General features: G+C 33.1%; 3 protein-coding genes and 1 non-coding gene across 5 annotated transcripts; all 4 read right to left on the reverse strand.

Moving 5' to 3' along the window:
* Positions 1-13,202: 13,202 nt before the first annotated feature.
* On the reverse strand, positions 13,203-13,295 carry LOC148762035 (small nucleolar RNA snoR8a). Its single transcript, XR_016027259.1, has one exon. It is a non-coding gene; the product is annotated as a small nucleolar RNA snoR8a (small nucleolar RNA).
* A 923-nt stretch (positions 13,296-14,218) lies between these two features.
* On the reverse strand, positions 14,219-16,322 carry LOC148762036 (uncharacterized). Its single transcript, XM_088807631.1, has 5 exons — positions 16,156-16,322; positions 15,120-15,249; positions 14,826-15,005; positions 14,461-14,708; positions 14,219-14,375 (listed from the first exon to the last, which is right to left on the reverse strand). Exons 1-5 carry the CDS (start codon positions 16,320-16,322, stop codon positions 14,219-14,221), a joined length of 882 nt encoding a protein of 293 aa, XP_088663757.1.
* A 12,813-nt stretch (positions 16,323-29,135) lies between these two features.
* On the reverse strand, positions 29,136-35,144 carry LOC18595585 (DUF1666 family protein (DUF1666)). 2 transcript variants are annotated; one of them, XM_088807011.1, is made up of 5 exons: positions 34,904-35,144; positions 33,084-33,830; positions 31,127-31,531; positions 30,682-30,887; positions 29,136-29,896 (listed from the first exon to the last, which is right to left on the reverse strand). In XM_088807011.1, exons 2-5 carry the CDS (start codon positions 33,538-33,540, stop codon positions 29,651-29,653), a joined length of 1,314 nt encoding a protein of 437 aa, XP_088663137.1. In that variant the 5' UTR covers positions 33,541-33,830; positions 34,904-35,144; the 3' UTR covers positions 29,136-29,650. The 2 variants fall into 2 exon arrangements, with proteins under 2 accessions (XP_088663137.1, XP_088663138.1); XM_088807012.1 differs by lacking the exon at positions 34,904-35,144 and having other exon boundaries at positions 33,084-33,584; positions 33,702-34,871.
* Positions 35,145-38,330: 3,186 nt separating this feature from the next.
* On the reverse strand, positions 38,331-42,761 carry LOC18595586 (conserved oligomeric Golgi complex subunit 4). Its single transcript, XM_018123711.2, has 2 exons — positions 40,981-42,761; positions 38,331-39,186 (listed from the first exon to the last, which is right to left on the reverse strand). The coding sequence occupies exons 1-2, from the start codon at positions 42,601-42,603 to the stop codon at positions 38,557-38,559; spliced, it is 2,253 nt and encodes a 750-aa protein (XP_017979200.2). The 5' UTR covers positions 42,604-42,761; the 3' UTR covers positions 38,331-38,556.
* Positions 42,762-71,094: the final 28,333 nt, after the last annotated feature.

Below are 71,094 nucleotides of genomic sequence, written 5' to 3' on the forward strand. Positions count from 1 at the left end.
TCCAAAACCTTCTTTTTCTTTTTTTCCTTCTACCAAGTATGTTGTAAAATAAAACATATAATACTTAGTTCATAGTTGTATATTTTAGCACCAAAAAAAAAAGGTGTAAATTAACACCAATAGTTCTAATTTATTTTTTTATTTCATGAAGTTATCTTAATAATTTACAAAGCCTGCTTAAATTTTATATAAATATAATATTTTATAAAATGAGTGCTGCTAATTTTTCCAAAATTATATTTATTGCACGATGTTATATCCATGTATAGACATAATGACATAACTTATAAATAAATTAAACATAAAGGACAATTGTTTTTTGTGTCTATTAAGGCACAACATCATCCCATGCAGGCGTAAACCCATGTTGATACAAGTGGTGTTAGATGACCCCACTGAAGTGCCAAAAATTCTTACTAATTATACTACTTATGCTAGAATTTTACATAATTAATGATGTTAATAAACTCACTAATTATTTTAATTATTATTATTATTTTATTTAAAACACCATTTACAAAAATTCTTGAATCCGCCCCTACTTTAATGGATTATCAATGTCACTATTTTCTGTAAAGGGAAAAAAAAATTTTAGCCCTTAAAAATAAAGTGTTTTTGAAAATAATTCTCCAGATAATTTTAACTATTTTTAGCCAAGAGAAAAGATTTTGGGACAAAAATACTTTTAATGAGATATCTTCATTGACATGCACTCTCATACACGCATAAACTGGGGAAAATAAATTTGCAAAGAATTTGTTCACTCTAATTTTGTGCAAAACATCCATTTTTTTTCGAAAAGCTTGTGCAAAACAAAATCATGTTGCATGAGATGGTTTTTCAGATATTTCGGACATGGCATTCAAATAATACGACAAGGGTGATATTAAACCGAACGAGGAGCCAGTCGTGAAAGCTTCAAGAATGATGTGAACCCAAAAATCCCTGATACGGTGGTGAATCGAAAAGAGAAAGATGTGAATCCAAAGCATGAAATGGTTGTGCTACAGCAAGCCATATGTGACACGGTTGTGTCACGGTAAGGTTTAGAGTTTATGAAACGGCATAGTGGGAATGTGTGACACAGCATGGTGGGAATGTGTGACACGGCTATGACCCGGTAGGGTTTAGAGTTTGTGACACGCCATGGAAGGAATATGTGACACGACAATGTGAGAATATATGACACGACTCAGAGGGAATATGTGAGATGACATGGTGAGAATATATGACACGTCAATGTGAGAATGTGGCACGCCATGGTGTGCATATGAGACACGCCATGGTGAGAATATGTGAGACAACATGGTGAGCATATGTGACATGGCTGTGACACGATAGGGTTCAGAATTTGTGATATACCATGGAGAGAATCTGTGACACGGTAGGGTTGAGAGTTTGTAACACGCCATGGAGAGAATCTGTGACACAGCAGGCTTCAGATTTTGTGACACGCCATGGAGAGAATCTGTGACATGACAGGGTGATAATGTGTGAGACGGGATAGTGAGAATATGTGACACAGTAGGGTTTAGAGTTGGTGACATGCCATAGTGAGAATATGTGAGACGGCATGGTGAACATATGTGACACAGTTGTCACAAGGTAGGGTTCAAAGTTTGTGACACGCCATGGAGGGAATTTGTGACACGGCAGGGTGATAATGTGTGAGATGACACAATGAGAATATGTGAAACGGTTGTGACATGCCATGATGAGAATGTGTGACATGCCACGGCTTGAACATGTGACACGCCATGGGTTGAATATGTGAAACGCCATGGTTTGAAATAGAAAAAAAAAAAGCACATAAATAACGAGGAAACCATTTAGACTTCCACTGACTGAATGAATATTATAAGGCTATTTCATTTTAATTATATATTTTTCAGAACTCGCAAACGTCTGTGTGAAGGAACTAAGAGAGTTTAATTTATTCCTCATTCCCAAAGGTACTAGAGTGTTCGACTTCATTCTTTGCAATCTTAACGACATCACAGCAACAATGTCAGTTTTTAGTGAAGAGGTCAGTCAGTCTCAAATTAAAACTTTTTTCTGTTCATTCATTTTTTTTATGTTGGTTTGATATGTTCATTTTTTTTGCAATTGTTATGTTTAAACTATTTTCTTTCTGGTTTTATGGTCATACCAAAGTTTTGAAGGGGGTCCACATCTGTATATTGTGTAACACGAATTACAACATTTGATATGGCGTTAGTGGGTTAACTGGTTTTTGGGGTTTTTAGTGTGTCACGACATTGGGTATTTTAGGGCAGTTCGTGTAACGAGTCAGTAATTACAGTGATTGGCGTGTCATGACATGCCATGGTTCGCGTGTCACCACATTGGGTATTTTAGGGTAGTTCGTGTAAGGAGACAGTAATTATAGTGATTAGAGTGTCATGACATGCCATGGTTGGCGTGTCACCACACTGCTCAGCGTTGGCGTATAACAACATTTTACTTGATATGCATGGCGTGTAACAACATTTTATTTTACTTGATATGCATGGCGTGTAACAATAGTTTACTTGATATGCATGGCGTATAACAATAGTTATTTCTTTCTTTAGTATACCTTGTTGCACATTATGGGTTAACTCACTTATGCATGTGTGCAATGTTTTGCAAATGCAGTCCAAACAGTATGAGGATCTTGATAGTTTGCTTCTTGTGCCAAGGGAGAAGTGGGTGTTCAAGTTCTTTATTAACACCCACTGTAAATAGTCGTAACTGCATTACATCAACAAGACTCTCCAAGAGAAAAGGAATTACGATGCAGTCAAGCGTATGTGCTTCGGAATGCTGCTGGACGTATATCCACAAGGCTACTTTTGCACTGGTCTCCTACATAACATCATGATTCATCGAATCACTGAGACATAGTTAATGGACCATGAGCTATGGTTTTCCATTGGCAAGAGCAAGGCGCGTATATCAAATCAGGAGTTCTGCCTTATCATCAGACTAAAGTTTGGTCGAATATCTGATGTGTTCACACGACTGTACAAGGTTGTTCCCGATGAAATTCATGCGAGATACTAGAACGAGCAGCAGAGCGTTAAGCTGCAAGTGTTGCTTAATACGTTCTGCGGAGGTAACTTTCAGTGACTAAGAGACGCGACCAAGATGGCACTTGTCTTGATCGCGAATAACATTTTATTTGGTCAAGACTACTGTAGACGGGTGACGCCTTGGCTCTTATCATTGGTGGAGGACATCGACGCTTGGAATGTCTTCCTCTAGGGTCACTATGTTTGGAGGCTGACCGAGGACTGCCTATTGAAGGGGTTCGAAGTGCCTGCCTCAAACTTGTAAAAGGATAATCGTTTATGCTACAACATTTACAGATTTGAGTGGGTTATACAGGTACTGTCACGTACCATTTTTCAGTTTCCTTTTGACATAATAATTTATGGTTGCACTCGTTTATCATTTACGGTCTGATAATGGTTACATTTGATTTGTAGTTCTAGGTAATGGAGGTAATTTCGGCCATCCAAAAAATAGTTACACCTTCTGCTCCGAAGGACAACGTCTACCCAAGTATATGCAAATGGCAATGAAATCATAAGCCGAAAGACTTCTACAAGGCAGTTGAGAAGTTGGAGTCATCTCAGCATGTGAGTGAACAACTACTAATTTGTGTTGTGAATTTGTATAATAATTTTTCTAAAATTTAATCACAATACCTATTTTGCAGTTGTGGGCACTCGAGACCTTGGATCCCACCCCAAATGAGGCCAAACAGGAGTATTTTGTGGATATCAATGTCCCCTTATCTAAGAGCCACCACTATGTGCCAATGGGGCACATGGAGGATCGAGCGGACTAGGGTTTAGGTGCAAGAGAAAATAGGAGAAACTTGAAGGATAATAGAGTTACTGGTGCCATGAAGCGGAGGCATTCCGCTGCTGCTGGAGACGATGAGCTGTCGAGCCCTAAGTTGATAGAGGAAGGGGATGACCATGGCAATGGTAGTGAACAGCCAGTAAGGACGGTTATAACGGTTTGTGTTCAACAATTCCATATGTGATTATCAAATAACATATCTGTGTTTGTAGTTGAACCATGCGACAACAGCTCCTCAACCACTAAGAGGTCCTTCTCAAACACACAGTACTAACGAGCCATCGGTAAAATCAGTTCTAACGATTTGTGTTCAACATTTCCACATATGTTTATCAAGTAACACGGTAATTTCTATTATTTCAGTTGACAGAGGTGATGACAGCTCCTTAACCACCAATCGGTCCTGCTCAACCACACAGTGATAATGAGCCGTCGGTAAGGATATTATAGTTCTAACGGTTTATGTTCAACAATTCTATATATAATTATTGAATAACATAATAATATATGTTATTATAGTTGACCTATTCAATAAGAGTCAATGACGGAGTAGTCACGAAACGTCAGCTACGACAAATCATGCGCAGGCATAAAAAAGACATGTTGGAGCTGAAGGCTTCAATTTAGTCATTGACTCTCGCAATGCAGACGTTTGAGGACCGTATCGTTGGTCAAATTCTAGATGGCATGAAATCACAAGTACATCATTCTATCTTTGCTCATATATTGGCGGTTTATGTTTAGTAGGTGTAGTCCTATTTTTTATTCTCGGTTTATGGTTTGTGGTATTTTATGAGCTAACAAATTTTCTCATTTGTCTCATTTTGTAGGGCGGTGCTTCATCCCACGCTGATGGTGAGGACCATGATGATGCTGATGATGGGCAGCATGATGAGCCTACTATTCACATTCACCAGGACGTTGTTGGTGCTGATTGAGAGAATGTAACTCATTTCGATGATGTTCTCGATGATGCTATGGCAGGGGATGTGACCCTTCAATTAGATGATACTGAAGGAGACCATGTTCTTGAGGTCGATTCGGTTATCAATGCATCTACGAGAGGGGAGGGGGACCTTCACTCAATCGAGGCTAAAAGAGACCATCTTTCTCAAGCTGATGCATTAGTCGAGGCAATAGCAGGAGGGGATGGGAACCTTGGATCAGTTCAGGCTAAAGGGGACCATCTTCCTTAAGCCGATGCAGTAGTTAAGGTAGCAGCAAGAGGGGATGGGAACCTTGCATTAGTTCAGGCAAAAAATGACCATTTTCCTCAAAGCAAGGCTGAAGGCAACGGATCACGAGTGTCATCACTAGAGTTATTTGATGTTCATCATTGTGAAGCACTAAATTTAGACCTAATTGAATGGGCATGGGTCAAAATGGCCAGCAAATACATGGCAAGCCCGTACGTCGACCCGTCATTGAGCCACCAAGTTCTGAAGAATTCAATAGTGGAAGCGTACGAAGCTTTCAAGAAAGACGAATGTGCAAGGTAAGCTCATAAATAACATTGCAAATATTATTTTTGAATGAAACATTAATCCATCAAGCCTTTTGAAATTCATTCTACTACATATGCAAGCGCAACGTCAGGATCTTAGGGGATTAAAGGGCTGACTTTTTCACAATATTAGAGGATCCCAAAATGACAAAATAGACGAATGCCTGAGTGTACTGTGAGACCTGGACCTTCATAAGTGTGTAGCCGAGGTGGACACGATGACATGAATTAAGGGTAGTTCTGTCATTTTCTTCGTGGGCTCATAGAAGTGGGTTTTTCTAATATTATTAAGGTCTAAGTAAGCCCAAGGAATAAATGAATGATGTATATAATAATGAAATAAAAGAAGAAAATAGAAATAATGATAATTTCTGAAGTAAGGGTAAAATGGTCATTTTGGGTCTCGGGTCTAAATTTCTAAGTTTTCATGAACTTGAGTACCTCTAATCTATTGTCGACCTTTTCTTAATGTCAAAAGAGTAAAAAGTTTGAGCCAAAGGGAAAAATAAGGCAAAGTCAACTATACAATGCCATTTTTATAAATAAGTGAAACTTTAGTCAACCCTAAGAATAAATATCTAATTTTCTAGCAACTTTCTCCTCACTTCTAGCAGGTTCTTCTTCTTCTTCCCATCCCTTCTCTTCATTCTAAACTTTTCATCTTCCATGGAGGCCACCCTTGAAACCTCCATAACTTTCTCAAATTAACTCCAATTCTCATGCTTTTGTACACTTTTTCATACGATTCTTTGTGCTCTTTCACATTTTCACCTCAAAGATCCTCAAAAATTCTTTCCTCTGCACTTTCTCTCACTAGATGAACATTTTAGAGAGAGAGAGTCTTTAAATTAGGTTGAGAAAACCCTTAAAAGAATTTCCCTCTTTAATCTTTACTAAAGGATTCAACTACAAGCTCACCAAGGTGAGTAATGAGTTAGGTTTGATTTTTAAGTTGTTGATGAATGGCAAATAATTAGAATTGTGGGTTGTTTTATTGTTGAAGGTTATTTATTTAATTCTAGTGTGACTAAAGTAGTACAAACTAATGACTAGTCAAATGGTAATTGGAAACTAGTTAGGAATAACTAGTAAAGTTTGATTTAGGAAACAACTTTTGGAATAATATTCATGTAAATTGAGTTGGTTGTGATGCTATTGTGTGTGATAGGTTCCAACGACACCCCACATCTCCACTTGGAGCATTAGTGGAAATTGGAGTCAATTAAAAAATTAACAAGGACATGTGAGTGAATTTGCATTTAAAATGTTTTGGGAAATGCATATGTGTTTGAATGAATCATTTGAAAATTTTATTTGTTTTTGCTTTAAAATATACATGGGGAACAAGCCCTTGATGAAATGTTATTACGTTGTGAAATGTGTAATGTGATTAGCTCATGTGTTCCAACATTATGTTAATGTGTACATTATGCATTGAATGGTACTATTATGTGACAATTGTAACCATGCGTGTGCGGTGTGGGAGTGCACATGCCGATGGTGATGTGGTGCGAGAGTACACAAGATGATATTGTAATGTGCGGTGTGGGAGTGCACATGATGACTTAGTTACATGCGGTGTGGGAGTGCATATGAGCTGGGGGGCCGGTAGTTGTATACATGTTTATATATGTTATAGGAAGGTTAAGGAAAAAAGATGTGATTGTATTGAATGTTGAATGTTGAAATTGTCAAATGTTTTCAAATTGATTTTCGATGCAGCAAAAATGGATTTTTGTCACAGCAAAAATCCTCTTAACTCCACCTGCCTTGAATTTTCGCTGTAGCGAGAAACTCTCGGGTGGATGGTCTTAACTCCTGCCCTAAATTTTGCTGCAGCGAAATTGCATTCTCGCTACAGCGAGAAACTCTTAGGTGGATGGTTTTAACTCCTACCCTAAATTTTGCTGCAGCGAAATTGTACTCTTGCTGCAGCAAGAAACTCTCGGGTGGATGGTGTAAATTTAGCCACTGTTCTCGCTGCAGCCAAATTGCATTCTCGCTGCAGTAAAAAACTCTCTGCCATGTTTGGATACTTACTTCAATTCTCACTGTTCGCTTCCTTGTTGATGATGGATCCTTCAACACTGAGAGATAAAATAATCGAAGTTTGAATTGAGGGTTTTTTTAACAAGAAATTAAGCTAAATTGCATTATTTTTTTTTTAACATGAGTGCATCATGTTTTCTAAAACTTTCCATATTCTTTGCTTGTTCCCTTCCTATGTTCACTCACTGGGTTTATACTCACTTTTTTCAACTTCATGTTTTCATATTCGAAGGCAGTTGGGATTTAGATTAAGGTGTCCATGTATATTCGTTTTTTTAGTAGGTACCATGGCATTCAATAGCTGTACCTTTACCCAAGGTCACTCTGTTGGTAGACAAAAGTCTTTTGCTTGTGTATACGCACACGTAATGTAAATCACTAAGATTCATGTTATGAACAACACATGTATATTTTGATTGATGATGCCACTATGAGTTGGCAATGGGTGACATTGTTTTAGGTTAATATAAATGCAAGTATTTGATTGTCATAGCACATTATTAAAGTACTTGTAGTTGAGAATTATGAAATGTGACTTTAAGAATGATGGATGAAAATATGGACAGAACTACATAAAAAGGCTTGCTTGGACTTAATTAGCTGTGCCCATTGGGCCCATGCGCCTGACATGGCTCGAAAATTAGGCTGTGACACGTACTGTGTAAGCGAATGATAAGGCTAAAGTCGAAGTTGTACAACACTCGAGCATGCATGGTTGATACAATATTCTTCGTAAGTTCATTTGTAAATTTTTCAATTATGAAAATACTAAAGTTTTGGATTGCATTAAGTGTAAGCTAATGTATACATGTTTCGCAGGACACCATCCATATGCTATACATCGCATTTCCAACTGAAGATGGCCTATCCACTATGGAAATTCCAGATGAGTTACGAGGGTACGTGGAGGTGAAAGGCCGACATACGGTAAAAAATGGGAAGATGTCGATTTCATCATCGCGCCTTGCAATGTGGGTGGGCATTGGGTGGTTGCAAAGATGTACTTGGTCAAGTGGACGATCAAGGTGGTGGACTCCACAAGAACTTTGGCTGCTAAGGATAACGGAGTGTGTGCGGCTCAAATGACACCCCTTACGACAATGATGCCAATCATCTGCCACCAAGCCGGTTGTTTCAACAAAACGGGCCAAAAGACACGAGATTTGACGTCGATGTCATTGGAAATTCATTTGCCAAAAGCTAAAGTGCATCATCAAAATGATAGTGTTAGCTGCAGTATGTTCACCATAGGGTACATTGACGATATTTTGCAATCGGAACTGATCAGAGTTAAAACATAATATGATTGCTAATATGCGTCACTAATACGCTCTGGAAATTTTTAACAACAGTTTAGAGAGCGAAACCTAAACCCTGTGCCATTAACATATCCGAAGTTGTATGTAGATTTTTTGTGGATACAATTAATTATTAATTTTAATAACATTCGTACATTTATACATGAATTTTTCAATTCAGACACAGTACCTATAATAATCAGAAGCTGATGTAAATTAAATTAATACTACAACCACGTGGCGTGTCACCCCATTAGGGCATGGCGTGTCATCCCTCAATACTATAACAAGTCACCGCGTCATGCCATAAATCTGCCTCCACTCAATGGGTCACCACAAGATGTCATTGACATTTAACAGTTGGGGCGTGGCGTGTCATCCCACAATACTCCAACAAATTAGAGTGTCACGCCATAAATTTGCTACCACTCAGCATGTCACCACAAGCTGTCATCGACATCTAACAATTAGGGCATGGCGTGTCACTCCACAATACTGCAACAAGTTAGCATGTCACGCCATAAATCTGCTACCACTCAGTGTGTCACCACAAGCTGTCATCAACATCTAACAATTGAGTTTGTCATGTCACTGCATAATACTGCAACAAGTCAACGTGTCACCCTATAAATTTGCTTTCACTCAGCGTGTCACACCATAAATCTGCTACCACTCAGCGTGTCACCCTATAAATCTGCTACCACTCAGCATGTCACCACATAAATCAACTACCATTCAGCGTGTCACACCATAAATCTACTACCACTCAACCTGTCACGCCATAAATCTGCTACCACTCAGCGTGTCACCCCATAAATCTGCTTCCACTCAACGTGTCAAGTCATAAAACTCCTACCATTCAGTGTATCACCCCATAAATCTGCTACCACCCAATGTGTCATGCCATAAATCTGCTACCACTCAGCATGTCACTCCATTAATCTACTACTACTCATCATGTCAACCCATGCAAGAGGGAACATTTAGTTGTTCCCATTTCAGCCCACAGCAACCAAAAGATTTCCTTTCACTAACCCCTTCAAGAAACAACCATCCAATCCAAACATATGTCTGCAACCTTTTAAAAAATTATTCTTCAATGCCTTAAAGCAGATATACATTTGATGAAAAACTACTGCCTCATCTGGTTTAGACCTATCCACCTCTATTTTAATTGTTGACCCCTCATTTTTCTCTAAAAGCTCATTAGCATACTGTCTTAATTGGCTGAACTCGTCTACATAATTATCTCACACTTTCTTCATCACTGATAACTTGACTCTTCTAGCCTTTGTAAGACCAATTGCCACACCTAGTTGTTTTCTCACCAACACTATGATTTGTCTTGCCCTTAGGAATGGCATCCTGATAATATCATATTTCAACTTACTAGCCAAAACCCTTGCTATCACTCTCTTGTTCTTAATTATAGGTAGATAATTGTGTGTTTCGAGATAGGTTTTCACTCTGAAAGAGTTATCATTCTCGTGCTTTGAAGCTAGTATCTCCCACTCACATCGAATTCTAGCACATTTAGCTCTAACTCTGACCTTGTCATTTTTAAAAAAAATGAAAGAAAACCGCTTAGCCATACTATACTCAAACAAAACAGTTTTGAAATGTCTTGGATCCTTGAAAGATTGACCCACAAGAAGTTCGATATCGACTAATCTGAAGTACAAAACAGTTCACTCAACCTAACCCTTTGTGCCACATTAGCTTCAAACCCAGAGCATGTAGAAATGTAACTCCCTAGGTCACTAGAATCAATATAATCACTATGATGTTTTGTCGTTGATGGTCTAACAGCCAGGCCTCCATCATTTCCAGTAGCTTCAGATGAGCCTCTAGCAGCTTCAGAAAGGCCACTAGCAGCTTTAAATTGGCCTTTAGCAAGTTCAGATGGGCCATCAGTAGCTTTAAATTAGCCTTCAACAACTTCAGATGAGCCGCCAACAACTTTAAATGGGCCTTCAGCAGTTTCAAATGAGCCACTAGTAGCTTTAAATTGGAGTTTAGTACCTTTTGATAGACTTGCAGCTGTTGATTCAGATGGCCCTTTCTCATCTAATTCCTCTGATGCAACAACCAACAACCCATCTTTACTTGCATTAAATTCTCTAATTTTCTCCCTAGCCATTACCAACTCATCATCCCCTTCATCACTTAACCATGTTGTATCAAAATAATCTTTATTTAAACCTTCTTCATCTTCATTTAAATGTTCTTCATCTCCAACTTAATTATTTAATGATAGAAACTCCACATCCTTATTGAGTGCTTCAGGCATTGGAGTACCATGTTGAGTATTCTCCCCATGCTCAACATAAACAGCAAGAAGACCCTTCTCTTTAAGTAATCCGCACAAACTATTAACACTTTGATCATCTAAAATTGCTCTTAAGCCATTCCCATCTTTATAATATAAGCCTTTAACTAATCGCCTTTAACCAATCCTCTATCATATTTTAAAGCCTTTACCATCTGTAATAGAGTCCAATAATATATGGTATCGATATCCGATATATCAACCATCTTCCTCTTCCAGCTCTTATATGCAAACTTGGGTTCATGAACTAAAATCCCCTCATGATGAAAGCATAATTGAAAGCAATTGTTATCTATGTGATAAATTTGAAAGACCCAATCAACATACATTAAAACAAATACAAATCTAGTATTTGACCATGAATCGAACATTAATATTGTATGTGCCAAGTAAAGGTGTGGAGAATAGAATGTTGAGTAACAATGCAGAAAAAAATTAATCAAAATAATAGACACAGGAATATACTACAGCTCAACAATATATATACTACAGCTCAACAATATATAGACTTAGGCATGGCCAATTAAAAGTTACAAGTAAACAAATCCAAACAAACACTAAATCCAATCAATTTTGTTCCAATCACATCCTCACATGTCAATTTCATTTACCAGTATGTTCGAAGGCTCATATTGTAATGTTTCTACACACACTTTGAGATATTGTCATCCACCATGTGGCGAAAATGGATAATTTATTACCAACAACCTCATACTCCTCTTTATGTGCCTTAACCACCATAAAGTACCCACATAAAGTCATATAACCTGCCAAACTTGGAAACTGAAAGAATTTTGGTGCATTACTTTTTGCCTATATTTTGTTTGTCTTATTTAACACATCAACAACAATAACAAATTAAAAAAACAAAGCCAAATCAGCATACATTAAACACCTAAACCCTAATACTATAAACAAATACATTAGCAACAATAAAAAATGAAACAACAAAACCGTATCTCAGTAAACATTAAAAGCAGACCTAATACTATTCATCATCAACATAATGAATCCGTATCACGCCTTCGAGACCAGCGGCCTTTTCCTTTTCCTTTCCTCTTCTTTTTCTCAATTTTCTTCCTTCTCCCAAGCTCTCACCCATCAACTTTCTCGATTTCAGCTTTTAAGTGTCCCTGAATTCAAGGTTTGTCTATTTTAGGCTTGGTTTCAAGCTTTTAGGTGGGTTTTCAATTTCAAAGTTTCTCAATTTTTCACTCTCAATTTAGTTTTTAGCCTAGGTTTCAATCTCGATTTACTTTACTATGTACGCTAGGTTTAATTCGTAGTTTTTTGCTCTCTCTCGATTTAGCTTGTCGAAATTTCAAAGGTTAATGGCTTCAACGCGGATAACAGCTAGTTTAGGGGTTTAGCCACTATTTAGGGATAATTATCGTGGTTAAGGAGAAATGGAAACTAAAAGCCAAATCTCACCCCCCCACACCATCTGATCAAAACTGCCACGTGGCATTTCTTTTATTAGCATAATACAATTTTTTCGTCCACTTTCATCTTCATACATTGAAATTTTATTCACATTAGTCCCTGTACCGTTGTCATACCTAATCTGATAATATGACATGTCAGTGCCACGTCATCTAGTCAGGTGATGTGGCACTGCCACATCATCATATGCCACGACATGGCACTACCACATCATTCGCCCAGTTACACATATGTTGCCACGTTAGCCAAGTTGCCACGTCAACAGCACGTCCGCTATTTGAATGAGGGACTAAATTAGAGAAATTTTCAAAATTATGAAACTAAATTGCTTCGCTTTTGAGTCGGAAGACTAAATTGAATGAAATGGGCGAGTACAGAGACTTCTCAGGTCTTTTAACCATTTAGTTACAACTTTCACAATTTACAAATACACATTCGTTTGATATTATTCAACTCTTACCGAATTTACTTTTTATTTAAATTTACTCAAAATTTATTATAAAACGATTTGATTTAAATTCAAATACCATAATCAAATTCTGCTAAATTTAAATTTAAATTATTAATTTTGAAACCCTAAAAAATTATTAATAAAATAAGATGGAACAAATATTTACAGTTATATTTAACTTTATCAACCATAAATGCAATCTTTAATCTAGCAAATTTCAACTTAAAATATTAAACAAAATAAAAACATAAAAAATAAATAAATAATTAGAAGGGTGGAACTCAGATTCTATAGTTGTAATAAGAGGTTTGTCATGTCCAAATTAATCAAGTCAGAACGAGGAATTAATTTTATAATCATCAGTAACTCCATATCTTTGTTTTCCAATTTTTTTAAAAGAAAAAACTAAATCAACATGTTTTTGCTTATTTGACTTTAGCTCAAGTAAAAAACTAAGTTAAATAACCAATTCCAAATTTGTTTATTATTATAAATAAAAGAAGAAAGAATTTTTTTAGTCATTTTGTATTATTTTATTTTAAAGTAATACAAGTTATTCATCTAAATTTGACTTTAGATATGAAATTTTTACAATTTTTTTTTTATAGAAGAAGAATTCAAACTTAATTTTTGTCAAAATGATAAATTAATTTACATATTCTAGAATCAAATAATCAAGTAAAAAAATATTTATATATATATATATATATATTTTCAACACCCTAATCTTTTACACTTAAATATTTGACTTATTAATAAGCATATCAATAATAATCAACTCGAACAGTATAGGGACTTCGTAAGTCTATTCACTGCTCAAAACTACGAACAAAATGAAATGAATAATCAAATAATATATCTACAAAATCAATAAAAATAAATAAAGACTCATCTACAAGAGGAAACTAACAAACACAAAATAAGAATGAATGTATGAAACTGCAAAAGGAAATTGTGAGAAAGGTATTGCACATGGCTCACATATTTAGTTAGGCCGACAAGCTATCTTCATCCACTAGACACCCTACGTTTTCAGACATTGTCCTTCGTATTGGACAATTGTTGTGTTTGTGATCGGTTTGTCTGTAACTTGAACATGCTTTCGGTCATCGCATTTGTGGAGGTGCCGATTGACTTAGAGATGGTGCCGAATTTGTGGATGGAACTGCAAATAGGGATGGGCAATTTTGTCTATTATGCCCGTACCTCTTGTATTGCGAACATCTTCGTGCTCGACTGCTTTCACCAGCCGATGGAATCCTTCTCCTTTTAGGTCTTCCGGCTTGGCCTCATCAAGGTGGTGGCAAGACGACAATTTGTTTCACATGAAGGGGGATGTCCCATTCACTAGGATGCCCTACCGGGTGAATGGACCTCGCATAACACTCCACCAAAATGGTTATCTTGTAGTAGTCAATGTAGAATTCAACAGCTTCACGTTTGCATTTACTGAAAAATACAATGAACTCAATGTTCAAGCACAATGTAAATGCTATGTCAATTAGGTTCAAATAAGAAATAAAGCTATTTTGACCTTATCGCTGCAATGGCATGGCTACATGGCAGTAAATCTGTTTGGAGCTCACAACATGAACACGTCTTCTTGGATAGGTTTACAAGTCTATCCATCTTCTCATCTTTAACTTCGAACTCCACTCGATTGATAGGTTTAACTACAAAGCAATATGCATCATTGAACCGTTTGCTCAACTGCCTAGCAACCCAAAGGTTAAGGGGCGTGGTCACCTTGATGGCCTCCTCGTACCAGTCATGGAACCAACGCTAGAGCATATCTATGATGAACTCGATCAAAATAGTGATTGGCATTTGTCTTGCATGCTTGAACCATGAGTTAACACATTTTTCAATTTTAGATGTCATGAGTTGGTATCGCCTTGCCAGTGAACGTGCACGTGGCCATCTCTCAGGGCCTATTCTCATAAGGTCAGCGTGGACTCCCACGTGAATCTGCTTAAGCTGGTTCATATATCTGTTGAACTCGAAAACCTTATAGCAATCTCTAGCAATAGTGAAAATCATCGAAACGTCATTGCGCTTGAACTTGTTTTTAAAGTTTTTCTTCAAGTGGCAACCGCATAAGCCGTGGTGCACTTTTGGGTATGCATTTTGGATTGTTTTCTTAATGCCGAGATGCTAATTAGAAATGAACATAGTGTTTTCAGGACAACCAACCGCATCACGTAGCTTGCTAAAAAACCACACCCATGAGTCTTCGTCCTCAACATGGCCAATGCCAAACACAACTGAATATACGTACTCATTCGCATCTTTGCATACAGCGAGAAACAGAACACCTTTGAGCCTGCCTTTCAGATGTGTAGCATCAATTGCAACCGTAGGACGTATTACATCCCTAAACCCTCGAATACAAGCCCTGTATAACCAGAAACAATATTTGAATCTTTATGCCTCATTAGTAGCTACCGTAATGACTGTGCCAGGATTTTCTTGTTCTAACATATAAAAATACGAGGGTAGTAGTTGAAATGACTTCTTCAGGGGACCGAAAACAAGCCTCTCCACATACTCCTTCACTTGCCAGGCCTTACCATACAAGCATTCCAATCTCCACTGAACCCTCATCTCACCAATTATGTCTTTAGGTCTCAATGCTACTCCATTAGCCTAAAGCTTGTGTGACATAAGTTCACCAATTATCTTCACACTTACAGTTAGAAATCGCCCTTGCAAACCATCGACAATACACATGTGTACTTTGTGGAATGTCTGAACTTGCCAATATTCTCCTTCAAGTAACTTCGTTGCACGCACACTGAACTTGCAACCAATCTCATAACGACCTTTACATGACCTTTTTACTCTCATCCCAAATTGCTCTTTTAGAGCCAACATGTTCAAAACTCGTTTCACCTCGACTTTCAAGGAAAAAATTCTTCCTTTGTATAAGCGATCATCAGCACATGTCTACTCCTCAGTGGTAATTGTTTGGAAGGAGAACCCTTTTGCACCTAGAATTAGCCACGTACGAGATATCCCTGCATTTTCCCTTTCTTGATAACTGTCATCGAGTAATGTATCAAGGGAATGAATCCTGTTCTCACCAACAATGGGGTTATTGTATATAGGGTCATCACACTGAACATCTCCTACATCAACACCTCCAACAGGTTCCATTTCACCTTCAACATTATTGCAAATTAGAATGTCACTATCATAAAGTCAATCATCGTTTGAACTATCATCATGCCATTCATCAAGCCCATCATTTGAATTGTCATCAAATCTATCTTCATCGATAGGGAACAAATACTCATTTCCCTCATCAGATATAGTATTATCCTCGAACATCGCAGTGTCACCCTCCAAAGTCGTAGTGTTATCCTCAAATGTCGTATTCTCATTTGAAAATGGCATTACACCCTCTACAATTTCACTCGATCATTGCATTTGTTGGACAAAAGCAAGTAATTGGTTCGATGCACATCCTGATCAGAATTGTGTAGCCACCTATTTTGTGAATGTCGTGTGTCTACTGGGCTGCACAAATTTTTGTGCATACGTCAATCGCCATTGTTGTGGTTTACAGATCGAATGTTGTGGTATATGTGAAGCATTGTAAATCTCATTTTGATGGAACTGATTAACATGTTGTTCAGCTTCTTCATGTGACATAACATTTGTTTAGCATCCCTTAATGCTGACATACATAGCCGGAACATTCCTCTGTTCTAGCAGAATTAATGCAACATCCTCATCGTCCTCGATAATTGGGCATGATAGCTCTCCAAATGTACTGATTAATGCATGTATCTCAATCTCGTTAGTTTTTGAGTTTACCCCAACAACATCTTCAACTAGACTCATCAAGCTTGTAAACGACAAATCACTCCTAACCCCCCGCATACATGACTCATTATCCTTATATATGCCATCCACCTACTAACCATCGTGTTTTATCACAAGTCACACAATTGGAACCCCATTGAAATTTTGAAAACAAAAAATTTGTCAATCATTTTACACATTACATGCCATGTTCTAAAATTTTTTAATCATGTTGTTACATGCCATTTTCAAAAAATATTACACACCATGTTTCAAAATTGTTACACGTTATATTTAAAAAGTGTTACACGCCATGTTCAAAAATGTTACACGTAAGTTCAAAAAATGTTACACGCCGTGTTTAAAAATATTACACACAAGTTCAAAACTTGTTACACGCCATGTTCCTAACATGTTACACGTCATGTGCTAACGCATGTTATTTCAGTATGTTTTTTACATGCCATGTGCATTATAGATGCATGGCGTGTAACAATTCTGGGCAATGTTTTTAATCCATGTTCTAATTTATACAAAAAGTTTTAGAAATTTATGTGTTGCAGCAATAAACCCAATAACATACCTTGATGTCATCTCTGCTATAGGGTCTATTTATCGACGACAATATGACCAGATGCCGAGAGATAGACCACAGTTCGATGACGATGGTACTTAACAGAGAGTTGACTGAGCTCATACAATTCAGAGAGCTGAAAGCACTGATGACGATGGTGTTTAACAAGAGTTGACAAAGTTGATACATTTCAAAAAGTTGAGAAAGAGTGAGCTCAAATAACTGAGCATTTATTTCTATTTTCTCTATGGAGGGAGAGAGATATCGGGAGCTTAATTTGCCAGGATGTTTTTAAAGGCATTTTCGTTTACTCATACTTATTTTTTACTAGAAACAGAGAACTTTATATGGGTGGGTTATTTTCAAATCACCTTATGAGAATGGCTATTTCTCACAATTTCTTCTCTGTAAATGTACTTGGTACCCATACTTCATTTAGTGTAAGTGTCATGACCCGGAACTCCCCATCGAGTCCGTGACAACCGTCGCAAAGCCTCGATAGACATTCTTCACCTCGAATGCCGATCGAAACCTCGCAAGGCTCTCGTATCAGCTTTCACATCTCCTCTGTGAGCGACAATTATTAAATCTTGCATTTCAAGAAATCATAAGTCGTTTCCAAATTAAAATACTAAAATATTATTCTCTGGCTCACAAGGGTATTTTCGTCATTTTTTTTTGAAAATACCAAAACCCGCCAAAAACATGGTGTAAAAGCTAAATATGTTCATACATACTTTAAATCAGATAACTGAAGTGTAAAATTACTTTTACAGTGACACGTGAGCCCCTAACTAACCAATAAGGTGCGAGTCTGTGAACCTACAATTTTGTCGATGCAAGGCTAACTGAAGTCCTTGATGCAATCGGCTATCTACCGGCTATCCCGAGCCTGAAATATGGGGAATTGAGGGTGGTGAGATTATAAAATCTCAGTGAGTAAACAGACGCCATCTAAACTATCTAAAGGCGAGTAAATGGAGGCGAATTAAAATAATTCTTTTTCAATATATGTTTCATAACATGAATATTCAGTTTACTCAATTAATCAACATGGCTTATATATCTCACAAAACTTGGCTCCTGTCAAAATCATTCCTGGGGATGCCTTGGCCTAGGCATCTGACCGAGACCACCAAGGTGGTTAAATGTCTTTACATCCGAAATTCTAGCCATGCCTTGACGTTGGCTGAGTCTCACTCTCACGCGGTGGTCCAGGTGAAGTGCACTCAAATCTTTACCTCTAGAGACACCCTTCACACGGCTCTCCGATCGAGGTAAGGTATATCTGATTCTGTGCCCCTTCTCTTAGGTTGGTCCACAGAACCTCCACTGCAAGGATTATGGATTATTTTATCTACCACCTTATTTATAAAATCTTTATCTGCATGACATGAAAATTTATCGCAATCTAGCCTCTCAAGGCTGAATACATAGTATATATATAATTTTGATACAAATACCAACTTTGCCATTCATGCTCACATATTGCTATAAGCCATATAATTTAAAACACAATTTATAACACAAGCAGACAGTCTCCAATTACTCTATTTTCAAAATCAGTATTCAATTTTCCATAAAATTTATAAAATTATTTTATAAAATCACAATTTCTCCTAAAGCATAGCAATTTACCATTTAAACCCATTTTCTATAAAATCACACAATTGAATAAAACTACTCTAGATAATTAAGACGATAATAAGTTTACTCACAGTTCTAGGAGTCGATGTACTCCTAATCCCAGTCTTCAAGCACAATCTCTGTACTTTAACCAGTGTAATTTACTTACCACCTATCCACAATGTACAATACATAATTCACCACATCAATGCTTGACCATTATAAAATCAATTCAGGCTCGGTGTATATGCATGATATGATATGCAACTTATCCGACTACCGTTTAAATGCGGTGCTGACTTAATTCGGCCTATTACCCGATTAAATGACAATTATGTCCGATTTGGCTCTAAATTGCTCCATTTCATTCCTAATATTTCAATTCACTAAATACAATTCCGATAATCTAAAATTCAGCCTAACAGCCCTCACAATTTTTCTTGAAAATTTCTGCCATTGTGGTGCACTATCACTAAAAATTTTCCCATTCCATTTTCTTACCATAAATCATCATTTCATCAATTTTTTTCAACCAATTCACTTGATCACAAAATCAATTCATTACTTCTACACTTCACATAGGGTTCGGCCATTGAAGGTTCATGGGGAAAATGGATTCTTTTCTTGTTGTTTTGTTTCTAAATATGCTTAACTAACTCTAAACACCAACATGACTCAAAATCAAACAATTCCAACATCATTTCTCTCACCAAACCCATTCGGCCAGCCATGATTTCCCCATGAAAACATACAATCCAATCATGGAAATTAAGGAGAAATGCATGGGTAAGGTAAATCACTAGCAAAATCAAAGAAATTTTCCTTTGCTTGATCAAATCCTTGAATTCCAACACTTTCTCTTTGATTTTTTCCACCTAGGATTTATTCTTCCTTGATTTCTCTTCTCTTCCGGTTTGGCCGACCACTATGGGAGAAATGGGCTGGTTTTTATGCCTTTTTATAAAGAAATAATAAAATAATAAAAATATGACACATGGCATTTTTTTATTGGTTCAAATTTTAAATATTTGACTTTTAATTCTTTAATTCTCCACCACACATTTTTCATGATTATCCATTTCCATGATGAATAAAATCCCTTGGTCTTGACAAGTGTATGGGGTGAAAATTTACCGATCTGCCCCCGAGGTGGCAAAATTACCATTTCATCCTGATACTCTAAATTATACTGAAATTAAAATTTTTCACTTCTAAACCTCAAATCATACTCCAATACTCAAATCATACTCCAATAAGTCAAATGGGGCTAAAAAAATCTTTTCTAAAATTCTCATTTTGTCCCTAGGTGGGAAATGATCATTTTGCCCCTAGATAGTGAAAATTTCGGTTTGACTCCAAATTGATCCTCGAACTCCGAATTATCATTTTGAGTCATCTCTGGACTATGAAACTCTTAATTTCACCTTAAAATCCTTATTTTAATTAGTTTGAGGTATAAATCGACTTACTTGTACTTCTAAGCACAATACCGACTTTTAAATATTCTTCCGGGGCTGTTGAAATATACAATCAGTCTCATGTGTAACATGGTAGATAATTTAGGGCTGGGCTTGATAGTAAGAATGTGATCATTTACTTTTATCCCGATATTAATGAGCATTCTAGAGAATTGACAAAATTATTATAAAAATACCTCACTTCCACACACTAGTATAGATAACGCTATCAAAATGCTCCTGTAACTCTAAATCCCACTCAATGAGCTATTTATCTCAATAAGAGTATAGAAAATTCAACCTTTATTATTGTTACAAGATACATGCATTGAATCACAAGGAAGGATTTTTTTTCAAATATACATGTCCCTCAAACCACTTTATGATTAGATTTTCCCTTTGAACCTTGGTATTGGGGTCTTTAATCACTAGGTAGGGTATTTTCATATGCAATTTCTATTCTTCTTTAGGCTTAAGTCCCATCCCTAGTTGGATGCCATCTAGACCTTTCTATGTTTAGATCTTTGTCAGAGTCTTTGCAGGATGTCACCACTTTGAATATAGTAACATTAATGGTACCATTAGTTATTTCAGATCTCACATAGCTACTTTTCTTTATAAATATAGATTTTCCATTGTCATATTTCTTATCGCTCTCCAACAATTGTTGTATTATCGCAATGTATTAAGAAAGATGGTATTGGTTTTTCCCACATAGAAATTTCAAAAAAAAAAAAAGATAATGCAATTAACCTTTCATCACTAATTGAGGCCAATGATATTCAACCTCCATGGTGGAGTTAATTTGCTAGGATTTATTTCTTTTTAGACTACACGTTTAATTATTTATAATTTTTTGAAACTATTGTATTTAATTTATGGTTATTTATTTATTTGTCCATACACTTTTGATACCCTTTATTTGATCTCTCTCTCTCTCTCTCTCTCTCTCTCTCTCTCTCTATATATATATATATATATATATATATATATATATATATATATATATATATATATATATATATATATATATATATATATACATATATATTTGTGGGGGAAGAGCATCAAAGATTTTAGTCCCCTAATATTTCCTTGTCTTAGGTAGGGATTAGTTTATCTTCGGTAAAACGTTTTTAAAAAACCACTAAACTATTTAAGAAAATTCAAATAAGTTTTTACTTTTCTACTACATTCAATCAAATTTTTATATTTTTATATTGGATCAAGTAGGCCTTTTAACTAACGATTAACTAACTACCATTAATTAAAACGTCATTTGTTTTTTTTTATGCTACATGGCATTGACGTCATGTTGACATGGAAGGTGAAAAATATCATGTGATTATATCATCATGTGTCATAACCCAATGCCAAGTTCATGACCGACGCAAGGGTATCGAAGGGAATTACTCTCTTTTCCCATGTAAGCCCAAAGAGTGATTAAATCAAGTACTCATAATTATGCCAACATAGCATGATTAATTATATCTATAAGAAAATATATTAATCATCATGTACGCTCACATGCTCAACACTGCGAAAGCAAATAAACATAAATTCGGTCATTGGCCATCCTGTGGCAGTGTCACATCCTATTTCCTAAAGGGATCGTGACCGAAGCATGGACCTAGAAGAGCATGGCTTGTTAGGCCCAAGTAAGCCTTTTATTATAAATATCATTAAACATTCATCATTTCATGTGGAAGTGTCTTATAACATCCATTAACATATGATATCATCGTGTATGCATTCGTAAACCTCATTACACAATTAAAGAACTTCTCAACTTAATTGTGTAAGCTTAAGAATTTTATATATGTTAAAAAGTGCCACTGTCACAGTGCACAATAACATTAAATGTCAACAACACCCTTGGGTGTCCATGTAGGCTTTCAAGCCATCATCATAATCTCATAAATAACATTAATGTAAAATACCCAAACATTGGCAACATTAACAAAAACATATTCATAGTCTGTAGACATAAACATAAAGTAATGACCGACTCATCAACAGAACATGACTTGACCTTTAGTTGCAAATGGCTATTAAATCACCTACCAAAAAGAAGAACGAATCACATCTCTGTGACACTAGTTGCTATCAAGAGTGATATCACTGATCTGTAATAAAATATATGAAAAAAATAATGTGTGAGTCATAAAAACTCCATGAGTGGATACGAGAAGGGCACAAGCTAAGAGATAAGAATATTTCGTAAACATACACTTGAAATCTCATACCGTTCATAAATCATTTAATCATAAAGTTCATGAAACATAGTACTTAAACACATTTTAAATAGACTTTGCGTGGAAAACAAGTTTCCATAACCTTAAGAAACCTTTTTACCTTTACAAGACCTTTAAACAAGCCATTACATACAATTCTAGAACTCATCTATCAATAGATAATGAACATCTATCCATAGATTTGAAGCAAAATGCTTCCTATTGCATTTTGTCTACTATCTATCTATAAATGTTATACATGTATCGATAAATAACCTCTGAAACTCTATTTTCTAGGCAAAATTCTACATTTTTACTCTTCCTTAACACCCTTTACCTCTTAGGTCTATTCTTATGGCTCAGTCCACCTCACCAAGCACATTCTCATACCATCATAGAGTATTAAATCATAGACAAGACTCAAATGAACTTAACATGCAACATTTCATAAACATAACAATCATCATCATTCCCATAATATTAACATTCACATCCGTTGATGGTTTGACCCCCATCAACCTTGGGTTAGCAATGTACAATCCTCATTACACCTTGGGCATTCATGATGCATCATAAGAGTGAAGTTGTAACTACACCTTGAGTGAGTGGAATCAATTGCACTCATTCAGTTCTCATACTCATAGCATTAGGTATGTGGAATGTCCATACCAACTCATCTCATACAGTATATGAAATTTTACATCATATACACAACTCATGGCATTCCTTATGCCTATTCAATATCTCATGTAATATACGGAATATACATCGTATACATAATTTCATGGCATTTACCATGCTTTCTCAATCATCTCATGTAGTATATGAAATATACATCATATACATAAACATAGAAATCTTATACGGAAATGACATTGTCCAATCTATCATGCATCACATGCTTCAACATAGCAAACATTTACATCATAGCATACATGCCTTAAACATAAATTATATCTCGTACCCACACCAATCTAAAAACCGAAGTAATTAAGTGTTTCATACAATAAGGTGCTTGTCCCTCTTGTTGAAAGTAATACATAATAGAATATTTACATATATAGTAAATTTTCCAAGCTCAAAAACTAAGTTTAAGTGTTCAAAACATGATTCATGCATGCTCATCTAAGGATTTCTTATCTTAACAATTTCACATTAGGATGGGGTTTCACAGGCAGATACCACCCATAAGTCGTTTCGTGGTAAAATAGTCAAGTATATTCATTATAGAATATTAATTATTACATGACATAAACAAGTCAAGTTTATAACAGTCCGAAATATAAAGATAGACTCAACCAGCGGAATACAACACCATAAAAGGGCTAATGCCTATTGAATGCCTTAACGATCACCTACTAGATCAACCACGAAAGACAACTCCCCCCAAATGGATAGCAAGCCAAGTAATCTAATGATCTGAAAAAAATAGTGGGTAATAACGTGTGAGTCACAAAGACTCTGTGAATAGATATGAGGAAGGGGAACAAGCAAATGGGGAAGAGTATTTAGAAAATACATTTTTAGAAACATGCAAACAGATAATAAATCAATATTTGTAAAACCCACCTTTTCAAGCACTAATACAAACCAAGTCTCGCTTACCAAGCATCTCCACTAGACATCTCTACTTACCGAGCATGTTAACAATCACTGGTCATTAACTTAACTAATTCCATAACCCTTGAATTCATTATCTTTCAAATGTCCTCAAGAAATGTATACTTTTTACTCACTTTAAGATCGATATCTTTCAACTGGTTCAAGGATGGATAGTTCCTTTTATAAAACATATTTGTAAAACAATTCATAAACCTTTTTTAAAAAAATGTTTGCAAAATTTGGAAGTCAATCAAAAGTTTGATTAAAACATTATTTCAAGATATTTGTAAAACATATTTGTAAAACATTCATATCATAATACTTAGTCCAAATCACCATATTAAACATTCAATCAAGCAAAATAGAGCTCTAACCAAGGACAATCAAACCACTTAGTGTCATCACACTAGAACCGAATAGTTCGTTACTCTTTGGCTAACAACAAATCATAAAGAGGGTAGTTCTTCGTTAGCTACCAATCCAACGAGTCCTCGAGAAATTCTCATCGGCTCAAGCTGCCTCTCATTGTGCACAATGGCTAGTGTTCCCTACCACTAGGTACAGGTCCTTATACCTATAAGCTCTAACAACTACAATACACAATTCAACATACAATGAATAATAATCCAAAGGATAAAATAATTCATCAATAGACATAATTATAATCCTTTGTCAAACAACCATGACTACATTCACAATAATTAACCTATAAGCACCATGGCATCAATAAAAAGAAAACATTTATCATGCATCTTTAAAAATCCATTCATCACCTAGCTATCGTTCACAAATGATATGTTGAGGCATAAACACATTGAAAGGTTTGTTCCTCATTTTCAAATACCATATAGTATATACTATATATAGTTAGTTTATAGTTTTCGCAAACATCCTTGAAAACATTTGTTCACCACACAAACATAGCCAAAACTCTTCTATATGCAATGTTAAAGGATTGGCATGCTTAATTATATCAAAATAATTAAAAACGCCACATCTATCCACCTCAATGAAGCATGCCTTGCTCTCTTGCACCTTTCGTCAAACACTTGCTTTTCGAACAACTTTAAATCTCCTTCACAAAACCTAACACAATGTTTCCAACATTAATACTTGGTTATCCTAAGCTAATAATTAGAAAATCATTCCTCAAAATTTTCCAGCAATGCTTAATCCAAAACCTAACATTGCTTAAAACTAGCATCTAATCTAACCTTTAGCCTAAGGATTTAAGTCAACTATAAGCTAGAGTTAAAGCAACTTTACCTCGGTGAGCTAGAGGATCTCAAAACCAACTCAAAAATGTAGATTTCAAGATTAAAACAAATTTTATCAACTTTATAAAATTTCTAGAAATATAAACTCAAGATTAAACGGTTAAAAATCAATTATTTACCTTTAAAATCACTTAGGATGTAAACCAAACTTGGAAATCACTTTAATCTTCAAAATCCTTTGATTTGATGAAAAATGGAGTTGAGAGCATAAGGTGGCTGTGTTTTTTAGTGAAACCTAGTTTTTGCCGTTATGGGAAAAGTTTGAGGGTTTAAAGGATTTAATTGGGGGGTGAAAAGACCAAAACACCCCTTTTTTCAGTATGAACATCATCCATATATAAATTAGGCCTATCTATCGATAGATTTGATCATCTATCATCTATCGATAGATGTTTATCAAATTTTAAATTTCTGGGTTGATCTATCGATACATGATGGACATGTATCAATAGATACACTCCAGAATGCAGTTTTAAGTCCAAAAATAATCCTTTTGACCTTAAAAAGGCTTCAACTCCAAGATAAACTTAAATATTCAATAAATATGGATTTCCAAAGTTAAAATGCATTTATAAACACATCTAGAAACATTAAATCACTAGCTCACCAAGTTGGGTTACGATTCTAACCTTTATCTAAGAACAGGGTTTTACATCACGCCACATCAACATGCCACGTTATCATCTACTAGGACATGTTAACATGACGCATCATCCTAATATAACATAAAATCACAAGTGACGTTTTGGCTAATAGTAGTAATCAACTGTTGTCATAAAGATTTATTTGATTCAAAATACAAGTATAAAAACGTGATAGAAGATAATAAAAAAATGAAACTTTATTTGAATTTTTTTAAATAGCTAAACAGCCCTTTTAGGTATTATGCCTTTATCTTTCTTTTTTTTTCTTCCCTATGATTGTGATTTTAGGTTAATTTCTTTTTACTATTTTTTTTGGGAAATTTATTTTTTATATTTATTTTTTATTCTAATGAAATGTTATAAGTAAACTTGTTTTAATTTAGAGAAATTTTTGAATTTGAAAAGCTATTTATATATATTATTTGTGCTATAATATATGTATGTTTTTTACATAAATTATCTTTGGTAAGATAAAAGTTAATCGTGCCAAGCACGAACCCATAAAAAGGTGATGATTTTTAAAACTAAATGTAAATTTAAGGATAAAAATATATTATTTCATACTATAAATGATCATTGACCCAAACTTTAAAGCATGACCCATGACATGTGCATTCTACTCATTGTTTATGCTTGGAAAATATCAACATTAAATAATTAATTTATGGCATAGTGTTCAAAAAAACCTCTAAATTATTGAAAAAAATTTAAATAAATTTTATTTTTTATTACATTTAATCTAGTTCCTATACTTTTATTATTGACTAATTGTCATTAGTTAAAAAATAACTTGTCATTTTATATCTACATGATATTGACATAATATTGACGTGGAGGGTAAAAAATATCACATGGACATGTTATCATATTAAATTAACTTATCATATAAACATCAATTATAATATGTCAACATATCATTTCATCACCAATTATATGATGTTAATATGTCACGTCAGTGTCATCCTATATAGAATATCAAATGGTATTTTGATTAAATCAATTATTAATTATAAAAACTTATTTGACTCAAAATAAAAATATAAAAATTTATTTAAATTTTCTTAAATAGTTTAAGAACTTATTTGAGTATTATGCCTTAATTTGTTTGTAATTTATAAAGATTAAAAATTATATTTTTTATAAATATTTTAATTTTTAATTTTTTGAAAATATTTGTTTGCTTTTATATTTATTTTTTATTTTTCCTATTAAAGTAAAAAGTAAATAATACAAATAATAACCAAACATAATCATAATTAATTTTGGCCAATAAACATAATCCTAATTAACATCTAATATTATAGCATCCTAGCTTTTGACTTTAGAGGAAGAATCCCTTTCAGTGTTGTATCTTTGAAAAGCACAAAAGTTGGGGACATGCACGGGAGACGGGGAGCATATGGTGGCTTTGGGCCAAAATTTTACACTGTAAATTATTATTGTCATAATTCTTGTTTATTTTGATTACTTTATGGTAAATCAATTAGGGTTTATATAATAAGAAAAAAAACAAACCCTCTCCATATTTGATAGAAAATACACTTAATTACTAAGTTAATTTTAAATGACAAACAAATATATCATTTTTTTAATTATTTCTTTTTCTATTTCTTTCTTTCCTTTTTTCTAAGAGTTTTTTAATTACAAACTTATGAAATTTAGTTATTTGTGAAATTTAATTTGCTTTAAATTTCGATTAATTTATATTTCTCATTCAATTCCATTTGAAATATTTTACACTTATCTTTAACTCAATTATATATTAAGTTTGAGACATTGTGTTCAATTATGTGTAGTTACAAAAATTTTATGACCATTGATTTGAAAAAAAAAAAGGTTTACTGGTAAAGAAATTGATTAAAAAAATGAAATGAAAAAAAGGACATATTTTCAAATTAATAGAGGTAAGTTTATTTCCAATTATTGAGCGAAAAAAAGTTTATTATCAATAAAATCTCATATATCTTAATTGAATTATATATAATTTGATGTATTTAATACATAATTAATTAAAATTTAATTTGATAAATGATATTAAAATTAATTAAATCTTGGAAACCAAATTTATAACTAAATAAATTTTACACTTTTGTCCATTGCATCTAATTGAGGGCAAGAAAGTTACTTGAAACAACAACTTTACAGTTCTATTGTCCTTTTTTGTATGGGTGATGATGTTGACCCATCAACAAACTTTGACCAAATGAAACATGGCTGGAAACTTAGAAAACATTCAGGATGGACACAAATTAACAACAATGATAACATTTTGTCTTAATCATTATGAACAGACACAATTAGTTTGTATACGACACCACAACTCGACACGGATTTAGACGGAATTGAATTTTGAATAATTATGTTTCATGTATTAATTGTGTCGATACTATTAAGATACAAATAAATTGTATTTTAATCATGTCAAAACCGTTCAATTTGTTTAAGATACAATTAATTAATTGTGTTATTATATATTTATATAACTCGTGATTTATTTATTATTTATTTATTTAACCACGTTCACGTGTCAAATAGATATATTTATTATGATCAAAACTCACTTATTGATCTATATAAAAATCAATATTTTTATAATAATTGAAATTTATTAATAATGAATTTTATTTTATGATATTTATTATTTTTTATTATAAATTTAAAAATAAAATTATATTTTAATCATAAATACTTTAATTTAATCATTTTAATTATGTTAATTATATAAATAAATTATATCATTCGACATATTTAATAAACATGTTAATCATATCCTGCCCGTTTACTAAATTTATCATTAACACAATTAAATTAATATTATTGTGTTCATATTTACTCATATAACTTTTAATATCTTATGTTTGCTCGACAAAATCAAAACACAAAATACAAAGTCTAATTAGCCATATAACTCTTAATATCGAGATTAAGATACATAAACACAAATTCGAATTGCAAGATATAATTAAGTTTTCCGTCGCAAGGCCACTAATCAAAACGAACCTTGGGTTGATTGAAAGAAATAAACAGTAGGTTAACAAGAGAAGGCCCCCAGAAAATAAAATATTTAGACATTTACTTCTCAGACGATATCCACTACATACAACATATCCTAAATACAACAAGCTAACCACAATTCTGGTTCAATGGACTGCTGCTTCTAGGGAAAATGCTGCAGAAAGGCCTCTACTTTCCATACTCCTTTCCTAGTTTTGAATAAGAAAACCTCGTTAGGATGATAAACACACTGATTGACTTTGAATGTCATTGAGCAGATCAATCAACTTCAAGTAATTTAATCAACAAACTGGAAAATGGCAATCAAGGCCATCAACCTAATCCAAACCATCTGCTATCATATCAGTCAATCAAAAATTATAGAAAGCATGTTTTTATCATCCCAGATGAAAAGTAGTAGCAACACTGAAGTTTTAATGAAAAATAGAGGGGCCTTTCTGCAGCTAACTGTCCATTTAACCAGCCTTGTTAATCATTCCTTACAGCTATCAACAAGGGAAAAGGATGGGCAATGGATCTCTTTGCAATTTCCCATCACATAAATCTAGTTTTTTCATCTTTTCTTCACACCAGAACAACTGCTCTTTACTGATCCTTGCCATTCTGAGAACCCTGGATACAATTTTGATGTCAATGAGGCCAAACAACAAAGGAACATCCTCACATGTTTGTGGCCACGATTTCTTCTTCCACCCTCTTCTTTTTTTACACAATTCCTTTATCTTCATCCCTTTCTGCAGATAGAAATGAAAACATTGTGGAATATCAAGCAATCATCAGAAGTCACAATGAGCATATCCATTTGGGCAGTTTTTTGAACAGTACACAACAGGCCATCCTATCTAGTAAATAGTGAGAGATAAGAGATCACTATCTTTAAGTCAATACTTAACAAAAAAGAGATCACTATCTTTAAGTCAATACATAACAAAAAAACATGAACATCTTCAAAGAGTAGCAAGTGTGATCTAAGAGTAGCCACCAAGAGTTCAACAGTAATATAGCAGGTGACAATAAGTAGAGTGATGTTTGTATCGAACAAGACATGCTTATTGTGCTAAACTTGGACTCCAAATATTGTTGGTTTAAAATAAAGCTTAAATGTAATTGAAACTTTAGTCCTTTCTTATTGGAAACAGAAGGTAGAAAATTAAGACATTCTAGTAGTCTAGCATAATTGGTTAACTTTTGTTTTTTATAGGTTTTCATCACCTCAAGTAATGTAGCTAATAGGCAATAACCAGCCAAATTAAACAACATACTAAAATGTTTTCGAATAGCTTTATGATTTCAAATAAATAGCATTTTATGTATACTCATTAGATTATCAAAGCAAGTCAAGCAAATAAGCTATTAATAATAAAGGGGCAGGAATCCATTTGCAACTCTTATAGAGCAAAACAATCAACAAAACTAGTGAAAAGTGCTGTAATGTGGGCAATCATGCGTATCAAAGAGAATGCCATATAATCAAGTTGTAACCTATAAAGTTTAAAAGGATAGTATAGCCTAAGGTTACCTTCATTAACAAAGATTGAACTTGTTGAAGAGGAGTAGCCATTGGATTCTGGTTTCCAAACAAGTTAAGAACGCTACTATGTTTTTTCTTGTCCATTTTTACAAACAGCTGGAATGTCAGAATTGAGTTCTCAATAATCCTGATGATATCAGGGGCATGGACCAAATAATTTGATTCCTCTTCCACCTTTTCCTTATGATCTGAACCTGAAAAGATTCATGGAAGATATGACCTTTACAGTAAAAGCAAATAGAACCAATCCCAGCAAGTACTTCATTGTTCAGTTAAACAGAAAAAATAAAGATGATTTATTCACAGAACTTGAACGAAGCCTTGTTTCAGTGCGTTAACTGCAAAATAAAACCATTATTAAGCCACAAAAAAAAATTAGTAAAAGAATATTCAAGTTTCCTTATTTTCCCTCCATCAATTCTCTATGATATACCTTGTATGTTTGGAATTTGAAGCAGCTTAGGCAAAATATTCCTAGCACGGGCATAAATTTCAGCTCTGAGACCTTCTTGAAAAGGTTCATTTTCAATGAACCTTTGCAATAAGACCTGGAACTGTTGGAGGTGCTGAGCACTCTGGTTGTAACAGGTGGGATTCTCAGGTTGGCATAAAACTATCTGGCAGAGTTGAGTGTATTGGCAATGAAGTGCCTCCCAAGTTAAGCAAATTTGAGCTACATATGCTGTTTCAAGATCCTGATATGGGTTATTCATTGGCTGCTGTAGGTGCTTAGTTTCTTCATCAGGTTCTTCAATCTTCTTCAATGAAAGGCATCGCAGGGGGGATGCAAGCTTCTTAGATGCAGATTTAGGTGATGGAGTTGAATGATTTCTGAAGCCTGTAAGACAATTGATTATTTGCCTTAAAAATTAAGATTGAATTTTAACAAGGAGACTACAAAACCAACACCAAAGGAAAGGTGACAATGTTTCAAACAACAATACCTCTACCCACCCACCAACAACAAAAAGAAATAATGTTTAAGCCCCAACGATCCTACAGATAGTACTTAGTACTTTACCACCTAAGAGCAAAATTGGGACACCAAGAAAGCTGTTAAGGCAGATTTGTTCAGCAGTGGGCTAGCCTGAATTTCAAAGTTCTCTTATGTCTGAAACCATCATTTGCTCCTTTCTGCCATCATACACTGATAACTTGCCCATTTATGGCAAAAAGCAAAAAAAGGATTTCTGTCCTTTCAAAGAGATGGCACTTCTTAAGAGTTGAAATATTATATTCCAAAGCAGTGGCCCACTTTTCCTTAATATGGAATTATATTATAGCCATGGGCAGAACAAATCACCTTTTAGTTCTGCATATTTGAAATAAGCTTCCCTAGATAAGAACAGAGAAGTTTTACCCTGTCAAACCAAATTCTTTCCAAGAACATTAAATTACTGCGCTTAAAACTTGAAATTATACAGCACAAACTAGTTAAGGGAGAAAATGTCCTTAGATTTATAAAGTCGAGACGTTAAAAGAGTAATCTTTCTATTATAAACAAAAAATGATGCACCCTCTTCTTAAGTGTTTTAACTAAATTATTTGGTTCCCATCAAGTTCAACCAAGACCATGTTGAACAAGCATCAAAACTGCAGAAAACCTCAAACTAGGAGCACTAGGATGGATGCTTGACAGTAAGATGTGAAACATGAAGGTCTAGGAGGGAAAAATAAAAAAATACTGCCAGCAAATGGTATTCATCATTTAATGCATCAACCGGTGCTGTATGATTACTTGGACAGGACAACATCTCACATTTTCCTATCATCAATAAACTTAATGCCTATTGGAAAGGAAAAAAGAGGGAGAACAATAGAAACCTATGTCAGGACAGAAAAAAGACTCCCAACTAAAATCTTGCACCTATCCCTACTCCCAACACTTGAGTGAAGCATCAAAAAGCATACGCATTGAGTTCCAGGAAAACTCTTTTTGATTAAAGGAAATAGAAATCAACAACTCACCAATCAGGTCAAGAAGCCTGATTCTGAGTCCCATCAGGTAGCATTGACTAACACTCAATCTAATTGCGTACCTCAAAAGTTCATTCGGTTCAACATTTGGAACTTTTTTTTCTCAAGTAACTTGAAGGAGACTCAAATCACAAACAGATGAGATATATAAACCCTGAATCACAGCCCCATTTCCCACTAAGACCTTATGTTTTACATTTGGACCTCCTAAATTGCTAATCGTGCAAGGGAAGTGCAAAAGAAAGACACTTCTAACTAAAAATTTCAGAACGCAATCAGGCAACAATATGTCTCCTCAAAATGCAGCTAACAGGTTTCCCCTGTTGAATCCAAAAGCACTAAAAGCTCGCAAAGCAACAGCTACCTCACGGTGTAAAATTTGACAATGCAAGAGAGATGATGAAAACATTTACCAGCTTCCTTGAGCTGCTGTGCAATCATCCGATCAAAGAAAAGCATACGCTCACTGTACTTTTCATAAACAGCATCAAAACCACCCCACCATTGTCTACCTTCTGCTTCCACATCCCTCCACTCACTAGAGCTGGTCTCACCAGCCTCCTCTTCCTCGTCCTCCGGGAACGACTCCTCTTCTTCTTCAGGAATCAACACCATAAAACTGTTTCTTCTTAGTTCCTTCAATCTCCTTTTCACCTCATTTGTTATAAATTCGTCATCATCATCCTCAACTTCAGCTGCAGCGTCAGCTTCGGATGATTTATTTAAATCATTGTCACCAGCAGCAGCACCCTCAGTAGCACCATTCTCATTCGTCAGTTCTTCGGGCTGCGGCACTGGCTTATCCTCCAAATCCTTTTCAGGGTCTGGCTTGTGGGCTTTCCTAAACTTCTTAACTTTCAAGAAATCCATCTGCTGCACTTTTTCTGCTGCCAAATAAGCTTTTCTTTTCTCACCTTAGAAATTAGATTCTTTGATATATTAAATTAGTCTTGTAGATCCCAGAATTAAACCAAGATATTCAGAAAGTAACTTCCAACTAGAGAACAATATTCTTATTCCAGCAAAGGTACCTTCTTTTCTCTCAAAATTTTTGGCTAGACAAATGGCAGATCTCCAAGCAAAATGCCAAGAGAAGAACCAGTAAATTGAGCCCCAAAATCTCCTTCAATGGCGACTGTTAAAATCCAGGCCCTTTGAACCTATTTGAAGCAAGCATATGATGCACAAGAAATCTGAAAGATCTAACCTTACACAAGAAAAAAAAAACCACTGAAGCAGCCCAAGTTTTCAACCGTAGAGGTGCTTTCAAAGCAATGGGTACATAACCAGAAGCTCTAAAACAGAAAAAAGTAGAATCATTTCTCCCTCAAAACCTACTGAAGCAGCACTGCAGCAGAAAGTGAACAAAATCCTTAACAGTGAGGCCATTGAAAGTACATTTCTTTCCAGAGCCATTCACTTCAAAACTTCAACTAAACCCTTAAAAACTCCCAAGGATTTGTGATCCCATTACCATTTAAGCTTGCCAAAGTAGATTACCCAGCAACCAACCCAAGACTCTTCAAAGATGGCTCTTTCACTAAAACCCCAGCAAGAACATGTACAGTGATCAAAACCCCTCCCAAAAAGGCAAAAACTGCCTCACAAGTTTTTTTATTTCAGCATTTCACTACTTTAAAGAAAAGAAAGCAGATTTCTATAACCGACATTACACTTGTAGAAAAAAGTGTCAAAATGGGAAAAACCCCACAAGGTCTACCAAAACAAAAGATGCTTCAGAAAGCGACCAAATCAACTAGCGTTTTAACTTTTTTAAAAGAATTTTAAACTACCCAAAAGCTCATTTTCCAAAAAAATAAGCAAGACCCAAAAGAAACCTGTTAACAGTTAGACAATTTTTCAAGAATGTGAATGATTCAACCAAAGGTTTCTTCAATGAAAGGTAAGGGGAAACCCTGCCTGGTTGAAGGAAATGAAAGAGAGAAACACTGTCCTTGACTGCTGTGGAGAGAAGAGTGATTTGTTTGGAATAATGAAAGGTCTAATAAATGTCAAGCATCCAAATATGAATTAATTAGTTAATTAATTTAAAAATTAATGTTGTTTTGGCTTTTTTAAGGAAAACAAAAGATTTTGGCTTATTGAAAAAATCATTTAAAAGTGTGAAAAATTAATAGGAAAAGAGAGAGAGAGAGAGATTGCACGAGACCCAATGGAAACAGTAAGCATCGTACACAGAATATTGTCAGAAGCGAGTAAGAAAAGCACTTACTTCCTCTGTCTCTGCAAACAAAACCAAACCAAACCCCGCCAAATATGGCGTTTTTGATTTGTGCGCTTCTGTTTTTTCACTTTTTCCCCATTTTGCCCTTCCATTTCTGTTTTTTTAAATCTTTTCTTCCTCCTCTGTTACCTTTGGAGCTGGACCCGCACTGCATCTGCATGCACCCCTTTAATTTTTATTATTTATAAATTAAATAACTCATACTTGATTAAAAGATTTTGTGTTGGCTTAGCGTGCTACCTCGACGGGCTACGCCTACCCCTGCATAGCCCATGGAGTCAGGGGGTATGGCCTAACCTGACCTATGACGACCCTAGTCTACTGTCACGTGCCAAGCCAGGCTCATATTTGTGTGGAAATTTAAACGGGTCGGATATTAAGATTCAGGTAGGAAATTTTAAAACTAGTCCGTTAGCGCGTTGACAGCCTTATTTATCGTATATAATTTGTTCATTTTAGTTGAGTTTGGAATAAATTATTAATCTATTTAAATTTAATAACTGACCATCCAATTAGGAATTTCAACAAGGAAAGTTAGTACAAAATGGATTTCACTGTTTTGAGGATGTAAATGGTACAAGTATCACTTCTAATTTCTCTAAGTCCAAATTTTAACTAAATTTAAAGTTTTATGTTATTTAAGACAAAATGTGGAATCGTCATCCTATTTTTATATCGAAATTGAGTATCGGTTATATAGGTTTTATGGTTGCAAGTACATTGTATTAAAGATGGCAATGGGTACCTGGTTATAGAATACATACAAATACTCAACCCGATTATATAGGGTTAAAGTACTCTATAATCGAGTTTGAAACGGGTTTAGATAGTGATTTTACTACTCGTATCGAGTTCGGGTAGGGTTCGAGTATCACCCCTTCGGTACCCATTATCTCGAAACCGATTACTACTTATAAATTTTTTTATTATTATTTTAATAATTAAATTAAAATTTTATAAATTTTACTAACTTTACAATTAATTTTTTTATCTAATCGGGTATTAAACAAGTTAAGGTAATTATAAGGTAGTGAGAATGTATTAGAATTAGGATTAGGGTAGTAATTTTTAAAATTATTTGAGTAGTTAATTGGATTAGAGTATTTAATTTTTAATAAATTAAGATTCGAGTACCTTGAAATTAATGAACATCTTACTCATTGACATCCCTAATTGCTACATGAAAACTTAGATCAAAGACTTAGGTACCAAGCAAAAAAAAAAGAAAACTAAAGATTCTAGCCCCATCTAAAATAATAGAGCTTTTACTATTTCACTTTGGATTGACGCAATTAGGAATCAAAATCAAAAAGCACATCTCACATTTCCTTAGTATGTCATGCAATTATGAATAAATAGTATCTCATAGTATCATGCATGCATCTAAAATGATATTGTGAGCCGACAATCTTGGATGACTTATTGACCATTAGAATGAGGCAAAAAAATAAAATAAAATATGTTATTAAACATTAAATAGTTAGCTATACTAATAAAAATATTGAAAAAAAAATCCAAATATACAAATTGGACATGGCATACAAAATTATAAAAATATTCTTAGAGTTGCATGGCATACCAGAAAGCAAAAATGTCCTTTGAATTTGACAGCATATTTGATGATATTCCTAAATATATATGACATAATGAGATCATTACTAGAACTACATGACATAGCATAGATGTTTCTCGAACTACATGACATGGTAAGTATAGACATTTCCTAAACTACATGGCATAGTACAGACATTTCCTAAATTATATGGCATATTTTATGTCATGGCATAAAACTTTGATACCAACATTATTAAAATAGCCTTTCAAAAAAAAACATTATTAAAAATAACCCCATTACCATACAGTCTATATGATATCCTATTCATATGGCATACCATTATTATAGTGGTCCTAACCACAATATGTTTTTTTTTTTTTTAATGCCTAACCTTATTACGATGTTATGCAAACTATCTTTTATGTGATAAATGATCATATGAACATATTGTATCCTAGATTTTCATGATATGGTGTGGATGTTGTTACTAGGATGAATATGCTAATGTTATGAATTTTACATTAATAATAGATAAAGTAGATTTTGTGTTAATAAATAATGATCATTTTCTAACTAACACGTATATCTTTCAAATTGAAATCATGAATCTATGACAAATGATATTAAAATAAATCCAAATAAATTTATGTGATATTCTCACGAGAGGTACCGAAATCTCATATAAATAAAAGATAAAGTGAAGTATTCTTCCACGTAACGGGTACGTCTTTTGGATTGAAAAACTAGATTCATAACACAACAAATTAACCCCTTATCAAAGATCATTCCACTTGTATATTTTGAATTAAAGAAACAATTCATAAACTAGTAATTCGAAGGATGAAAGAGATTCTTTGGTGCCCATCCTCCACCCTTACATATACAAATTCTCCATACAAACCCTTTGAGCCTATACACTTAAGCCTTCTCTTCACCAAGCTTTTAGACTTTAATACATTGTGCACCATCTTAGCTCACTGTAGCTTCATCCTGTTTTTTTATTAGATCATCAATTTTATTGAAAAAAAAAGGAAAAGAAGAAAATGTTGGAGGATTAAATATTCTTTATTGTCAAAGGACAAGTTGCAACATGTGCACAATACATTAGCCTTGATAAATATTATTTTAAATTTATTCTTTTTGTTTTCATTACTATTATATATAATATTGTTCAATTAAAAGTTATTTGGAAGAAAAGGTGACCCATTAATTGGGGTGAACAATTAAATGATTTGATGGTTTGTCGTACTTAAAGATTAAGTGGATCAATATTTTTAAAAAATCAATCAAAACCAATTAAATATAAAAGAAAATCGAATTGATCAAATATAAAATTGATTCGGTCAATTCAATTTTAGATGAAAAGGATCAAATTTTATTTTATTTTTGTAAATTACAATATTAAAATTTATAAACTTTATTCATAATCGTATAATATGAAATAAAATTTAATAATGAAAATATATATTTTATATAAATTTAAAAATAATATATATAATATTAATTTGATCTTTTAGTTAGTATGGTTCAAAAAGTTTAAAATCAAAAATCGATCAAATAAATCAATTGTATTAAACTCTTTAAATCAATAAACTCAATAAATCAATTAAACCGAACCATTTTACCTAAATTACATTCAATTTGATTATATCATTAATCTAGACCAATTTTGCTTCCATTACCCGTTAGAGACTTAGCTAATCCCCACTTGCAACAAAGAAATACAAAGAAGATCCTGGCTTACCAGATAAATACTAGAATTCCAACAAACGCCATTTCTGTAGACCTGCCAAGAAAAATGCTCAAAGTTCCAAATGACAAGCTCAACAACACAAATCGATGTTCGCTGAGTTTCAAAGATTGGGAAGGTACAAATCAACTCTTGCTAATTCAAATATAATAATAAAACAACTCTTTCAATCGTGTTAAGACAATAACAATATTACATGACAATGAACGATTGGTACACCATATCGGCAACTTCTGTTAAGGTGATATATACTTTTTAAGTTTCACTTTTATCAATCACAAAAGGCAAAGGATACAAAACACTATTTAAGGGAGATTGTTGGCTACACAGATATGATTACAACTTCAAAGCAGCAATTGCTTCAGGTTTAAAATCAACCCTTAGACTCAAAACTCTCCTAACCTCAGCAGGGGTCAATCTCCAGGTCATAGGTCCAGAGTTCTCACCCCAGAAATCCAGGATCTCTGAAACCTTTTCCAAGTTGAGGATGGTTGCCATTTGAGTCAGACGAGCAAATTTGTCTCTCACAGTCCTCTGCGTCATCCCAGAGAAATGGCTCACCAAAGCTCTTGTATCTCTGTCAAGCTGAAGGCCTCCAAGCTGACTAAACCTTTTCTGCATCATAATCACTTCCAGCCTCTTCACAATGAAGTCGATCACCAAATGAACAAATGAATCATAGTTGTTAGCAGTCATTAGGGATTGAAGCCAAGCCACATTGATTTCAACAGCATGGAGAAGCCTCTGTACCCATGGATCGTTCACCTCATTATCAGCATATTCAGACTCTGATAGTTCATAGCTGATGGTTGCTACACTGTCTAATACAGGACGGATTCGAGGTGTCACAGTTGTGACAAGTTGTTCCATACCAGCATTCAGGGCTTGCTTGAAAGTGTTGCTCAAGTCAGCCAACTCAGACAAACAAGATTTCACCTTTTCCCTCTCAGCTGGTGCAGGAAACACCTGAAGAGAATGAACACTGCATATTTAACACTCGGATAACAGGATATGTACAGCAAACAGGTTACAACACATATGCACCAGCAGGAGAAGCCAAGTCGAGTGTACTAGCAGCAGTAAATACTATTACAGAAATTTACACACTACTATTGCATGAGTGGCCAAGAAAGCCAAGGAAATTATTAAAAGAAGCTTTAGGTTTTAAACAGAAAATGAAAAAGCAAACAGGCATTGTAAAATGAAAATAATTTTTTTTTTTCAAAAAAGGAACAAAGGACAACGAGTTTTAGCAGAGTGCAGTAGTTATTAAGAGTATGAAATACTTATGGGAAAAGAGAGCCAAATTCTTTTATGACAAACCCTGAATTAATCATGAGAAAGTATTACAGTAACCAGACAACCCTTATCATGTTATAGTGATTACTTTTAGTACAATAAAATGAATACAAGTTCTAGCTTAGCTAGAAATAAGACCAATCTGAATACCTCTATTCCCAAATTAAACATAAGGACTGCAGGACTGCAGGACTATCAAATAGGGTTGATCAATCACTTGGATAGTTATTTACGGTAACTTGTTCAATAATTATAGATCCAATGTTGTCTCTTTGTGGGTATTAGGTTGTCTTCTAAGAAAATTTTCTCTAGAAACTAAAAAGGGGAAAAGGGAAAACCCGTGACAGGAGAAAGCAGCACTCAAAGTCCGCTAATGTCATGAGGGACCGCTAAACTGCTTATTGCAGCCGTTCATGCCACTAAGTATGTGATTCAATTTCATAGAGAAATGGTGACTAAAAACAGATGCAGAGGCTGCCACTACTGCGAAATAGGTAATAGCCTGGTTAAAACTATAGATAGTACCTTTGATGATTGAGATATTGAGAATTTCTTCAGACTACCAAACTTTAGAATTGCACTATGTAGTTGACTGAGATATTTCAAAAATGTGTTCCAGAGTTGAGTAATAGAATTGAAATCTTAATTAGTTTTCTCCAATAGTGTTTAGAAACCTTCTATATTTCACACCACTCAATGGCAGGTACCATGCCTCAAAGCCTTTGAGGTATAACAATCTCAAATTAAATTCCTACACGCAACTGAGAACTTCATGGGAGGAGGACCATCAATATAAACTATAAGCCTGCTTATGCAAAAATCTGTCATCTTCCACTGATTCCAGAGACTTAGGAATCCATAATTTTGTTGGTATCGCTGAGGTAGTTTTGCTCCAGGATCATTCTATAAAGAGTGTTTGAATGGTCTAACCTAGGGCTTGGCCCTGATGGTTCACCCAACCCACTTTGGCGGAGAACTTCCTGCAGGGTCTGGAATTCTAGGCCCAGCTCCTGCGTATCCCCAGACGTTAGCCTAGCACTTAACATAGCAAACTCCCTATGCATTCAGTTCATTTTCTCAAAACATCAGCCAGTTCCTACAATGACAACAAAATCCCTCTATTTGCTGCTAAGTGATGTAAATCTTAATTTATCAAAAGAGGGGATAATAATGATCCTCTATGAATTTTATTTTAACAGTTCTTTTCCTCTTTCTTCTCCCTGTCTGAGTGTCTAAGAACCTTGTCTCTTGATCTGAGCCTTCTTAAACCGTAATGCTTCTATGCATTATGGAGAATAATCAATGTTGCACAACGCCTAAACTGGAAAGAAATGAGCTATTTACTTAAAAAAAATGTAAACAACAATCTAGGAAATTCCCTAATATGCAACGGGGGATAAAAATATAAGCATTTTGATGCATGAGCAAATAACATGAACAAAAAGCAACTAAACCACTGACCTCAGCACACTGCTCTTCGATTTCATGTTTTAGTTTCAGAACATACTCACTGCTCAGATCAATATTATTCAGGGCCGTAGCTATCTCGGTCCCAGTCTTTTGAACGCCAACGCCACCTAAGAACAACTTTGCACCAAGATTTGGTTCTCTTATTTTCTGTTGCAAAGCTTCATAGTATTCATTATTCAGTAAACTACTAGCACCACTCAGTACTGCAACCACAGAGCTAATACTTGAAGTAGAAATTGCCCTTCGCAAGCAGCTTTGCAAAACATAAAACACATCATCCACCATTGAAGTAGTAAGGCTATCAGGTACATGCTCATCTATCCGTATCGCTTTCCTCACATTTTCCACCATAAAGAATCCCTCTAAAATCACATAAAATCCAGTAACATCTTGAGCAACTTTGCTAAAGCTTCCTGTCCTAAAAGCTTTTGTGGCCCGTGGGACTAAATCTGGATCCACAGTAGTCATCCCCTTGATCTTCGAAACCATATATTCTGTGTAATCTTCACCAAGTTGCATCAACGACAATATTTCTTCTAAATACAACTCAATCTCTCTGGGATTGGGTCCTTCCGGTGCTCCAACAACTAACAAATTATTATTCTGAGCATTGATCTCAGAGGACAACTTAGCCAATTTTCTATATTCCATATATTTTTTCAAGATCAAAGAACCCCTTGAATCACATTCCTCTTGTAACTCAAAAATACCATACACCACTCCATCTTCTCCACAAAGACTCCTTAAAATCTCATCATTTTCCTCAACAGCCAACACGATATCTTTAAAAAAATTAGTCAAACACCCAACAAAATTGACCTGATTATTCTGATCCTGTCCATGACTTTGTTCCATCAACTCAACCAAATGCTCATACTCTAACCTAGATCTCATCCCAATCACTTTCTTCAAATACCCAACATAAACTTGCAACCCTTCTTCCTCAAGCCCCAACGGCGAATAAAGCTTAATAAATCTCAAAATTGTAGGATGATCCCTCTGATCCACGGCTGCCATCAATTTTTTCTTTACGATCCCTTCCAGTTGCTTCTTTGACGCTAACAACTGTTCCCTTTGGTCCGATCCGGAATCCTTAAACTTATTATCAATCTCCAAAAATGTCCTCACATACTCGGTGGCTGACTCGTAATCTTCAGCGTCGAAAGCGCTTTTCACGCCGTCGATGCAATTTCCTCTCTCTACAATGGCGTCGATGCGGAGTAGCGTGGAGTTGACGCGTGACTGAGCGAGGTCGAGCTCCCGGACCTTGCTGCTGACTTGGTCGGCCAGGTCACAGGAGGCGGTGATGTTGGAGAGCATGTGGTCGGATTCGGCCTTGACAATGTCGAGAACGTCGGCGGATCTTTGGAGGTTGTTAAGGATCTTGTCGAGGTCAGAGCGTTGGGAGAGGAGGGTGTCGAGGTCGACATCGAGGGCTCGTAGGTAAGCGATGCACTCGTGGAGGAGACGCGTCATGGCTCCGACGTCGGTAAGGGAGCGGACATAGTTGAGGGCCTCGGGAGTCCCGAATTTGATGGAGGATGTGGAGGTGTCGTCGTGCTGCTCCGTTGATTCGGGGGTTTTCGGGACGGAGCCGTTCGGGGTTGACGGCATTTCCTTCTTTAAAAAAGACAATTGCAAGCAAACGGAGATTCAGATTCAGATTCAGATTTGAGGTTTCAGTGGTTTTACAGATTTTTCACGGCCAGAGAGAGCGACTCGAAGAGAGGCAGACCTATGCAGTACCCACCTCCTGCCAAAATTAAAATGTAAATAAATTTGTTTTAATATTTTTATACATTATTTATTCTCTCATTCTATTCTATTAATATTTAATATAACAATTTTATGTTTTATATTTAGTCTTCACTTGGCCTAATTTATTAATAATTTTATTCAATTACAGATCAAAATTTTTCAAAAAAAAAAAAACTAAATTAGATTTTTCTATACTCACATTTTACCTTTCGATAACACAAAAAGTTATGAGAACAACTATATTTTTTCAAATTCATCTTTTTATTTGGTTTAATTTTTTTTCTAATTTTTTTCCTTTATTTAGATTGCTACCTATGGAGGATGGGGTAAATTCTTTTCTCTTTATTTAATTTAATTTATTACTTTTACTTAGTGTAAAATTATTTTATTTTATTGATATCTTTCACAATAAAATTTATAATTTTATGTAGTAAAATTGAGTCTTTATTTTTTGTCTTTTATTTATTAAAAATTAAAATATTATCAAATAATTTTTCACTTCTTACAAAATTTATGTACTAAAATTTTCAAATATTGTTTTAAGTTTTCAGCTCTACTTAACAACATTTAAGTTAAGGATAACAAATCCAAAGAGAAGATGAAACAAATAAGTTACTTAATTTAATTGAGCAAATCTCATGTGAAAGATAGCCCAACTTCCCTTAGAAAAACTTAAGCAATAAGAGAGACATTAGGTTTGAACTAAGGACCAAATGAAATTAGGTGAAATGATAAAGGATGTAAAACCTGATCTTATAAAATACTTGTCATGACATGCATGTGATGGATAGAATGTTTGCATGCTAGAAGAGTTTCGAAAAAATTTACAAAAATCGATATTGTACCTAGAGGTACAACAAAGTTGGTTTAAGCTTCGAACTAGATCAAATAGAGATTTTAAGATGAAATTGAAAATTTTAAAGCCACAGAATGATTTAATATGATGATTAGGAGTTCGAGGATCAATTTGGAGTCAAATTGAAAATTTTACTATTTAGGGGCAAAATGGTAATTTTGCCACTTGAGGACAAAAATGGGAAAGTTTTTAAAGATTTTGATCATATTTGACTTATTAGAGTATGATTTGAGGTTAAGAAGTAAAAAATTGTAATCTCGGCATTTTTCGAAGCATAGGGGTAAAATGGTAATTTTACCACCACAGGGGCAAAATTGTAATTTTCCACCACCAGGACACTTGTCTAGCATGTGGTCTTCCCTTATCCTCATTTTGACCTTTGACTAATCATGTGGTGGAGATTGGAAGCATAGTTATTAAAGTATACAAAGAAAAATGGACTAATAAGCATGTGACATGTGTCAAGCAAGGATATTTTATTATTTTCTATAAAAATCAGCCTATAAACCCCTCATTTCTCTCCAAATATTCGGCCACACCAAGAACAAAGGGAAAAAGGAAGAGAACAAACCCTAGGTGGGGAATTTGAAGAGAAAAAGTGTGGAAAATCAAGGAAAATAAGTGAAAAATGTAAGATTTTTCAATTTAAACTTGAAATCTATTTTCCTTAAGCATTTTTTCTTATTTTTCATGATTAAATTACATGTTTTCATGATGAATTCATGGCTGGTCAAAATGGGTATGGAGAGAGAAAGATGTTGGATTGATTTGATTTTAAGTTATGTTAGTGTTTTTAGTTAGTTTAGCATATTTGAAGCAAAACAACAAGAAAAGAATCCATTTTCTCCATGAATCTTCATTGGCCAAATCTTCCTTGATATGTGTGGGAGATGGATTGTTATTATTTTAAGAGAAATGGCTTAGAAAATGATGAATAATGGTGAGAAAATTAAGTAGGAAAAATCACGGTGTTAGTGCACTGTAATGGCCGAATTTTTCCATGAAGAAATGGGAAGGTTTTGATGCTAAAATTGGTGTTATTTGAATAATGTTTGGTGAATTGAGGTATTAGAAAAGAAATGGAGTAATTTGGGATTAAATTGGACGCGTTAGTAATTTAATCGGGTGATAACACGAATTATGCCAATACCGTGGATTAGATGATTACAAGTACATTTTGCATTCCATATCATGCATTAGTACCAATGAAGTAAGTTTCTTGATTTTGTACTGTGTCAAGGTGGTGAGTCATTCGATAAAGATAAGGGAATTACACCCTAGGACGAGTAGTCTAAGTATTTCGAGAATCTGCACTCTAGACATTGTGAGTAAACTTATTGTCATTTTAATTATCGAGGGTGACTTTTAGATGATTTCATGAATTCTATGGAAAAATGGATTTAAAAAAGTAAATTTTCATGTTTTATGAATAAATGTGTTTCAATGAAATTAATTTATACATTGTTTTGAAATTAATAATGATTTTGAAAAATAGAGTACACAGAGATTGCTATTTGTTGCAATGTGATTGTTTACATTGATTGGCTTATGATAAATTGAGCATGATTGGCTGGTTGACAATTGTATTGAAATACGGATTGGTTGTTTGCCTTGAAAGGCTGTGAATTACAATAATTGCCATATCATGTTATTGAGTTTTATTGATTGGTGGGATAATTATTAGCTTACTGCAGTAGGCGAGTTTCATGGATCAGCCTATGAGAGGGGTACGGTAACCCCGTTTATATGTGCTCACCTCGGTTGTAAAGGCGCATAGGGTAGCTCCTGAGGTGATATTTGAGTTCACTTCACGCCGAACCACCATGTGATGGTGAACTTAGCCAACTCCAAGGAATGACTATGCTTTTCAAACTAAAAAAATACGTTTTCGTGTATACGAAATTTTTAACAACCTTGGCAGTCTCGGTAGGATACCTCGGCCAAGGTGTCCCCGAGAATGGATTTATGGCACAAGCTTAGTTTTTATGAGATTCATAAGCCTCTTTACATATTTTGAATGAAATGTGTTCTAATGCTGTAACCCAGTTTACGATGATTTATTTTATTGTCTCCATGTATTCAACTCTAGATATTTATAATGATGTCTGTTTACTCACTGAGATTTTATAATCTCACCACCCCATTTCCATCCATTTCAAGCTCAGAATAGACTGTAGATAACTGATCCCATCGAGGACTACCGTTGGGTTTGCATTCTTCAAACTGTAGGTTTATAGTCCTCTTTACTTTTGTTTATTTGGGGGCCCACTTGTTATTGTAAATTAAATTTCATACTCTAGATATATATACTACTGTATGTAGGAATTTATTTTGCTTTGACGCTGTAAAAATTGTTTACGTAGTGTTTTAAAAATATTATTTTATAAGAAAATAAAATATTTTACTTAATATTTCTTTTATTTTCTTATTATATCCAAATAATCGTAATTTCATTTTAAATGAAGATTTTGGACTTTAAAACTCATTTTTTATTATGAATTATGTGTTTTGTACTCGTATGTTACAATTTAGCCGGTTTTGAACTTTTTGGGGAAAAATGACTAATATACCATTGTGAGATGGAAATTATTATTTTATTTGTTTTGAGTTGGAAACAGCTTAAAATCTTTTAGAACATGATTTTCGACAACGGTTACTCACGGGGGAAATGAGATACTGATATTAAGCCTTGTGAGATCTTGGTCGGCATTCCGAGTAATGAATGTCTATCGGGATACCGCGACGGTTGTCATGGACTCGAGGAGAGTACTAGGTCGTGACAAAGGAAGTCATTTGAATCGAATCTAATGGCTAGAAATTTACTTTTAAGTTGTTTACCCAATTTAGAGGTTCTTTTAATAAAGATAAAGGAATTGTTGCAACAAGCGTAAATTGAGATACATTAGAGGCGGTAGAGAAGAAGATTGGAATAGTCATTGAGTATTAAGTGCTTTGTGGTTGGAGATGAGGGGTACAAGTTAGGTAAGAGGTAGAGAAAGTGTGTTGGAAGAGCACGATGGAAAATAAGATAAAAAAGAGTTAAGTAGAGAAGTGAGAGGGAGAGTGTTTGCGAAGAGTTTAAGAAGATAAATTTAGAGAGGAATTTGGTGAATTTATATGTCCCCTTTAAATTGTCAAGCTCTTATACATATATCAAGTAAGGAAGGTTTCCAAATAGTAGTTGAGTAGAAAGTGGTTATTGGATATCATCACCTTTAGGTAAATACACGTTCTTTATGAAAGAATATGTTCATGATGGGAAGAACACATTTATTTTGGGGATAACATGTTATCTCACTACTAACACGTTTAGTTCATGGAATATAATGAAATAGAATAAAATAGGTATCTTGTGAGAATAGAGTAAGGTAGAAATAGAATGGAAATGTTATCATATAGTTTTGTTGACCTAATGAAATAAGGTAAGAATTGCTATTTTGACTTATTGTAATGTTTGGTTAGTAAAAATAATTTTGAAATAACAAAAGAATAAAAGATAAAAAAGCTTGAATTAACTTATTCCCTTTTTTTCACGTATACTAGAATTGACCCCGTGTGTTGCACTCATGCTAAATAGAAAAGCTTGAATGAATTGTTGATATAAATATGTATAAAGAAAAGTTGTTGGTTGTTTGAGTACAAACTGTAACAACATTTGATAGTTGTTTATATTTTCATACATTCATTTATATACACAAAAGTTGTTGTATATTGCATACTTGTTTATATTTTCATACATTCATTCTCACCCACTTTACAAAAAATTAATGGCTATGAACAAAATTAAGATCATGATATGTTGTCGTGTTTTTGCACATCTCTATCATGGTAAAGGTAATAGTTATATACAAAAGTTATCATCACAGTGTTCAATTCGTCAAGCTACCTGTACATAAAAAATATAAAATAGTGTGGGTGATAACTGTTAGTAAAATTTCAGCATTTGTTGGTATCAAAGAGTGGGAAAGAACTCTTTAGTGGGTCTTTTCTTTGATGGTTGGTTGGTTTTGGATGATCTTCTACATGGGATGAATAAGATTTTTTTAATAGTTGGATAAATATAAAAGAAGCAATAAAATGTTAAACTATCAACGTAATTAAAGAGTAATGTAAAAAGAGTAGTGATTATATAATCATAAACAAATGTTGGGTTAGTAGTGTGAATTATCCCATCTATTCTTGGGATGATTATTATTAGTCTCTGAACATGATTATAATGAGAGATTTAAAAAAAAAAACAAATATTTGTGCATGTAGCAAGATTTTGTTGGGATTTCATGTGAAGAGCAAAGCCATTTTTAATGACAAACACACCCAAAAGAAAGTTCAAGAATAAAACAATACTCAAAATTTAAAGAATTCATAAAGGCAAACGTAGAGTTGATATTCATGAATCACTCTCCAGATTAACAGCTGTGATGTGAATAATGGACTAGAAATGGAAGGTGTTGTTTAAATTTTCTACCCACGCAAATATATGTATCGAATAGATAATATAATGGTAAACAGAGTGTCGATCCCACAGAAAATCGATCTAGAATTTTATCAAGTACTAAAATTAAAACAAGTTTGTTTTATCCAAACAATAAAAAATAAATAACTAATTAAATTAAAAATTAATTAACAAAAACTAAACTAATTAACAATAATTAAAATCAAAGAAAAAATATAATTGAATAAAAATAAAATCAAACAAATCTAGGATTACAATATCCATCACACCTAATCTAGATCTTATCTCCTTTCCTTAACTTATTCCAATGGATTGAGTTGCTTGCCTAGAGTCTTCAATTATTTATAAGGCTCTCTTGAAACTCTTATAAAAATATCTATTTTATTCAAAACACTATGTTCTTATGTGAATTGAAATTAAAACAGATTTATTACCTTCAAGCTCTAATATGGCTACATACGGTATATAAGTATATTCCTATCCTATACACTAATCAATTTATTCATCCAAGTAAACAAATATGATCATATACTATTCCAATTTTAGTCTACGCTAACTCTCTTTCCCAAGTTATGTTTATATTTATAACTCAATTTAATTGGTGATCAGACAATTAAAAAAATTAAGAATAAATTGAAATAAATAGCTTAATTCCATTGAAAATAAGCAAGAAAGAGATTAAAAAATTAGATTCCATGTAAATTCAATTGCAATCCTAGAAAAAGAAATTTAGTTACTCATAATTGCAATAATAAATAAAAACATATGAAGTTTAGCCATCAAGAGTAACAAGAATAATAAAAGCTAAGAAAGAAAAAAATAAACAAATTTAAGCAACCTTGATCTTTAATCTTCAGCCTCAACTTATAACTTCTTGAATCTCTTTTAGGATTTTCTTATTACAACTAACTTCTCCTCAAGTTATCTATTTATACTCAAAACTTAACCTAATTTTCTTTAAACTAAACTATTTCAACTTAATGACTCTTAATATAGGCTTAGAATAAATGTAAAGCCCATAAGACTTAAATAAGCCCGCAGCCTTTTCTTTCCCATTATAATTTTTTTAAATTTTTCTCTTTGATGCCGTGGCACACCCCATCTAAGCTACGGTGCTCACTTGACTTCATGCTTTCTCTTATTGACTACTGCACTCCATCAAATTCTAATGCGATTTTCTCTATCTTCAAGGCTGAACTAAGCAAAGTGATCTTCATAAAAGTTGTAGCTGTGTCTCTTAACTTTCCAATGGTCTAAGAATTGCAACATTTGGACATCTGGAGTGGATGTTATGCTCACAATACAACAACATATACCAACAAGGCCTAGGCTCCTCAAACACCTTTCTTCACCATATTGAGCTTTATTCTTTTAGAGTTCTACAAAAATATACAAACTAATAAATAATAACTAAAATAAGATAAATAAATATAAAATTAGCATAAAATAAAATAACATAATAAAAATAAACTAATTAGAAAAATAACTAAAAATAATTAAATTTGAATTTAAACTCAAGAATTTAGCCAACTTTTAAGAACAAATCGAGATAAAAATAATTTTATAAAATAGAATTATCAAAAGGCTAAATCAATTACACTTGGTTTTGTATTTCTTGGTGGGTGATTCTTCTCCTTTATTGCTATTGTGTTGTTTTTCCGGTGTGGATTCTAGGAAAACCTCTCTAGCGACCTGGCTGTTAATTGGTGATGGCACAGTTGTTGTTTTGATCTTGAGGCACCAATAGAACTTAAAGTGTGCCACTCTTGATTTCCCAATTCATGACAGTTAAATATTTTGTAGTTGTTAATCCTTTTTTTAATTGCTCTAGTGGTTAAGCCTATAGTAAAAATCCTTTTTTTCTTAATCAATGATTTTAGAGGTTCACGTAGCATCATGCAGGTTATAGTTTGCAATGCAGTAAGTTTTATAGTTGTTGCACCAACCAACTCTTCTACTAGCTTACAAAAAACCACCAACTCCATTTGTGTAGTCTCATCCTCCACAATAAGTTGTATGTAGTATATAAAATTAGAAATGTATAATACATGGTTTTTTGTTAAATATTAGAAAGTGGATATAACTATTTGATAAAGGAAGTATATAATAGAAACATTATGAATAAGTAGTTGATGATTCTTAACCAAGTTTGTGTAAGTATTTACAATTAAAACATAATGTAGATATGAATGGGCTATTCTATGATACAGTTCTCGAGCAAGGCATGAATTTATCATATCATAGAAATAATAAAAATAAATAGTTATTGATTTGCTTACGTTGGCAGTGGTATTTTCTCTTCATATTGTGTACACCAATATTTTCCAGCATAAAATGGTAAGGACCATCCACATTCATTATAAGAGTTATAATATCGTCCATCAGAGCAATCAATATCAGCAATTGTTGCTCTGATTTTGTATTTAATGTCTTGCATTTTGTTTTAGTTGTTATTATATTTTAATTAGTAGTTAAGTTTGTACTATTGTGAGGTACTTTTTTATTACTTGTATTTTTTTTAAGTTAACAGCATTGATATTTGCTATGGTTGATTTTTTTATTTCATTGGCCTTTGTTGATATCTAATGGTGTAGCATTTACATATTAATGATCTGGATATTGAATGATTCTTTTTCATACTTGTTTGTTAGGTCAACATTACATAATGGTCTATTTGTCTAATGTAAAACACTTTAGATATAAATATTACCTTTCTTTGTGTAATGCAATTTCTAGTATGTTTAGATTGACATATATTTTTGTGGCTGGGCAGGAAGCAAGGTAAAAGGTATCTACATAAAGAGCTCAAAATTAGGAAAATTTGATTGATATGGATTAATTTAATTGATAGTATATATAATATTCTTACTCATGTATTTCTTAACCATTGTTGTAGCCAAGATAACAATTGGATTGATTGCATCATTAAAAAGTTAGTCCTGATTGATTGTTTTAGCTTTATCCCCATATAGAGCAACTTTCAAATTGTTGCCATTGTAAATGAAATTTACCATTGATAATACATGATGTAATTTTGAGTTATTTGATGAGTTGAAAGCATGTTTGCCTTATTTTATACGTTATATCTTGAATATACAAGTCACGTTTCTTGACATCATTTGCTTGATTCTGCAAATGAACTTTTTTATTGGTGATCATTGATTTAAAGCTCTAATAAAGTCCGTAAGAAAGATAAGTAAATTAAAAAAAAAAGAAATATGAGTAATGGTTGAGGTTATCAAATTAGAAATAAGAGTGTCCGTTGGTAGTAAAACAAGAATTAAAGATTGGTACATGAGTTATTAATGTAGAATATCAAGTTACTTGTCAAAACTGTGTCATTGCGGATTCGGGTACTTAGTTTATCAATGGAGGCAAAACTAAAAAAGTATGCAAAATATGGATTTAAATCTTCTTGGGTTGGATGGATGATAGTGTTTTTGATAAATATTCCCATGATATTTGAAGAAATGAAATTGAAAGATGTTTTCTTGTCATTGATCTGGAACCTCCTAATTTGATAAAGACATCTTTTTTTCAGTTGAGGTCCAAACATTGGTGCATTTGAAAACCTTATATGTAAACCATAATGTTGATTGATTGATTGTGGCATTGATAATGTCTATTTTAGAGCCAGATTCTACTACAGGCAGAATTTGCCTAATGTCACCCTCTAATAAAATGATTTTCCCTCTCAAAGGTTTCCCAATGGCTTCATTATAATTATGATTGAGTATGTCTCTTAAAGTTTTGTCTAAAGCTTTGAAACAATGTCTATATACCATAAGTGCCTCATCCCAAACTATTAACTACACGTATCAATTAATCTTCCTAGTTTTGTTCCCTTTTTAATCAGATATGTAGAGGATTCATTGATGTCAACAGATATTTTAAATCTTGGGTGGGTAGTTTTGCCTCCTAGTAATAATAAAGAAGCAATTCTAGAAGAGCTATAACTAAAACTATTTTTTCCATTGATTTTATGGTTGATATGATTGTATTCCATAGATAAATTTTTTCGATGCCTCCATGTCCATATACAAAGATCATTTGTCCTTTATTATTATCCACTGACTTTTTGACAGATTGATAGATTTATTTTTGTTCAAGATTCAAGTTTGCAATAATTCCAAGTGTAATCGTTGTAGATCAAATAAGTTGTAACTCATTTCTTCATGTATAAGTTTATCTTAGTCATGAATGAGACTTCCTTGGCTTGGCAAAAGCAGTCTAGGTTCAGATAAAGAACTACAATTTTTATTGAAAAAAGCTTTCAAAGCAATTAAATCATAGTTTTTCAAATCAATTTTTAGAATTGTGTAATCTAAGTTCCCAAAGGCATGTTTTATTTTATATTCAATATCTTCAAAACGTATTTCTAGTTAGTTTCCCAAAAGGTAGTCGGACTTGTCACTTGACAAAACATAATAATAGTTACAAATAATTGTCTTAATTGTTGGCTAAATGCCTATTGAAAGGCTTTAACTAATACATCATTCAATTCCTGATCATTTCTTAACAATCTTAGTATTGGACATGCTTCTTGGTAAGTTTGATAAGTAATTCCATCAATTGTTTTAATATGGTCATAGCTACTAGCCCTGTTAACTATATTTAATAGCATACGCAAGTAATATAATTCTCCTGCTATTGGATGTACATAGTTAATTCCAACTATAGACCTTCTTTATTTTCTCTTCTCTCATTTAGATTTTTGTTGGTGCCATACATATTCAGTAGGAAAATCAGCATAAAGTATGTGCCTACAAGTTGAATCAATTTGGTTGCAAACCATTCATTCTGTGAAAGTAGTTTTAGTGATTTTTAGTCTATATATAACTTTTAATATATTCTCATTATCATGAAAATAAATGTTTTGTTGTTCTAGTAAGTGGACTAGTAATCTTTGAATAATTGGTTTTTTATGGTGTATTGGAAAGGCAAAAATCATCCAATATACTTCATATGCCGATAAGTATCTACAATCATAGTTGTTAAATCGAGATATGTATCATGTATGAAAATTTTGTTTTTAAGTATTGAGTATCATATCATATCGTAAGATATGGTATATAATTTTAAAATTAATTATAAATAATATGCATACATATAAAATAAAGAAAAAAATGTTATATTTATTTATAAGATTAGATATTATATGGCATAAGTTGAAAATATTATTATAAACTTTCAACATACTCCTCAATAATATATACAAATAAGACTACATTTTTCATGTTAATTTACTCACAAAAAGTGAATGAAAATTTGACATTTTTAGATCTTGCATTGTATTTGTAATAATATACAAAAACATGGTGTATGAGGATTTTTTTCTTTTAACAGGGACAACTATATACTCGAAATTGTACCATCAAGTTAATCTCTATTTCTTTAGTTTCAAAAAATATCAAAAGTTAAAAATATTAGTAATCAAAATGCTCCATGACATTTTTGACTCATGACTACTATTAATTATCATCATTCATCACCACGCTCTAGATCATCACCCTTTTCCTCGAGCTTTAAGTCATTATCATCATGATTGCCTTCATTTTCTTTTAGCACAACCATCTATTCTTCCTCTTCATCTTGCAAGTTTTCTTCTTCCTCAACAATTGGTTGAATATCTTCATTTTGCAAAATAATTTTACTTTTTCTCTTGGCATCAAATTGCAAGTTCCTTGAACCTACATTTAAAATTGAATAAAAATATAAAGTTATCCACATTTAATCTAAAATGTAATAAAAATATTAAAGTTGTATATATATATATATATATATTAATTTGGATTTTGGAATACATACCATGCTTTTTTTTGTTGTTGCTAGTCTCAATCCCTTCATCCTCAAAGCATTCATGGATATTCTTAATGAATTTTCTTGAGGTAAACAAGGATTCTTCGTTTTAATTATCCATTCATCATCCAATTCCATGTTAGAAAGACAAATTAGATCATATGTTTCACCTTTTTCTATCATCTTGGATTGTCTTATTTCAAGGTGAATATTATACTTGATAAAGACAAGAGTATTTAGTCTTTGTTGCACTAAACGATTTCTTTTCTTAGAATGCACATGATTAAAGGTGCTTTTCTTTCACAACTCGTGGCAATACAAGTGAGATTTAAAACTCTTATAGCAAGTCTTTGAAGCTCTTTGCAATCCTTTCCATAACTTTCCCACCACAAAGTTATAATTAAAGAAAATGGACAACTTTTTAAATTCATTAGCCATGCATTATTTAAGGTATAAACTTAGAAAAAAATAAAAAAGATTAGAAAAAGATTAAAAACAAACCAAGTTGCTTTTTGTCTCTTGTCAAAATGGCCATACTTATGTCAAACATTCCTTTTACTTTCTTGAACTTCTCTAATTGTTGATCAATTTTAATCTTTGATTCAATATTTGAATACATTTTTTTAATTGTCCTATAAAGATCGATTTTAACTTCAATGTATGAACGAAAGCCTTCTTTGTATTGAAACCTACAAAGAATTAATGGGATTAAGCAATAATTCAATATAAAGAATTATATAAAATTTGTACTTAAAAGTTGAAAAGAATCAACATTACTTACTTAGGATTAAAAATATAACAGTTGCATGGAGTGATCTATGAAGTTGCAAATCCCCTCTTGTGTTAATGATTTTCCAAATGCGATCATATCTTGTCTTTTGATGATTAAAATTTTGAGCAATTTGTTATTTAACTCTATCCATTGCTTCAAATATATAATCCATGGCAGATTGGGCATCGCCATTTACAAGTTTTAAGACTTTAATAAGAAGACTTACACATTTCAAGCAATATGTAATTAACTTCTAAGATTTATCATCACTCAAGAAAACGGGCTCTACTTTCTAAAACTCTTCAAAGTAAGAAAAGATGTAGCAAACCTAGTGACTCCCGCTTTTTTTAGTTCTTTCTTTTTGAAATATTTCCTAAACATGTTAAAAACCCAAATATGTCCGTAAATGAAAACACACACTTGCTTGGCTTTTTGTATTGTTTCCTTGAAAATGAGCAAATCACCAATATCATGTAAGATCAAGTCAATACAATAAACTGCACAAGGAGACCAAAACAAATTTTTTCTATTCTCCATTAATAATTGTCTAGCAAAAACATAAGTTGATGCACTATCAGTCACCACTTGAACTACATTTTTTTCTCCAATTTCCTCCACAAGTGAATTAAGTAACTTAAACAACTAGTATGCATATTTTATAATACTTGAAGTATCTATAGGCTTAAGAAATAATGTTCCATTAAGACTATTAACAAGAAAGTTTGTAAAAGATCTTTGCTTTGTTTTTTTCCACCCATCTAACATCAAAGTGCATCCAGTCCTTGCCCATTTTTTTATATTTATCTAAAATTGGCTTACCATTGTCAACTTCTTTCTCTAAGAAAGTAACTTTAGCTTTATGGTAACTTGGATGTTTTAAGCCTCTATCATACCCATTTACCATTTTTATCATTGAAACAAACAATGGACTCTTCACTAAATTGAAAGGTAATACATGCCCATATAAAAATTTGCGTATGTTCTGAACTACTAGTTCTCTATCTTTTGCCATTGCATTTAATGTTCCTTTCCTTTTTCTAAATGCATCCATGGTCAGGCTATTCTTTTTTTTTTCCTTTCTTTTATGGTATGATATTCTTATTCTTCTACTTCTTCAATTGTAAAACATTCTTTTTCATTAACTTAATTCATTTCTTATATACTTTTACTAAACTTCTCCTTCACATTATCAGGACATTACATGCAAGAAGCCACATTACCTTGATCACTCACAAAATAGAGCTTCATTATACTTATTCCACCCCATCTTTCAAGCCCATAATAAATAAATCTCAAATGCAGTCTACTTTCATCAATACAAGAGTAATGCTCCCATGCTGGATCATCACTAGTTGCTTCACTTGTCTCTTTTTTCTTAGAAGGCATTTTCTTAAAATAATTTTAAAAAAATTAGTTAATAAAATATTATGTGCTTTAATTGTTTCTTTGTTCTAACTTCTAATCAATTTTCATATTGATGAATTCTTGCAAGTAGCAACAATTGTACAATGGAAAATAAGAATTGAAACTAAATTAATATTTAATAATCTAAAACTAAAACCAATAACTTAACAGCCACTAAAATTAAAACTTCTATTTTTTTTTGAAGAGTAGAAGGAATTTATTAAGAGTCAGATGCAAAGCATTGGAGAAAACATAACAAAGACCACAAGGGCAAAGAAGGCCAAGCCAACAGAGTCGGGGCACAAAACAAATTAAAGGAACAAAAAACAAACAGAAAGGTAGTAGCCAACAACAAAACAAACTAGACTACTAGAGATAAAAAAAAAAAAAACTAGGAGCAAAGGAACCGAGGAAGCAACAATCAAGATAAGAAACAAACGAACCACAACAAAAAGTAAAAAACTTCGATGAGATAAACTTCTAAATTTTTACCTGTTCATTTAGACTAGTTAAAATATAAATAGTATATATATTTTTAGAATAATAGGTTAAAAACTCACCTTGAAAAAGTTTGAAAGTTGCAAAGTGCAGACTTATGAGATGACTGATGAAGAGAAAGTTTTGCTAACCATGAGAGAATTGGAGATTCATGAAGACAAAATCACAAAAGGCCTCTTAACACTTGACTATCTTTGATTTTTTTTCCCTCTCAAAGGCTAAAATTGAATTTCAATCTTCTAGAAGCTTTAGTCTTTAGTCCTAACTTTTTAGTTAACTTAAATTCTTAAAAAATATTAAAAAGTCCACTTGAGAAGTCTTGTCTCTAGAAAAATATTCAGACTTTTAAACTTTTCTTATACTTCAACTCAATTTGAGTTCCCAAAGTCAAATCAAATTTTTAGACTTCTATTGATGTGGTATAAAATAAAGCAACATGTTACGTTTTGCTTAGATTTAACTCGAAAGATAAGAGGTCAAAATTGAATCCAAGTATCTAAACTTAACTGGTCTTAGATCCATTAAGATTAAGTGTATCGTGTGTATCATGAGATATGCACAATACACAAATGTATAGGATGATACACTTTTGATAATCGATCAAATAATACATATATCAATACATATAATTTTTTATGTACCATATCGTATGATACGTATCGTGTATCATACAATAATGATAACTATGCCAACAATCTAAATAGGTTTTAATTTCATCTATTTTAATAGGTTTTTCTTGTTGATTTTCATGGTTGTTCAAATTTGTGTTTCCTAGGTTTTCTTGACTATTTGAATTGGTATTTATAGGATAACTCTAGCTTGATCAGGTCCTTTATTGATATACTTGAAGAAGTACTTTATAGCCTTAGATTGCCCTCAAATCTCAACATTAATATGTGCTTAATATTTGAGAACCAGATCGATATTGTGAGGTATTACATATATATTGTCTAATTCAATATTATTTTTAGTTGTTGTATTATGTGGCATGTTTCTCCTTCGATATATTGGGAATCTATCTTCATTGATTGTAGTTCTTGTCTAGAAGCCTTTTTAAATAGTATTTTGAGCAAAATCCTTTAACCATGCATGGAGAATTTGGCTATGCAGGACCACATGGTCCATGGATCATAAATTTTTCTATAGCTTGGTAGGCAACATGGTTTGCAATTTTGTCAGGCAATTCAGTTGATATAATTTGTTAACATTTTCAGATAATGAGCATTTATGATCATGATGGACCCAAAAAAGGATATGCACATGTGGTGACTCTCGTTTTTAGAATTCAATGGTATAAATTACTGGATTATAAAAAGTTAACAATTATTAATTAGTATAAAAACATTTAAAGTTGTGCAAGTTGTGTTAAATTTATTAATTGATGTAAAGTTTTGAATAAAAGTTTAATAGAGTTGTCTTACCAGTTATGGTAAGACCAAAGTGTTTGTTCTTCATCAAATCATCTATTAAATAACGAAGTTTTAGCTTGAAAACTTTCAATGTTATATCAAGTCTATCTTCTGGTTTTTCATTTAGAATTAAGCTTAATGCAACTTGAATTTCTTTTCATTTAGCATTGCATGTGAATGTGATAAAAGGATCAAGACAATCGTAATACCTACAGATAGCCATGAAATCCTAATAATTTTGCAATAAGTATCTAGGGCCACCAATAAAACTTGAAAGTAATATTACACGTTTACCTATAGTACTTACATTATTATTTCCTTTTGCAAAGGCATTTTTTAAACCTCCTATACAATTCAGATTTTAAATTTTTCTGATTATTTCTTTTGTATAGTAATCTTTTTTCTTCTATAATTGCATATGCATCAACTATAAATTGTTTGAATAGCCTACCACTTTTCAACAATGTATTTCTAAAAGATGATAGTTGTTGAATTGGTTTTTTCCTTACTATTGAATGCACATAGCTTATATCAATTGTATAGCCATCTTTGCCATAAGGGAAAAGAAAAGGGTATTGCATAGCCATAAAAGAAAGGTGTAATTTGCTTATTTGCTTAAGGCCTTCAACAATATGATTAACTATTATGTCTCAATAGCGATCATATTCTCCCAAATCACCTACTATACGAGCAACGATTTTAGAAGCTGTGGGTGGTCTATAGTTAAGCTATGAATCATTTCGAGATGCTATAAATCTAAGTTGAAGGGAGGCAAAATTCATGGTTGTTAATTTATCCTTAACCATTCTAAAGACTTTCACAATTTGATTATTATTATCAAGTATTTTCATAAAACCTTCAACAATAGATAAATCGACAGTATTATTGTTGTTATCATTCTAGAAAATTTCTAACCTATTTGAGATTTTATTTTTAGTATCATAAATGTATAGTTGAGTAAACTTAGGTTTGTTGCCAGGGATGGGTAGTAGAGAACTTATCCTCTGATGAATTTGACCATTGATTTTAAAGATGTAAGAGCCTGGTCTATTATTTATTGACTTGTAGATTTGACCTCTTAATGAAGTCAATTAAAACATATTATTATACAGTCTTATGTTATCCTTAAATTTATGTCCTCTTGAGTTTGTATTATCTTTAAAAAAATTATCTAAAAAGAAAGTGTTTCTCTTAAAAAAAGTATTTGTACTATACCTTCTTGGCAACAAAGACTCAAAGTTGGATTCTATTTTCGTTTGAAATATTAGACCTTTTTTCATACCACATGCAAGCCAAGTAAAAAGGACATATATAATTAGGTCTTTCGAAGTAAAAAGTGGTGTAGCAATTTCTTATTATATGCATCATGAACAAAATTGAAGATTTGTCAATACTCATATTTATAAAACATATTAGAATGATTTATTACTTTGTCTTAGTTATTTCATTTAACTTATGTAATTGTGTGTTGTTGTTTCTATCAAGTGTAAGTGAGTTTGACTTATATAGTCATCAGACTGATAAGCAAGATCTTTGATGTGATCTTCATAAATTAGTGTATAGAATATCTTAATCGAATATTAGGTATATTATAATTATTGATTTAATTAACAATTAAGTAAACAAATGATAACACATTATTTGTAATTTATAAAAGGAAAAGTTTACCAATATTATTGGCATTGAAAGGAATCTATAATCCAATTGGGGAAAATAAAAAATCAGTAGGCTGATGAGTTGAAGAGAAATTGTTAGTAATCAACCCAACATTACGTGGAAGATAATTACTGGAACTAGCTGTAAAGAAAGTTGCAAAATTGATTTGTCTTAAATTGGAAACAATGTTTGGTGAACCCAAACCGAAGCCAATTCTAATAAGTTCAATTAAAGTTATTTCCAATTCACCCTAAGCATTTGTAGTCGAGTGAACTAGCACATGCCTGCCAATAGGCACATTAATAGCATTAAATGTGTGATTAGATTGTTGGGAATGAGAAGATGATTAAGAGTTTTTAGTTATCACAATACTTATCTCATTTGGTTGACGTAAACAATGATTACCTTGCCTGGCAAATGGGGTGTTATGATTAGATATAAATCGATAAGAGTTAAGAGCCTTTTTAAGTTTTGAAAATTTTTTCTCTCAATTTTTTTAACTTATTATCTCTATTTTACTTTACTTGATTCATTTTTTCCATCATTACAGATTAACCTAAAATTGAAGTGTCAAACAAAAATATAAAAAATAATGTAAGAAAAAACTATAGATAACCGATTAAGTAAACATGTATTTTCACCAAATAGAAAATTGTCACAAAAATTATAATAACTTGCAACAAATAATGCAGACAATTAAAAAGAAAATTAATAAATGAATTGAACAAAGGAGAGAATAATATGTTGTAAGTAAAAAAGAAAGTAAATGAAAGAACTAGACAATATGTGCTGCTAATCTCTATGGACGTTGAATACTAAATGAATAAACAGGCTAGAACACAATAAACAAAAACAAAAACCAAATCAAATTAAGATGAAGATAGGAGTATTTGAGTTTAAACTATTTTTTTTAAAAAAATTGTGAGAAGAGTAAAATTTAGTCAAATAATATTTCCATACTACATCAAGGCTAGTAGTGTTGTATAGAGTACACAAAAGTAGATATACAAATATTAAACGTCAATTGGTCAGATTGGTTCAATTAAAGTATTACATATGGATTGACATGAAATTCTTAACATGTAATTTCTTTGATTCAATGCTAATTGGTTTAATTACGACTAAATAATTACTAAAGTTCAGTAAACAAATTTAAAGATATTAAATGTTGAAACAAATATTTTCTGCTTTTCTAACGAGAACCTTTTTAAAGGTTCAATTATAAAAATATATCATGGGAACAAATAAATAATATATAATAAGCACTAAATTTTTTTTTTCAATAGTAAGTAACAACTGGTGACAAAATACATAGCTTTTGTCATATTAATATTGAAAATATAATGTTTGAAAATAAACATGAAAATTTTAATGAGTAGCTAGGTAATTTATTTATTTATTGTTATACATTACAATTAGAATATGGTTTTATAATGTTTTATAGCATTTAGGGTTTCAAGTTTAGTGTAAATTGTACTTCAAAAAAAATTCATACATGATGTGAATAAAACAGATACAAAACAGATATGAAATATGAGACACAAGCTATGAAGAAATCATAAAACATTATATTATGCGTAGCAGTTGATAATTTATATATAAATCAAAGTAGGAATTGAGCATGTTACTTAAAAGAGTAAGTTCAAAAGTAACAAAAATATAGCTCAACTCTAATAGATGTATAGAACAAATATAAGTAGTTATACAAATATTAAATATTGATTAGTCAGATGGGTTGAATTAAACTATCATATACTTAGTGACATGCAATCATTAATATATAATCATATCAATCAATGTGAATTGGTTAAATTAAACCAACACACACTTTCAGTTAAAAAATTTAAAGAAATTAAATGCTAAAGCAAGTATTTTCTGCTTTGACAAATAGATCCATTTTGAAGGGTCAGTTAATATAAAAAAATCATGGAAACAAATAAATATTACATAATAAACAGTGAACAAAAATTTTCAATAGTAACCAAGAACAGGTGATCAAACATAGACCTTTAGCCATATGTATTATTTATAACTTTGAAAATATGTACAAAAAGTTTGATAAGTACCTAAGAAATCTATCATTTATAACTTTTTATCGATTAAGGCTATTGATGTGATGGGACAATCAAATAACAAAACGTTTGGCCATTTGGGACTTCTCTTTGGTTAAGTTCGTCATTGTCAATTGAAATTGACAATTTTCTACCATGAACAAATGACATAAAAAAATCTAAAGACTAGATTACATGAGAACATGCTTTGTTTTTTAAATGATTTAACATCAAACACTCAATATATAATCACCTCTACCTTTATTTTGTTATAGACAGCCATCCAAATTTCACTTCATCTTATCTTATAGGGTTTAGGGTCTAGGATTAAAGGTAATTAGGATATTTTAAAATAGAGATAATTAATTATGGAACACATGAAACACAGACATCAAGTAAACATATATGTTCACTAAAGAGAAATTTCCCATCAATACCATGATAATTTGTATAAGTAATATCCATAAACACTGATTTCAAAAAAGAAAATCAATAAAGTATCAAAATATTAAAGGCAAATAATACGTTGCAATCAAAAAGGAAAGTAATCGAAAAACCTTTACAAAATTTGCTGATAGCTTATCTCAACGTTGAATCATAAATCAACGGAGTCGCTGCAAAATAATAAACAAAGACCAAATTATGTTAACACAAACACAGAAAATATTTGAACTGAAAATTCATGCCATAAGTTTTATTTCTATCACCAAGACATTAAATCAGAATAGGATTTTGGTAGACATTGTGAATGTTATTTGAGTAAAGAACAATCTCATATTTTTCATCCATATTAAAATTAGATGGTACAATATAGCACACTTGGACTATTGATACATATACAATATAATTAATGCATGTGAGACAAACAATATGTTTGGATATGATATGTAAAAAAATTTGCATATCAAAAGCATAAAGACATTTTTACAAATACAAAAAATACAATTGAATGATAAAACAAAGCATGAAACAAACATATCTAAAAAAGGCAAACAATTAAATTTAAAAAGCCGCATGGTCACTTTTATAAGGCAAAATGATTAACTTTAGATAGAATCTAATGCCAAAGTTAAGCTCACCTGAATAAGCAATTGTTTTATCCAAGTTCGTTGCAGAAGCAAAATGAGAAATAAATCAATGACAAAACACATGAACAATAAAAAGGCGTAACAGATAAACCAAATCAATAACAATTACTATGTAAAAGAACACCACCTCATATTGGTATTCAATATTGTAATAACTACACTGACAATAACAAACCAACGACTACCTTAAACCCAATCTAATACATTTTAATGTACTTTACTTAATCCTTTCTCTCATCAAATATCCCCATGCATGTATAACACAAGCAAAATAAAAATGTACCAATAAAAAGAAAATGTGTTTCTATTTGTTTATCTGCATGCACAGATCCAGTTGAGTCGTTAATCATACTATTACATTTATATGTTTACAGACTAAACAGTTATACGTATAAATAAAAATGTGCTTTAGCCATAATTGAAGAAAATAAAAAATATTAGTTAGTCACAATACCCATGTCTCATGATTTCCATTCACATTTAATTTGGCAAATACATAATTTCTGCTCAGTCAATGTTTATCACATCCATCGAAAGGTTAACTTCTCTATTGGCTTTCAAATTGAACCATGTTCACACTTACATAGATAAAATCTCCTAACTAGATAATCCATAATTCTTACACAGTCAACTCCACTAAATTAGCAATTTCCATCTATTAGATCACATAGGTAAAACCACAACAAATATTTTTTATTTATAAATAACCCTATATTAATAATGAAACTGATTACAAAACCCACTAATATTGAAAAAAAAAAAAGAAAAAAATAAGATAAATACAAGAAATAAAGAATAACAAAGGAAATAATTAAAATAAAAATGCAAGAAATGTTACAAACAAAACTAATCTATCTACAACTATAACTAAAAAGACACACTAAAGGGAAAACTATGTGAAACAGAACTAAATTACCCAAGAAAAGAGAAACAACTTCCACTTCTAAAACACAAAGCAAGTCAGATAAACACGTAAATGATAGACAACTTGAGATACAAAGGAGCAAGGAGAGAAAAGGGAGAAGAATCCAAACAAAACCTAGAAGCAAAATCGTTTTAAGAAAAAAAAATTGAGACTAAAAATTGCTGCAAGAAAGGTCTCGAAACCCAAACGACACCCAACAATGATGATAGAAAACCAATGATGGACATCAAAAAGACAGTCCGAAGAACTCACACACAGAAACCATTTCAAGCGAGCCATATTTCCCAGTCGTACAACTTCCAACAGTTGGCTCCAAATCCCAATAAACCAAAACACACTCGACTTTACAAATAAGTTTGCAAACAGAGGAAAGTCATGAAGGTAAGAAAAATTGAGGGAAGACTAAAAAAACGTGGGCATGCAGCTCACCCATGGTGGTTTGAAGCCAAAATCCATTTGTAACATGAATAAACCCAAGGCAAAAATCATCTTGGGAATGCTAAATGTCAAACAAATAGGGTGCCACTTGTTGACCACTGAGATGTACATGAATATATATATATATATATAATATTTACTGATTTATTAATCTATGTATGTATTTTGTTGTAACAAAAAGACATAAGAATAAATATGCAAAAGTGTTAAGAAGAATCATTGTAGTATATAGTGTGTAGATAATAATGATAATACATATGAGCACTTATCTTGTTGTTGGCTTTCATACTTGTAGGAATCTTTGGTCTTCTTTTCCATAGCTAAGACTTGTTTTACGTTAAGGGTCCATTATGGTGATCCTAACAAAGCTGCTTTTAGGAAACAAAGGAAGGAACTATTATGGCTTCTTCTTTTAAGAGAGTGTGAGTAGGAAAAATTGGTAAAGTTCCCCTTATGCTTGAAAATTGAGAGGATGACATCATTAGGGAATAAGGAGATGATTGCTTTTGCAAAGAATTACGTGTAATCTAAGTGGACGAGCATCCGTGTGAGATTGTTGGCTATTATTGAAATTGTATTTGTACTGAGTTGCTCTAGATAAAAGGCGTTCCATCCCAAGATAGTTCGTGTTGAAGTTTAGATTCAGGCATGGTGAATTCACATTTTCTGTTACTAAGTTTGGTTTCGACTCACAATAGGACTAGGGTTAAGACAAAGTGTTGAATAACTCTACTCATGTGATTGCGTTTACCAACACAAGAGTACTTGATGTTGAAATGCGGCTTGGTCATTTTACCAAGGAGACAACTCTCACACATTCCATAAGATTCATAATTAAATGGATCGATATAACCTTGTTTGTTTAACTTGGTTAAGCGAGTCTCATTGATGTATACAAGCCTACAGTGCTAGATGTAGGATAGTTTTGGATCATCTTTCTTTGTTTTGGTGACCTCTATATTGAGTATGGGTTTTTTAGGAACAAGGATATAGAGACCATTTGAATGTGTCCCTACACCATAGTGCATTTCTCCTTTGGAGAAAAAATAATAATTGCCTTTAATGCTAAATTCAAAATCATCATATAATGCCAAGTATGACACATATATGATGTTTCGAGATATGGAAGGAACATAGTAGCACTCTTTTCATTCCAAGATCAACCTAGAAGGTAAAGGTATGGTAATTGTCCCTACAGTTGATGTAGCAACCTTTACTCCATCCCCTACTCTTTGAACCACCTTTCCCTTTGTTAATATTCTACTTATTTCTAACACCTTCATGTCATTACATAAGTGAAGCTTATGTAATGCCCATGATGATGGACCAATGATAGACAAATTTACTTCAATCATATACATGGTCAAAAGTGAAGCTTTTACACTCTTCTCATTCTTTGACCTTGTCAAGAAGGTAAGAATATCTTCTTTAACGACATCTATTCTTAATAAATATTTGAGAACGTTTTTCAACTTGATATACCAGTCTATATCTTCTTTAACGACATCTATTCTTAATAAATATTTGAGAACATTTCTCAACTTGATGTTCCAGTATAAACATTTTGGCCTAGATTTCATGATGGCATTAAGTATGTCCGACAAAGTGATGTGTATTCGCATTTTAACAACCTAGAAATTTAAAGAACGTTTATGAGTAATTATTTATTATAATCAATTAAGATGAGATTGTAAATCTTAAATTGATTGCTCCCACTATTTTTTTCCAAATGATAACCCTCCATAACATCTCAAGAGATCTCTACAAGGATTCTCTTAGTGTGCTAGAATCCCTATCTATTCTAATCAAGACCTTGGGTGTGCTCAATAAACTATGACAGGTGGATTAGGTAGGTAATTGAGCTTACCAATGGTATCTTTATATAATTCCTATATCAGCTAGGTGACAACACATTACCTAAACATATCATATATGTTTCGCGTAGCCATTGCCTCTAGTTGCCATAATAATCAAGTTTCCAAGCATTTTGATTTTATGAAACTAGTTGAGTAAGATCCACCAATAGCTTAAACATACTTGTGTAAAAGTGTGACCTTGAGTGTGCTTAACAAGTCTCTGATTAAAAGAGCAACCAGATTATCTTGCTATTGGTGGAAGGCAATTTAATCATGCGTGATATGTGACTCAATATTTACCAAGGAATTTCGTTATTTGTTTTTATTAAAGTCTCATCTTTACTTACATAGTATTTATTACTTGCATAAAAAAATCTATCTCATGCATATTACTTTGGATGATTATGGACTTTATCTATACAAATTTCCTAGAGCTATCGAAGAAAATTAGCTTGGTCAAACCTATGGGATAGCATATAACATATTGTAATCTTCCTTCTTGTATCTTCATGGTGCCTTTACGTCTTCATCTTTGAATTGTAAAATAACTCTTAAACTAAGCTTAATTCTACACTTAGATGTAATTAATTACATTTTAGTAAAAAAACCTCATGATACATCCAACGGGAGTTAGGTGATGAGAAAATTTTACAATCCCTAAAAATCAAGAGAAAGGTAAAGTGTGCAAATCCTATTTAATAAATAAGTACCATGATAAATTTAACCATACATCCACAATTACATTGGGCCTAGTCCATAATCATCCACATACATCCATCCATATGAACATGAAATTAAATCTATGTCTTGTTCTATTTATTAATCATATCATTCATTTGAAATTAGTTACATTCAACTCTTAAATTAACTTATTTCAAAATTTTGGGTTTCAATTTAATTCTACATATGGAAACAATTTCCATTTGCTTCATACGATACTTAAAAGCATCTTTTTTGGCATATTTGGTTAGGCACCCGTAGGGACAAATCAAAGCATGACACTCCACATACAAGACAACTTGGTGTCCCAAGTTTATAGAGTAGTTACACAACTAACACATGAGTAGAATTGCATAGACACTAGAGTGAAATTTCAAATGCACTTCTCATGTCAGGTCATGTTCAATGAACTTGCTCATCCATGGCAAGCACTCACATAATAGTTTCAAGTATTTTTATACTTTAACCTATGAGAGCGGTTGCTTACTTCACAAGTAAGGAGCATAGCATGAGCATTATTGATGCCCCGTCTCAATAATACAATGATCAGGAACTTTTAGGAATAATGCTTTGATGCATAAATATCTCATAATTGAATCCCAATAGAATTCTTTTGTAAGGCATATATAGTTTCATTGGTTTTATCTACATAAGTATAAATAGTAATTAAATCACAAACTTATGGATAAAGAACTATCTCAATGTTATTATGATTAACAAAATGTCATACATGAATATCTAAAAATGCAATTCCCATACAACCACATATTGACTTGTAAGGCTCATACGAACATTGACCCCATTAGTCACATTTTCACTATTATGGGACAAAATGGGTTGGACTTGAGGGGTTGCAGTGGTAGATTGTCTCCATCATCCTCTTCTTAACCTAAACATTTGCATCATTTCTTGGGAAGCATAAAGCATTTTCATGAGCTCTTGGACATAGGTGTGAACAAGTGTTTCTTGGTTATCAGGAAAACTTTCCTTATCTTTTAGTAGTGTAATGTTTCAATAACTTTCACTTAACGTAATCACTCTTCCCTAGTGGAGTTGCCAAAATGTAAAGGGTTTTTTTGATAAGGAAAAGAGAAATGTTGTCACAAGTAATGCACTAAAAGTAACAAAGAAGAAGATTAGAGTAGTCTTTGAAGTGTTAAATGCTTTATGGGAAGAGGTGAGGGCTACAAGTTGAGAAAAAGGTAAGAAAAATTATGGTGGCAGAGCATGGTGGAGAATAAGATAGGATAAAGTTGAGTGGAGAGGATTAAGAGAAAGAATATTTGGGAAAAGCTTTCAGAGAGGAATCTGGTGAAATAATTGGGGGAAATTTTTTTTTTTGTCCCTTGAAAACAAAATGTTTTTGAAAATAACCTTCCAGATAAATTTAATTATTTTTAGCCACCAGAAGGATTTTGGGACAAAAATGCCCTTAATGAGACATCTTCGGTGACGTGCACTCTCAAACATGTGAAAAATTAGAAAATAAATATGCGAAGAATTTTCAATCATCTACTTTTGTGCAAAACATCCAATTTTTCCCCAGAAGCTTCTGCAAAACAAAATAATGGTTTTTTAGATATTTCAGACATGGCATTCAGATAATACGAAGGGTGATATTAAATCGAACGAGGAACTGATTGTGATGAATCGAAAGCTTCAAGAATGATGTGAAAGTAGAAATCCCTGATACGGTAGTGAATCGAAAGGAGAAAGATGTGAATCTGAAGCAGGAAATGGTCGTGCTATAGCAAGCCATATGGTTTGTGTGACGGCAGGGTTTTAGAGTTTGTGAAACGGAATGGTGGAAATGTGTGACACAACATGGTGGGAATGTGCGATACGTCATGGTGAGAATATGCGAGACGGGTGTGACACGGTAGGGTTTAGAGTGTGTGACACTCAGGGTGCTAATGTGTGAGATGGCACGGTGAGAATGTGGCAGGGGCGTGACACAGCAGGGTTTAAAGTGTGTGACATGAGAGGGTTATAATGTGTGAAACGGCATAGTGATAATGTGTGACACGGCAGAGTTTAGAGTGTGTGATATGCCATGGTCAGACGTGTGACACGAGAGGGTTATAATGTGTGAAATGACACAGTGATAATGTTTGACACGAGTGTGACACGGTAGGGTTTAGAGTGTGTGACACGCCATGGAGGGAATCTGTGACACGATAGGGTGATAATGTGTGAGACAGCACGGTGAGAATATGTGAGATGGGTGAGACGCTGCAACGTTTAGAGTGTCTGACACGCCATGGTCAGAACATGTGACACGGTAAGGTCATAATGTGTGAAACGACACAGTGATAATGTTTGACACGGGTGTGACACGACAAGGTTTAGAGTGTGTGACACGGCATGGAGGGAATCTATGACACGGCAGGGTGATAATGTGTAAGACAGCACGGTGAGAATATGTGAGACGGGTGTGACACGACAGCGTTTAAAGTGTGTGACACGCCATGGTCAGAACGTGTGACACAGCACGGCTTGAACGTGTGACACGCCATGGGTTTAATATGTTGAAAGAAGGTGGGCAAATGACAAGGAAGGCATTTGGACTTCCACTGAACGAATGAAATGAATATAAAAAGCCATTTCGTTTTAATTAAATATTTTTCTGAAATTACAAACGTTTGTGTGAAGGAAGTAAGAGATTTTCATTCATTCCTCATTTTGAAAGGTAGTAGAGAGTTTGACTTTGTTTTTTGCAAGCTTAACTACATTACAACAACAATGTTGGTTATCAATGAAGAGGTCAATCACTCTAAAATTAATCTTTCTTCTGTTCGTAGATTTTTTGTTAGGTTGGTTTGCTTAAATTGTTGATTTTTTGTTGGTTTGCTGGGTTGTTTGGTGATTTTTTTGCAATTGTTATGCTTTGCTTAAACTGTTTTCTTCCTGGTTTTATGGTCGTACCAAAGTGTTAAAAGGGGTCCGCGTCTGTATATGGCGCATTGTGGGTTAATTTTTAACGTGTCACGGTTGTTCCTGGCGTGTTGTGGGTTAACTGGTTTTTTGAGTTTTTTATGTGTCACGGCTGTTCCTGGCGTGTTGTGGGTTAACTGGATTTATGGGTTTTTGGCGTGTCATGACTGTTCCTGGCGACTTATGGGTTAACTAGTCACATGGGTTTTTGGCGTGTCACTACAATGATGCATGGCGTGTCACGACACTGAGGCATGTCGTGTCACGACATTTGACTTGATATGCATTGTTGGCTCCATTAGTTTTTGATGATAGTAAAACATTCTCACTTCATTTGTGTCTAACATCTTTACCTAAGTGTGCAGGACAAATAATGTATAAAAATAATAAATCTATTCTTCAAAAGTGTATGTCAAAAATCATGAGAATAAGGAAACATGATTGATCAACAAGAAGGAAAGCTCCTTAGTTGAATAAGGAAGAATGTTGGTTGGCTAAAATTTAAATTGGAGAAATGGTGGGTTGAAGAATATTGAGAAACAGAACCAACTTAGTCGACCAAGATAAGGGTTAGTCGACTAAGAAGCTACTGCCAAAATCTGAACTTCAAGATAGAACCAATTTAGTTGACCAAGAAATAGGTTAGTCGACTAAGTGCACATAGCCATAGCTGTCAGATGCAAGAAGCAGAAAGTAGAGACGACTTAGTTAACTAAGATATCGGTTAGTCGACTAAGAGTATTTTGCCTGTAAGTTTGAAATCTGCACTAAAAGATAAAGTAACGACTAGAACCGACTCCCAACTGTCTCCAACGGCTAGAAAACTGTCAAACTGCCATCAGAAATGTTTCTCCAAGTATAAAAAGGTCTTCTAATAGTTAGAAAGTAGTTTTTGGAAGTTTTGGAAGAGATTTGAGTCATTAAGAGCTGAAAAACTAGAAAATCCTTTCTTCACCTTACTGCACTTAAACGCCCATCCTTTGTATTTGTATTCTGCACTCAACCTTGTACCATTTAGATGAACTTGTGATCATAGGTACTTTCTTCTACTTTTCTTCTTGTATTCTTAGAGTGAGGGAGTCACTCTAAGTGGTTGTTTCAAGTTAGGATTACTTGAATGTGTTAAGATTCTAACTAAGCATTGAAAAGTTAAGTGTTTGATTTTAGTTTAGCCCGTGAAAAACTAGTGTAAAAGGTTTTGGCTGAGCTTGGTAAAAGCCATTGTAAAGCTTGGTGAAAGCTTGTGAATTTCACCGATTCTTAGTGGATTTGTTTGGAAAATCATTGGTTAGATAATCAAGGTAGTGGATGTAGGTCTTGGACTGAACCACTCTAAATTTTGCTGTCTTGTTTACTCTGTTTTTGTTTTATTTTCTTTATTTTATTTATCTTGCATTTGTCTACACTTAGAGACAATTTTTGAAAGAGTCAAATTGTGCTATTCACCACCCTTCTAGCATATATTATTGAGACCAATAAGTGGTATCA

Source organism: Theobroma cacao, chromosome 6 (genome assembly GCF_053813885.1).
Source record: "Theobroma cacao isolate CCN51 chromosome 6, ASM5381388v1, whole genome shotgun sequence".
Classification (NCBI taxonomy): domain Eukaryota; kingdom Viridiplantae; phylum Streptophyta; class Magnoliopsida; order Malvales; family Malvaceae; genus Theobroma; species Theobroma cacao.

Coding starts and splice junctions, on each gene's coding strand:
- LOC18595586 (XM_018123711.2), bottom strand. CDS start 42,603: ATGCCGTCAACCCCGAACGGCTCCGTCCCGAAAACCCCCGAATCAACG. Junction 39,187..40,980: donor TCGAAGAGCAGTGTGCTGAG/GTCAGTGGTTTA, acceptor CATTCTCTTCAG/GTGTTTCCTGCACCAGCTGA.
- LOC148762036 (XM_088807631.1), bottom strand. CDS start 16,322: ATGCCATTTTCAAATGAGAATACGACATTTGAGGATAACACTACGACT. Junction 15,006..15,119: donor TTAGCAAGCTACGTGATGCG/GTTGGTTGTCCT, acceptor TGCCACTTGAAG/AAAAACTTTAAAAACAAGTT. Junction 14,709..14,825: donor GGCCACGTGCACGTTCACTG/GCAAGGCGATAC, acceptor GATATGCTCTAG/CGTTGGTTCCATGACTGGTA.
- LOC18595585 (XM_088807011.1), bottom strand. CDS start 33,540: ATGGATTTCTTGAAAGTTAAGAAGTTTAGGAAAGCCCACAAGCCAGAC. Junction 31,532..33,083: donor ACAGCAGCTCAAGGAAGCTG/GTAAATGTTTTC, acceptor ATTGTCTTACAG/GCTTCAGAAATCATTCAACT. Junction 29,897..30,681: donor TTCAATCTTTGTTAATGAAG/GTAACCTTAGGC, acceptor TTCTATCTGCAG/AAAGGGATGAAGATAAAGGA.